Here is a 70128-nt window from a genome sequence, read left to right on the forward strand (position 1 = left end):
CTTATCATAAATATTTTTTTGGGGGGGTATTAAAGGGGGCACATTATTTACCTCATTATAGGGGATACTTTAGAATTTTGAAACACAGTACCCCCTTTCTCTCTCCCCCCTTCTGTCCTTACCTTGTATCAGTGTCACATTTTTACGTGACAATTTATGTTGTATGTCTGTTGTGAGCCCTATTTTTAATCGAATGAATACAAATTTTTAATTTTAATTACGTCTACCCTGTGAAGGGACCTTGAGACTTGAATTCATTTAAGTTAGCTAAGTGTTCCCTCGCCATCTCTCTGCTATAGATAGCCTGCATTCTTTTATTTCCCCCAATAGCACAGGGAAGATCAGTTGATGTTCCATCTACTCTCTGAGAGAAAACAGATACAAAATAGGAATTTAAATATTTGGCCTTCTCAACATCATTCTTAACCAATTCAGCATTTTCATCTTGTAAGCATCCAATAGCATCTTTGACTTTTTCTTTTGCTTTTGACATACCCCGATGGTGGATCAACTGAAAGTGACCCACTTCTTTCTTAAGAACCACAGCGAAAAAGGACACCCTCATATTACTAAACACAGGGTCGATAAAAGGACCCTCCTTCCTGTTTAACAAATCTCCTTTCAAAGCTTCTCGACTATGATGATCACGGGATGACTTTAGGTCCTCATACAGAGCACCTGCTAGGATTAAAGGGGATAAAGAAACCAAATTCAAAAACTAAGTGGCGGCTGGCTTATTAAGGTACAGATCTAGCCAGGGCCCCATCATGGCTATGCTGACCGGGGTCCTTAGCTTTGCTGTAGTTCTGTGGGCTTCGGAGAAGTTTTAACTGGGGGGCAGGGGCATCAAGCTACTATGTGCTGTCCTCCGCATGATGAGCACTTATGCTTGTACTTACAGAGTGCAGCAAATTTACAATGCCCTTCATTAAAAAGCCAACAGTCTCTAAGGGCTTAGTCACACGGGCCAATACGCCCGTCTTCCTGCACAAAGAAGGCAGCCGCACTGCAGGTGTGGACGACTCTCCGCAGCGCCGGAAGAAAGAACACATGACCTGCAATGGAGCCGGTTATGTGTTCTTTCTCCGCACCTGCAGTGTGGCCGTCTTCTCTTGTAGGAAGACGCCCGGATGTATCTGTGTGACTAAGCCCCAAGGTGACATATGGCCACTGGCCTAGGGCAATCTGCCCAAAGTGCCAGTGGCTGAAATGGGGGGGTTGCTTTTGAAATGCCATTGTACAAAACATTAGAAGTCTTTGCCACACAATGTTGTGATGGTTAATTCATATAACAAATTCATGAGCCTGTATGCCATTCTTAATTCTATAATATTACAAGCCATGGGTATTAGATTTCTGGAGATGGGTCATTAATCCAGACATTTATCTTCACCAAATATTACCCCATATATTGACATCTGCCGAATCAGTCTGTTTTTTTCAGCTCATCGCCATTCAAGTGAATAGGACTGAGTGCAATACCAAACACAGCCATGGACAAGAGTGGTGCTGTTTCTGAGAAAAAAGCACACATATATTTCCTCAACTCTTACAACCCCTCTAGATCATGGGCCTTGAATCATGTGAAAGTAACATCATGGGATTTGGGTTACATTACTGCCCAGCTGCTGAGATTACCAAGCTATTGTCACAGTCTAGTCCTAGCAATGGGTTGAGAATTTAAATACATTAGCATCTAACCATAGAATGAGGGGTAAAGTGTACCTTTAAGAAAAAGTGTATATTTTATGTAATAAGATCTCACAACCTTCTCCACCCAATCTTTGTTCTCCCCACACCTGCTCATCTCACCTCTCTACTTTCACTTCTTGTTGTTCTAACATTTTATGGCTTTTAAGTGGCTTTTTGTTTTTATGCAGCTTTTGCTCAATGTTCTGAGACAGGAAGACTAAGGATCGTGTTACATTTACAATACATCTTGATAGCTTATCAGCACAATGCCTGGGAGAAAAATTAGACATGGCCATTAGGCATAAAGCTTTGTCATAAAACAAAATGTCAATCCCCAGTGAATACACACGAGCGAAAACTGCCGGCCAATATACGCTACCGTGTGATGCACGGGGAGGCGTATACGCCATTGGGCTGTTTTCCCTTTCCCTCCCCCTTGCCGGTTCTCTGCAAGGGGAGAAGGCGGGATGGGGCAGGACCTAGTGTGCTGAGCTCCCACCCCTCTCTGCCCCTTGCTGCTGTTTGCAATAGGAGGGGCGGGGTGGTGTTAGCTCCGCCCCCATCCCGACCCTCCTATTGCAAACAGCAGCAAGGGTCGGAAAAGAGAAGGGGGACGGAGTTTAGCAGTTTCTGGTTTCTGTCAAGTTGTTAAAAGTTCTCTTTAGCCTTTTCCTAGATCAAAGGGTTGTTTAATTTGGAAAACCTGTCAAAAAGCACCCTATTAGGGTGTTCTGAGTTAATGAAGGGGGTCACCTGTTCAGAACCCTCAACTTTCAGAGTGCAGAATAGCTGCAAAGAGTGTATTACAATCTGGAGGACCTGGCATGCCCATGCAAGTTATAGACAACTTGTTGATTTCAATAGGAAATGTGTAATGCTTCCTTTTTCCCTGTGGTGGTGCTGTGGGGAAATTCAACACTTGCTGCCAGGTTCCTACAGATTACAAATGATCGCCTGGTGATCCAGCACTGAAACATTCTGGGATCTGCTTATTGTCCAGAGACTCTTCTAACAAATAGCGATTGTCCAAAGCCCATCTGGTAAGTAATGCAATGCATTAACCCCTTCCCAACATGCGGCATACATGTCAGGTGTCATTGAATGGAGCAAGCTTGGGCGCGCTCCATACACAGCAGGTGTCAGTCATCTTTGAGAGACGACACTTACAACATTAGCAATTGGAGATCGCTCCGATTATGGCTGCTAACCCTTTAATTGCTACTGTCAATTCTAATCCTGATTAAAATAGTAATATCCTGAATGCCCCTCCCCACAATGAGATCACAAGGTGCCATCCGGGTGTTGTGGCAAACTGGTGCCTTACAAAGGCCCGAGGTTTGCAGTGAATGATTGTCTATTAAGGCAAAACTGTGGCACATCTAAATAGAATGCCAGTCAAGGTGCAGTATAATGCAATACTATAGTACTGCGTAATACTGTACAAGCGATCCCATGATTAAAAACGGTAAAAATACATGCAATATAGATTTTATTTTTAACTATTAGAAAGAATAAAATGTATTTAAAGTTTAACCCCCCTTTTCCCAGTTGAAACATCAAAAAAAAAAATTGTTATTGATGCGTTCATACAAGTCCACTGAATAAAAAGTGATCAAAAAGTTGTATGTACCCCAAATTGGTACCAGTCAAAACTACAGGTCACTTCACAAAAACTCACAACCCTATCAACAGAAAAATAAAAAAGTTATGGGAGTCAAAAGATGGCAACAGAAAGCACATTTTTGTAAAAGATGGCAGTAAGCCCCCACCACCTATTGAGCCCTGATGCAACTGCACCGGTTGCACGAAGTACTCAGAGCTGTCATCACCCTCTCACTGTGTTTCCAAATACTAGAATCTCCCTGTCACTTGGTCCGGTGACATAGTGGGTCCCCATCTGTTTCCTGCTTTTACATGTGGTTGGGATATTTACCAATGTTCTCTGCATCAGGCAGCCACTCAGTGTCAACAATCTTCAAAAATTATTAACTTTCCTGGCCTTTACTTCCTTATTAGTGTAGACCCAAACCCGGCGGCTGGCTTCCTGCTGCCTCCAATCACAATGGAAATTTCATATAGGTCACAAGTACAATTTGCAAGTTCTTTAAATGTGATTTATGGAGGTAAAGGGATTACTGTCTGCTAGTCTATCATTTTCTAAGTAGTAACTTTAGGTGAATGAGGGGTCATAAGACATGATTGGGGTAATAAGAGACAACCCCATTTTTTGTGGCTCAACAGCAGCATGCACAGATCCCATATTGATGTCAGTTACTTTGTTGCAAAAAGGCCCTGCGTTGATAACATATTACGTTTAATAATACATATTATGTAACGGGAATGTTTTTGTCTCTTATTACCCCAAGTGGTGTCTCCTATTTCTCACACAAAGAGACACAGCAGTCTTTCACTATATAACATGAGATGTGAAGGGAACAAGAGACAAGGCACCATTGACAGGACAACTGCACCAAGTTTGGCTTTCACATGTTTATTAGGCCTCGTTCACACCAGTGTGGTTTTAGTATAGGTGCGTGAAAAGATCGCGGCTATATTGCACTAAAGATCGCATCAATGGCTGATTTCCAACTATTAAGTCTCAAGCTTAATTAGCTGTGAAATTGCCGCTTCACATGATCAGCTGCGTGGTGCGGGTTATCCAGCTCCCATAAGAGTTTATGGAAACTCCTGGTAAATGTCAGGTTCTTATCTTTTTGCGCTGCACGGACCTTAGGGCTCTTTCACACAAGCACATAAACGGTGCATTTTTACGGGTGACCGATACACGTGGGCATCTGTGGCATTAGTTTCCAATGCAGTGTATTCATATGTATGATCATATGGCACGTACAAATGTGGAAACATGAAAAATAAAACACATGCGACTAAAATACGCGCTGACACATATATGTTGGGCAAAAAGATAGTTCTAGAAGTATGTTTTGGCCAATATACACCGGCGGGTCCCATAGGCTCCTATGGAGGGAAGGAAAAGCTTATAGGTGCCTCTATGTAGGCATTAGAAGTCCTTCAGAGGAATAAAGCTAAGTAAGGGTTTTCCAAGGTGCGACATATTTTTTCGCTAAAAACCACGCTTAACGGTCGTGTGAATGGACGAGAAAATGCTAATTACCCTAGTGGAAAAAAGTCCTTTCACACGATTTTACGGCGCCGGCGAGAAAACGTAAAAACACATACACTCGTGTGAAAGAACCCTGAGATGTGAGCTTTGCAGTCCCATGTTCTATGTTTGGATGGTGCGAGGTTTTTGCGCATCTAAAATTCCTTCATCTGAACAGTTCTATAGGAAACCATTAATTCTATTAAACACGGTCTTTTCACGCTCCAATAACACGCTAAAACCACGCTCGTGTGAACGAGGCCTGAGAAGCAGAGTTACATAGAATTGAATGCAGAACATTAAGAGCCAGTAATTCATGCCATGTTAGTCTTTCATCACAGTTCGCAGACACTTGCAGATTTCCTGCCAAGTTATGTTCATCGTCCCTGGAAAGCTTTTACGACTTTGTAGCGCTCTTTTGCTGGGATTTGAGGGGGGGGGGGGGCTTGAAATATAAGCCCTACCCTGAAAATAAGCCCTTGCTACTTTTAAAAAGAAAAAAAAACAATACATTACCTAACAGGCGCTGTCTGCTCAGCCGCACTTCTCCTCTGGCAGTTCCGCTGCACTTGTTTGTAGTCTTCAGCCACCACTTCCTAGTCAGGGAGTTTAAAGATCCCGCCTCCAGGAAGCGCTGGCTCTAATTGGTTCTCGAGTGCCGCAGCTCGGCCAATCAGATTCAGCTCTTGATGAACCAATCACAGCCATCGCATTAAGTGGCTGTGATTGGCTCGAGCGCTGCAGTGATTGGCTTAGCCACAGCATTTGAGAACCAATTACAATCAGTGCTTCCTGGAGGAGGGATTTTTTTTTTTTAAACCGCTGACCAGGAAGTGGTGGCTGAAGACTACAAACAAGTGCAGAGGAACTGCCAGAGAAGTGCGGCGGAGCAGACAGCGCCTGTTAGGTAATATATTGTTTTTTGCTTTTTTTTTAATGCAACTAGGACTTATTTTAAGGACAAACAGTAGCAAAAGTTGCATCACGCCGCACGAAAACCGCGATTTTGTGTGATGCAACACAAAAGAAGGTTCCATAGGGAAACATGGGCTACAAAACATTGCAAACTGCAGCTGTGTAGAGCATGCCACTTTTTTTTTTTCTTGCAATGTAGCAGCTTACAAAATATTGCTAATGTAATGGATCCCACTGGAAAGCATGGGCTTCACATACATGCGATTTGTAACGCATTGTGAACAAATTGTGAGATTTTGTTGTCCGTATGAAAGCAGCCTAAAAATTCTGTATTTAGAGCTTTTTCCTAAAGTTCTATTTCAGCCTGTGAACCTGCAAGTCCAAGTTTGTCATTTTATCGTATACCCTCATGAGCTGAGGCTCTTACACTACAATTACATGCTCCTTGTGTTTGTTCGGAGTGGCTGTGGAGTTTTTGTCTCTTATTACCCTGCTCTCCCCTATGTCTATTGCTACACTAAAACATCTTTTGGGTGTGTTCACATGCAGTGGATTTGCAGCAGCGGAAAATCCATTCCAAAATCTGCATCAACACAGCGTTAAAAACTGTGTCAAAATGAATTGAAAGGTTGAAATCTGCTGCAGATCCCCATTAAAATGAACTAATGGTACATATTTTGACAGAAATCACGTCACTCCTGTCCTTGGACTGTATCTATTATTGCAGCTCATCCCCAATCAATTCAGCAAGGATGACATGCTATACCCAACTCAGTCTATGGACACGAGCGGCGCTTTTTCAGGATAGGAAATAGCTTTCTGATTAATGGGGGTCTAACTGCTGGAAACCCCACCAATTCTCAAGAACGGTGGTCCCAAAGATACTTGTATGAATGGAGTGGTGATTGTGCATGCTGCTGCTGCTCCATTTATTTCAATTGGAGCTCCAGAGATTACCAAGTGCTTGAAGTTGGCTATTTCCCGCACTGCCAGAAATGAAGCAAGCTTGAGAAAAAAAACGGACCCCCATTTGTCCTTCTTCCCATCAGTGATTGTTAGTTCTGCAGTCAGGGATCTTACAGAGTTATTACATGGCTAAAAAAAAAGGATTATGGCATAAAAAAGAGCCAGTGCTGAAACCACAGGAGAAACGACCCCTTGCTGCTGGATCCCAGTACAAATTATAGCTGGGGATTACAGCAGTGGGCTATTATGTTACCAGTTATTAGTCGGAGGGTCGTCCAAAGTAGACAGTTTCTTTACTTTGCATGTGCAATAATATCTACTGGGTATTCAACCTAGTTAGATGGAGAATGCAAATGGCAAAATACATCTATGCATACAGTATTCCTTTCCGGCGTGGGGAATCAGAGCGATTCTTCTATTGTTTCCATAGCCTTGATATTGCTCTTCTTTGGCAGTGGGATGAAAACTGAACTTTTTCAATCCTTTGGCCATGTACTGGTCCTGCAGATTGTCTGGCATAGTATGGTCAGCGCAGCCCTTAGGACTGGTTTCAGCAGCTCTGTGGGGATTCCATCGATGCCGAGTGCTTTGCTGTTTGGCAGCTGCCTTCCACTCCACTTCACTTTCCGTCAGATCTGGTTCCAGATTCTCTCGGCCCCCATGTTCCTCTGGGTGGTCACTGCTGGCACCAGTGTATAGTTCTGTATATTCTCTCCATCTCTTCTTCATGTCTTGCTGGTCACTGATATCATTCCCATCACAGTCTTTGATGGCTGCTTGGTGGGTGAAGAAAGGCTTCTTCACCTGTTTCACAGTGGCAAATAATTCCCTGATGTGACCCTTCTTATAGGGTAATTCAAGACTCACGAATTGGGCATTCAGGAAGTTCTTGTCTTTCCTTGCTTCTCTTAGGAATTTGCCATTGAGTTGCTCACCTTATCCAGCCTTCCCTTAGCCTTATCCCCTCTCCTTTTATCAGCAATCTTGAGAGTGGTTACAATTAGCCAGCTCTCACTGCAAACTGACTTCTTGTACGGCACGTGTTCTTGAGTGATTTCAGTTTTTCCCTTTATATCCACCCACAACTATACAATGATGATGCTCCTTGCACCATTGTAGATGACCCAATGCATCTTCGAGAGAGAATTTGCTAGACATTTACAGGATGAATGGAGGTAAATTCCATCTGAAATGTATCAGATGCTAGTAGAAAGTATGCCACGGAGAGTATCCGATGTCATTAGGGCCAAAGCAGCTCCACTAAGTATTAACATATGAAAATAAATACTACTTGTGATTCTTGCTCAGACGTCCAATTACTTTTAGTAGGATAGTGTATCTGCAGTACATGTTCAGCTCACAGTTCTGTCTTATACCACCAGGGGCATAACTATAGAGGATGCAGGGAATGCGGTTGCACCCGGGCCCAGGAGCCTTAGGGGACCCATAAGGCCCCTCTTCTCCATATAGGGAGCCCAGTACTATGAATAAAGCATTATAGTTGGGGGCCCCGCTACAGTTTTGCATTGGGGCCCAGGAGCTTCAAGTTACGCCTCTGTATGCCACCATGATCTGATGATATATATGACTACAGAGTACGGGGTGACAGGTCAATATTAATGACATAGGAAGTTGGTGAACAGGTTGGAGGTGAAGTAACAGCTGTGTGAGGCCAAAACAGGAACAACATAAAACTTCCAGAACATATTGAAGGTGTGGATGACATGTGTCTTCTGGGGGTCCCTGCAGATGTAGGCACAGGACATGTAGGGGCTCTCAGCAAAACTAGCAATATTGTGACAATGACAGAAAACGACAGGATACTAATAGCTATAGGACCCTCCGCATGGAGAATACACATAATGCAACCAGTTATTCCAGTATTAGGGCGAGCACCCACTGGCGATTGCGTTTTCTGCGGGGAAAAAACGCAGCGTTTTCGCCGCGTTTCCCGCGATTTTTCCGCGCGTTTTTCGTGGCGTTTTCGCGGCTTTTCCGTTAATTTCCATTGACATTCATGGGTGCATTAGGAGAAAAATAAGGACACATATGCAACTGACAGTTCCTATGTTAAAAACGCAAACGCAACGCAAAAAAAACACCAGTGGACAGGAACACATGTTATCTCTATGCCTGTGCAGGAAAAACGCAAAACGCAGGTAAAAAAACGCCAGTGGGTGCTCGCCCTTAATATCAGAGAGCACAATCTTCGTTGTCTTAGATCTTACACTTGTTTTTTTACTAACTTTGGGCCTCTGAATCCAAAAAATGACCCGTTTTTCTATACCACGTCAACTTTTTAAGATGCAGGATACCTTCCATCTTTCTCAAAAACCATACAAAATGTACATACAATGGAATATCAAAAAATGACCTGAATGTAATGTTTATTTAAAGTTACCTTGTCCATACAAAGGATATATTGTTTTTGTACGTCCAATTTTGTTCACGTAGTAGAAGTTTAGGTAAAAATTTACTCCTATAGCTTCTCCTGGAGTGTTCAATCTGTGGACAATCTTGCCTGATGCTCCAACAAGAGTCGGCCATCATATGTACATCCCACCTACCCTGATACTGTTCCTCCATGACCTTCAAATCTTGGTGGAATCGTCCACCTTGCTCATCACAGACTGCACCAAGGTTTAACGGGAAGTTATCAAGATGGCTCTGCAGAAAATACACCTTGAGGCCTTAGTCAGACGGGCGTTTTTAGCCGCGATTTGCGCATGCGTCCGGCGATTTTTTAAAACCATTGCTTTGCAATGGTATCGGACACATGAGCGCTTTTTATGCGCTCGTCCGATAAATTATAGAACAAAAAAATCGCAGATCGCACCTATCTGCGATCTGCGATTCCTGTTCTCTTCTGTATATGCGCTCAATGGGGCCGGCGGCAGCAGCGCCGACCCCATCGAGAACATATAGTAGACAAATCATTCTCCTCTGCCACAGCTGTAACAGCTGTGGCAGAGAAGAACGATGTTTGCCCATTGAATTCAATGGAGCGGCAATACAGCCGCTCCATTGAAAGCAAAGGGCTGTCGGCGTGTGCAGGGTGAATTGTCGGGAAGGGGTTAAATATATAAGCCCTTCCCTGCAATTCATCCTAAAATGTGTTAAAATAAAAAAAAATTGTATACTCACCTTTCCGCTGCAGCCGGAGTCCAGCCGCGGCCGCTGTCAGTTCTCCTGAACTGCTTCTTGGCACTATTCAGCCGGCGGGGCTTTAAAATCCCCGCCTGCTGAATGATCTGCCTCTGATTGGTCACAGCCCTGACCAATCAGAGGCTGAAAACACTCACACACCCATTCATGAATTCATGAATGGGTGAGTAACTGCTGCATTTCAGCGCTGAGCCAATCAGGGGCAGGTCTGACTCACATCCATTCATGAATTCATGAATGGGTGTGAGTGAGGCATACCTCTGATTGGCTCAGTGCTGAGCCAATCAGGGGGCAGGTCTGACTCACACCCCCTTCACACCCACTGCAGGACGGCCACGCGGAGCTCCGGCTGCCGGCAGAAGGTGAGTATACAATTTTTTTTTATTTTAACACATTTTAGGATGGATTGCAGGTAAGGGCTAATATATTTAAGCCCTTACCGACAATTCATCCCGGGCTCGCCCGCAGCGCATTGCTTTCAATGGAGACGGCTGTATTGCCGTCTCCATTGAATGCAATGCGCTGGACAGCTCCGGCCCGTTTCTAATGAAACGCGGCTAGGAGCAGATTTTCGGGCGATTTGCGGGCGACTTGCGCGCACCAGTCACGCGATTTGCGGATGCGTGTCCGTCATGCGATCCGTAAATCGCGCGAAAAATCGCCCGTCTGACTAAGGCCTCATGCTTATGTTGCAACCAAGCACTTTGTAGTTTCTGGCCAATTTCAGTGCGAGCAGAGTCACTAGGAAAATCTATAATGCTTGGACAGATCAGTGGCAAAAGAAGACCCGGCCGCCACAGGACACGATGGCTGATACTGTCAAAGCTGATACTGGCATGGGTATCACACAACTGAAAGAAGCCGTGCAAAACCGAAAAACATGGAGGGAGCTCGCCATTAGGGTCATGAACGACTAAACGACTAGCAACAACTAAGATACTCTATTTTACGTTTATTTGTCTTGTTATATCCTAAACTTTACTCCATGCAAAAGTAACAGTCACTGCAATGATCTCTTGGCTCTCGCCAAACCATATGTATACCAAATGGCAAGTTATCATCTGTTCTCTCCCTCCACATCTGTAAACTCTCGTCACACTGCTTACACACCTTGTGAGGAGCCCAAGACTTATTTTGATCACCAAGTTTAACTTTGAAATATGCAGAATAGGCTTGCTTGACAAATGTGCTAATATTCGCCCTTTGACTGGGAATGGCGAAGCTGCCACGGATATAGCAAAAGGAATCAGGGCTGTTTAGGCACTTATCACGGGAAATAGCGGATGAAGATATGATCTGAAGGAAAGGAAATAAGTGTGTAAATAAAAAAAATACATTTTGCTAATTCAGTATATAGAACGGCACACCACTCCTCACCACACTGTCTCACATGTAACTGAATAGCTTAGACAAATAACAAGCTGTCGCCGGTAGCTAAGCTCCTCCTCCACTGCTCCCCACTCGAGGGAGGTTCGTTCTCGGCCAATAGGAGAACACTAGTGCTCCACTCAACCCAGCTTTGAGTAATCGCATTAAGATAAGCTGTAGAGAAAAAAAATGATGTTATGGAAGCAAACTAACTGCATTTTTGAAAAATCAGGGTACAGGGTTCATGAGACCTTATCTAATTAAACCCCTTAGTGACCTGTTTGTGCCTTAGTGACGAAGCCAAATTTAGAAAATCTGACGTGTCACTTTAACATAGAATAACTCCGTAAAGGTTTCGCATATCCAAATGATTCTGACATTATTTTTTCACCACATATTGTACTTCATTTAGGTGTTAAAAGCAGACCAAGAGAATTTGTGTATATTTATTAAAAGTGCCAAAATTGGGGAAAAGTTTGAAAAAAAAAAATAAATCATAATTTTTTCACATTTTCAACTGCAATATGTCAAATATGTGCAAACAAACTGTACAAAATTTTGACAAGATATATATTTCCATCTGTTTACTTTATTCTGGAAGCACATTGGAAAAACTTTAATTATTAACATTTCGAGGAACATTTTGTTTTCCTACACCAAGCCAAGATTGCAAAGGCTCATAGGTGTCAGAATGATAGATACAATAAAACCAGCCCATGGCTATAGGAAGTGAACAAACACAAGCACAAAAAACGAGGACACAAGCGTCCAAAAAGTACTACGCTTGTATCTACAGTAACAGCATAAATCATTGGCTCAATAACCAATATATATCCCAAAAGGATGCAGTAGGGAAATAATTAATTTATGCTGAACGAAAATCTCTCACTTAGAATACAAAATGCTTATCCACCAAGTGTGAAAAAAATGAGATGGATAAGCTAAGTAGTAAATGGTTCGATTCATCGGTTCTACGCGTTTCAGCTGTAATAGTGCAGCCTCATCAGGAACCATTGATTAAAAGCTATCGAAAATGTACTGAGTGAATCTCAGAGAAAATTATAAATATTCAAGTGAAAGTCAGGGAATGATGCAATGGTCAGGCCAATTGAAAATAGGCATAAGGTTCAGGAGAGAAATAACCTTCAACCCAAACAAACAAGCCCCTGTTCAAAGCAAGAAAATAACAAAACAGCATCTCCAGCCTTGATGGTAGACGAATAATTGATTATTCACAATATATTCACTTAGGGCCGGCTGCACACGGCCGTGATGGGCTCTGCCGCGGAATTCCACGGCGGAGCCCGTCACGGCGCCCCCCAGAGACCCCAATACTTACCTGCGGATCCGGAGTCCCACGTCCCGCATGACGCTTCAGGGAGCATGCCGTCCACGAGTACAGCCGCGGCAAATAGAGCATGCCGCGGGTGAGGATGGGAGATTTTACGGTGCGGTATTCCACGGTGACATTCTGCACCGTAAGCATTGAGCTATTAGGTACAATAGCACCTAATAGCTGCGGGCAACACAGCGGATTTCCGCCGTGTATTACGCGGCGGAAATCCGTTCGTGGGAAGGAGCCCTAAGGGTGTCAGGAGTATTTTGACCCCACAGTTTCTTTTCAGGAGTTAATGCAATTTAGAGGAGAAAAAATAACATTTCATATTTTTGCAAATATGTCATTTTAAAGACAGGTGTTTTTTTTATAGTGCACATGAAAATGAGGATTTGCACCCCAAAATTGATACCCCTGCTTGTCCTGTGTTTAGAAACATACCTGTTGTGGCCCTAATTTTATGTCTGTATGCACAACGGGGCCCAAAACGAAAGGAGCAGCCAGTGGATTTCAGAACAAACATTTTGCTTGAAGGTGTTTTAGGCCCCATTGCCCACTTGTAGAGCCCTTGAGAGGCCAAAACGATGGAGAACCCCCACAAATGACCCCATTTTGAAAACCAGACCCCTTAACAAATTTATCTAGGGGTGTACTGTGTATTTGACCCCACAGTTGTTGAATGAATCTAAGCAAAGCAGAAGGAAAAAATTACGATTTTCACTTTGTGGCAATTCTGTCATTTTAAAAACCTTTTTTTTTGTCCAGCACACATCTGAATGAAGACTTGCACTCCACCATGGATACCCCTGTTTGTCCTCTGTTCAGAAACGTACCTATTGTCGACCTAGTATTATGTCCGTATGTACAACAGGGCCCAAATCGAAAGGAGCATTAAACTTCAACTGTTTTTAACTTTTACGTGGATAACAGCGATCACTGCTTCACGCTCGCAGCTACCTTTATTAGGTCCTCCCCAGCTTCTGCGTTTACGTCCGCCATCCAAGCGACAGGCGCATGCGCCAAAGTTGTGGAAAGGTCCGTGGATAAAGATCCCACTAGGGGACATTGCCGCAGGCTTTAGGTAAATAATTTCATTTCATCTCATGGATATGATCGTGCACAGAAGGCGATGTAAGGTCCTGGAAGGACCAGAACGTCACGGGACATCGCGGAGAACGGAGGTGAGTACTTTCAGCTCCCCTCATGGCTCGGATCCATGAGGGGAGCTGAATCTTTAACTTAAGTTTTTAAAACATTTTTTAACACTTTTCTGCGATCACTGTTATCCGGTCGATAGGGGCAATCGTGTGACTGAGGGTCACTCACCGCGATCCCCCCCCCCTAACAGTTCCTGGTTGTCTGCTACCTCCAGCAGCATGGAGCTGTCATATCCACTGGCCCTGTGGCTTTAATGCTCAGGGCGAGTGTGTTTTTATGGCCCTGAGGATTAAAGTCCACTTAGCCAGGATGTAAAAAGGCAATGGGGCAGCCACTAAGGGTTAAACGGGTTAAGCCAAGATAGATAGTTATATCTTAGTTAGTTATAACTTTCTGATCAGTGGGGCTCCAATTTCTAGGATCCTCATCGATCCATAGAACGGGACACCCGAATGTCCCCGGATGAATTGAGTGGTGGTTGTGCATGCACGCTGTTACTCAATTTATTTTAAAGGGGTGGTCTCGCGAAACCAAGTGGGGTTATACACTTCCGTATGGCCATATTAATGCACTTTGTAATGTACATTGTGCATTAAATATGAGCCATACAGAAGTTATTCCACTTACCTGTTCCGTTGCTAGCGTCCTCGTCTCCATGGTTCCGTCTAAATTCGCTGGCAGCTTGCTTTTTTAGACGCGCTTGCGCAGTCCGGTCTTCTCCATTCAGCACGAGCCGCTTCAGTGTGCTCCCCGCTACAGCTCTTCTGCGCATGCGCAGACGAGCTGTCACTGCTCGGGAGCGCGCTGAAGCGGCCATTCTGCACCATCCTCTGTTAGAGGAAGGTGCAGAAACTGGAGCTGCCCAGCGGAGAAGACCAGCCCAGCCCAGCCCAGCCCAGCCGCCCCGAGAAGCCTCCCAGGTAAGTGATGGGTCGGGGGGGGGGGCTGCCGCTGCGCCGGGCTGCGCCGGGGGGGGCTGTCGCTAGGCCGGGGGGGGCTGCCGCTGCGCCGGGGGAGCTAGCGCTAGGCCGGGGGGGCTGTCGCTGCGATGGGGGGGGCTGTCGCTAGGCCGGGGGGGGCTGCCGCTGCGCCGGGGGAGCTAGCGCTAGGCCGGGGGGGCTGTCGCTGCGACGGGGGGGGCTGTCGCTAGGCCGGGGGGGCTGTCGCTGCGCCGGGGGAACTAGCGCTGGGGAGCCGGGGGCTAGCGCCGCTTACCTGCTGCCTGGCGGTGGGCGTCTGGTCGGCGGCTGCGATGCGTCCGGTTGCCATGGAGACACAGCTGGCGGCGTCTCGGGAGCGCGCACGTCGGGCTGAAGCAAGGGCTGTACACTTTGGGAGAAGAACCGGCGGCCATCTTTGGAAAAGTTTTTAAAAGTTGCTGAAACGCTGGAACAGTGAGTAGAAACCGGCTTTAAAAGTCATTTAAACGGGTGCTTAGTTTTGTATGCTGAATAAGGGGGACTGGGCAAAAAAAAAAATTAACTGCTTCCTCGAGACATCTCCTTTAATGGAAATCTTGAAAATTGCCAAGTACTTGACCTCTGCTATTTCCGGTGGTCCCATTCAAATGAATGAAGCAGCAGTCTGCATGCTGGGACCTTTCGAACACATGTTCTTTGGATCGCTGAGGGCCCAATGGTTGGAGCCTCATTGATAGAAAGTTATTCCCTATAATTTGGAATGCTGAGTATTTTTCTTTCCATATATTCTGGTACTGTTTGGGGTATTTGCATAAAGTTATCTTTTATATAAATATATTTAACTGTTCTACATATTCCTTGTTTGGACCAGGTAAACGCACGTATGCAATCTTCTATATAACGATTGTGGTATATTTTATGCATACTCTCTATATGCACGGTGCTTACATTGTTGAGGCTTGTCATACACTTTAACTTTACACCTTTTCGATACGTGATTTTTATTGTAGTCTTCTTGTATATTATTGTCATGTGGGTTTTAATTAAGATTTCAAAAAAGTATTTCTAGTTTCATGGCACTTTACAATTTTTGTCTCTGTGTTCATATATTGTTAACCCTGGATTAAAGGATTGACTTTCGTTAACGTCCATATTCTCCATGCAGTGGCTCCTATAGTTTTGCTGAGAGCCCCTACATGTCCTGTGCCTACATCTGTAGGGACCCCCAGAAGACACATGTCATCCACACCTTCAATATGTCCTGGAAGTTTTATGTTGTTCCTGTTTTGGCCTCACACAGCTGTTACTTCACCTCCAACCTGTTCACCAACTTCCTATGTCATTAGTATTGACCTGTCACCCTGTACTCTGTAGTCATATATATCATCGGTCCCTTGTGGCATATGACACAGCTGTGAGCTGAGCCCATACTGCACATATACGAGGGGCTGCTGATAAGTCTTTGGTTTTACCCAGAAAGAAACGAGATAGGAAGATGAAACTTTACATTTCTTCCACATACTATTCCCTGATGTCAACACACTTCTCACATCGGTATTCCAAATTTCGTAAGCCTGGCAAAAAGAAGGATTTCGGTTGTGCCTCAAACCAGTCATCCATAGCAGCCATGGCATCAGAAATGGTGTGAAATTTGGTACCCTTGAGGTGTTTCTTCAGGTTTGAAAACAGATGATAGTCGGAGGGAGCTAGATCTGGTGAATAAGGTGGGTGGTCAACCAGCTGGAAGCCTAGCTCCACCAGTTTTGCCGTGGTTGCTTGTGCAGTGTGAGCGAAGGCGTTATCTTGCAGGAACAAGATTCCTTTGGACAGCTTGCTGCACCTTTTGGCCTTCAGAGCTGCCTTCAATTGGTCCAAAAGTTTAATGTAATACCTTGCATTGATGGTTGAACCATTGTGAAGGTCGTCCACTAGCAGCACGCCCTCCTTATCCCAGAACACAGACGCCATTACCTTAGTGGCTGAACTTCTTTGGGCGAGGAGAACCACTGTGCCTCCACTCTTCTGACTGCTCCTTGGTTTCAGGGTCATACAAATAAATCCAGGTCTCATCCATAGTGACCAGTCGATCCAGGAAGTTCTTATCAGTCTGGAAACGCTGACAAATGGACCCGGACGTTTTCACTCGCATGCTTTTCTGATCCGTTGTCAAACATTTGGGGACCCACTTTGCCGATAGCTTCTTCATGCTCAAATGTTCATGGATAATAATGACGCAAACACGTTCACCAGAAATCCCCATGATGGCCGCTATTCCTTTAGCTGAAATTGGCCGATTCTCCAGTGTGAGGTTGTGCACAGCATCGATGATCTCCGGAACAACAACCTCGCTCGGTCGTCCAGGACGTTCCTCATCATTGGTGCTGAAGTGGCCTGTTTTAAATTTGGCAACCCAGTTCTTAACTGTAGACTATGAAGGGCATTGATCCCCCAATGTCTGCCACATATCACCATGAATATCCTTCGCGAACTTTCCTTGCAGAAACAAGAATTTTATCACTCCTCTGCTCTCATTTGCTGTGAATATCGCCTTAGACTCCGCCATTATGTTTTCCTGCGTGCCAAGATCACTGTTGCCATAAGCTACAAACACAACATTTTGAAAACATATATTAGGCACATAAGGTTTTTTTATGTGATGTAACATTTGTTACCATAGAAACAAAAAAAAGAACACAAAGCCAAAGACTTATCAGCAGCCCCTTGTATATTCATATTGGCAGTGAGGCATACAATGGGCACATAAACCTCATCCTACCCATCCAGATCACCCTATGGTTATAACACTGTATGCATACATTCATCTTACCATTTGTATTCTTCGTCTAAGACCCATTTAGACTGGACGAATGTCGGGCAAACAAAGCCCAACACTCGTCCCCGCAAGTGCTTTTGCACAGGATCGAGTATCATTGCTTCACAGCGGGGAGGCTGCAGGAGATTTCTCTCCTCGCTCTCCCCCGCCCCTCTCCATTTACTTAACATAGCGGCCGTTCAGTACTGAACAGCTGCTATTAACACTTAACGATCATCTACAAGCACAGCTGCTCGAGTGAACGGGCATATGAAACTTTGCCCGTTGAAGGCCTGAACACACTATTTTGCACACATGTTAAAAAAAGCACAGAGCTTCGGTCACGCGGATTTTGCACATCCGTGGAGTACTTTTTTTTTTGCACACATAGGCGCGCAAAAAAATTGCTCGTCTGACCGAGCCCTAACCATTGCATAACAAGTTGGAAGCAATATTAAAGCGATAGCACTCTTAAAGCTTCTCATCACTTGCAGTCTCTCGCTGACATATACATCTCATTCTGTTCCTCTTTAGTCCCTCCTTGCAGCAGTAAAGCCCATTGCATTCCTGCTATTTTATCATCATTGTGGTCGTAGGCCTCGAACTTATAGGAGCAGCGTCCTAACTTACAGAACGCATCACACATCTTGGACGTCATTTACTTCTGTAGCGGTCGTCACCTCGTCACCATACTAGTGGTTTCTCTAACGTTACATGTTACTCTACGTTGTATTTGCTGCGTCACCTTAAGCGTGTGCCTTGCTGCGCCATTACACTTCCTGTGTCATAGACCTATCATCATACACTTAACCATTATATGCGATACACATATACATTAACATTTTGCATTACACTTACATAACAGCACATATAACACATTTCAAACCTCGCAAGGTCTTGCCCGACTATAAGCTATAGCGCCAAACGCTCAAACGCTGTTAACATCACAGCCCTATGAGTCCATTGGCCCCCCACCCTGCCCAGAGATTTAATCATACAGAATACCGGCATTGTAGTAAGCTTGCATTTTTCCAGAAACTCTTTTGCCAATTATTGTTAGTATCATCCGTGGTGAATCTTAGGCATTGCCACCACAATGTCAGGTACTGCAGGGAGGGAGACTCCTTCTCCACCCAAATGTTACGGGGCACTTCACCGCAGGGATGCGTCCGGTCTTCCATCTTGTGCCCCACAGGGGCATCAGGGCCCTTTAATGGTCGCTGTCTCTCTTTCCTGGTGGGCAGTTCTCCAGTTTGGGGAAATTACCCACAGTGCGGCCCCTTAACAATTGCCACCACCATGTGCACACTCTTCTGCCACTGTGCTGCGGTGACTGCCTCAGGGACCGGACCTGTGACGCACTCCAACCTTATATATCAGGCGTGTCATGTCTGTGCAGCACACGAACACCTCGCTAGCACGGATGCTGGGTGACGATTACCACTATAGTAGCTGAAAGCCTATTGCACTGCAGGAGAGTGCGCACCGCAACTCCAGCACGTAACCCAGCTGTAAGGCCCGTGCGACACCAGAGTACAACACTCTGCACAGTGACATGGAATGTACACATGGTAGAATATAGCTGCACACCACGCTATGCGGGACGGTAGCACCACTCCAGGGTGGGAGGAAGCCTGGCCCTAACCTAGCAGGGAGGTGACTGGTCCCTGCCTAAAGCGAGGTCATCGCCTCGATAAAAGGAGACCCCACGGTCTTCTTTCTGGGCCTTGATAGTCCCTATAGGAACCCCTGGAAAGATGAACCAACACTACAAAGTAACAATAATAATGGAAACCAAAATACAACTGATAGCAAGCAAACAGCACTTATCTGAAATGTAGCAATTCACCCAGCCTAGAGGAACACCTGACACCAGCCTTTCCTCTAGAGAACTGAATAAGCAGCGCTGATCACCAGGAGGGGTGAGAATATATAGCCACTCTGCACCTGAAAACTGGCAGAGTGAATAGAAAACCACACGTCCACGCTACTCCCAGACAAGGCTAATCCAGCATGCATCCATGCAGCAAAGGCAGACAGCACTAGCAGAACTCTGTACCTTGACCTTCTTAGCAAGGCAACAGGTCTTTGCCTGTGTTCAAGCCACCATGCCACGACGTTGTCGCAACCGACAAGCCGCAGCAAGACGCTTATGGCACCGAAAACTCCTGCGTTTAGCCTAAGCCCTCACTATTCCCCTATTATGGGGCTGATCTTTGTAGCAGTGATGCATTAGCACCTAAGGGGGCAGAAGCACCTCTCTCTTCAGACTCTATGAGGCCCAGCCTAAATAGCGGCACTCAGCAGCTCCAGCATGGCACCCACAGCGCCTGGCCCAGCCATGGCTCTGGCCATCAGAGGGGAACAAACAGCATTTGTTAGTGCTTTTCAGGCTGGCACTGGCAAGTGCTGGTCTCCTCCTCCCTGCTCCTCCTCCCGGTCAAGGAGTGGAGCGTGCAGAGCTCGAATCTGCGGCCATCAGCCACATCAGATAGCAGCGGCATTCTGCTCTATTAGTAAGGGGAACGCAGTAGTGTTACACCCTACATATCTTCCATAGACAATGTTTAATATGAAATATTTTTTGCAGCACTTCACTGGTTGTCTCTGCAGAAAACCTCTTCATTATGAAGCCACTGCCTGTTCCAGGCATGAAAGCATGAAATGTTTGGGTTCCAGGTATTCATCTGGCTTCATCATTTCTCCTTGACACATATATAAAGTTCATATTCTTGATATTGTTTTTAACCAGTCAAACAACTGTACCTGTCGTATTAAGGGATTAATATTTTTTTTAATCCTGTTCCCAAAGCCATTCCAAAATGAAACTTTCACCAAGGAGAGATTGCATTTATTTGTATCGTGTTTTATTGAAAAAATAAAAAGTATGTACACTTTTTTAGATATTCAGAGTCAAAAATCATGTGACCTTGAAATAAGCAATGTAATATTTTATTATAAAACTTTTTTATGAAAAGTGCGCTCCCTCAGCTTCAAAACGAGCCAAGATGAAAGTTCTACCATAACTATTTCTAATTACCATTTTTTTTTTACATTTTTCTATATACTTTGACTTTTTTTTACATTTATATCTTGAAATGGAGATACTACTTTAAGAGGAAATACCAAGCACATTTATGATTGTGTGTCTGGTGCCACAATGATGCCGGGTGATACACACACGCTGTTATCTAGCATCTGATATTTATGGTTAGCAGTTATCATGGGAAAGTAAAACTATTATATCATGAGGTAAAGTATGAAAAGCCTCAAAGAAGATACATTTCTTAACTTCTTGTGAAAATGTCAGCGGCGTGTTTCCTGGTATTGTAATTATGATTTTAGTCAGAGTGAAAGTTTGTCGTCTTTGAGATGGTCCTAAACTTCTATTTTATATATATATATATATATATATATATATATATATATATATATAGTATTTTTTTTATTTTTTATTTTTTTTTAAACAGCCTCGAAGCTGACCATACACGAGATGAATGCACTATATCTGTCCTGACTCCTCATGTGAGGCATTCCCTTATCAGTCAATCATACAGGTTACTTCAAAGAAAGATATTCCCCTAGGAAGGGCCTAAAGAAAAGGTAGGCAGAGGAGGCAGCAGCCTAGGGAACCATTTGGGGGGGACAATTGACAGATAAAAACACAATGTGGTTGATGTATTCAGACCTGGTCTTAGGTTAGGACTTTTAGCTTCAACAGGGTTGCACAAACAAAGATCACTGCGTAGCCCTGTGACATCGCACTCATATTGAGGTCAATTGGGTTACAGTGCAAGTCGGTGCTTGTCATGACCTCGAGTGGCAGATCACAAAAACATCTATTGAGGTTAGATTTTTTCTGATCCGACATCAAGGCAAGCTTTGACCCACACTGCAACCCCATTCACCTCAATGTGAGTACAATGTTGCAAGGCCATACAGTGATCTTTGGTTGTATGACCCAGTTGTGGCCAAAGTCGATGTGTAGCCCTAGCCATATAGTGAAGTTCTGTATTTGCTCAAACGTTCCTCCAACACTTAATCTTTCGCTCTAGTCTTCATTATTTGTACTTCACTCTTTCTACAAGGGATTTCTAGGGAGAGTCTGGAGGCCGGGGTTGCCTTCATCAGGGTAAGGGCCCCGCTTACATAGCGATTTACAAAGGTTGAAATGGAAATCAGGACAGGGCTTTCACTGAAAAATGTGCAGAACTGTGATATGAAGTAAAAAAGATAGGACTCACCTGGCATGTACGGCACAACCTGGAGGGGTTAGCTGGTAGAGCTTGGGTCAAAGTAGGCAGAACAATTAGGAGGGGTGGAAGGGACACTCCGTCCAATGAGGAGAGCAGATGTGGGAAAAATTCTGAGATGCTAAGATCTCAGGCAAAAATAGAAGAGAAGGTGAGAAAAAAGTTTTCCTGTACTCAGAGGTCAAATCCTTAGCATTAATACAAAATATGAAAAGACACTTACTTGAGAAAGGAGCATCTGCTTGCTCAGAAACAGATTGTACTTTACTTTTTATTTGCAACTTGTTTGCATTTCTTCTTATTATTTACCTTTAAATTGACAGTTGTCTAGTAATTAAATATATTGGACCCTTCTCAACCGATGTGGAATGGACATCATTCTCATCCGCCATTGATTTTACATTGCTTCCTTGGACCGTGAGGGAAGATTCTCCTGGTATTACATCCCAGACCTCACCCCCTTCTCCTCACGTAAGTCTCTTTTCATTGTTTGCACTAATTCTAAGGATTTCACCTCTGAATGCTTGAAAACGTTTTCCCTCACTTTCTCCTGTAATTCACAAAGGTTGTAATAGGTTTTTTTTTTCATTCTTTTTAGCCATTGAATTAAAAGGTTAAGTTTTAAGGCCTAGTGCCCACGACCATGACAGGCTCCGAAAGCGAAATTCCGCAGCGGAGTCCGTCACGGCGCCCCCCCCCCCCCCCAAAGACCCCATACTCATCTCCGGATCCTCTGCCCGATGTCCCGCATCCAGTGCTGGCACGGAGGATTTACTGCCTGTAGTTCGGAAGAGTTGTGACTGTTGGATTTGTTTTGACTTCAAGTAAACTGTGTACCTTCGGTTTTACTAATGCTTCCATGGACTTATCTCTTTTTTTTCCTCACTGCGACACCCATGTCCAAAGGCACTGGCATCACACAGAACTGACACTAGCTATTCTGCTTACGAATTTCTATTACAATCCCACCTACTGCATGAGTAGGCCGGGTAGCAACCACTGTGACAAAGTCAGAGTTAGCGCACCCACTCGGGCTACTCCTGCCGACTTCTGCTTGCTGCATTTAGGCTGGTGGAGGAGCAGTAATGGTATGGGTAATGTTTTCTTGACACATCCTGAGTTCTTTGATACCTGTGAATAGACCCTATGACGAACTGCTGTGGTTCTGAAGGGCAAAGAAAGTCCAACACACTTGTGGAAGAAGTGATGAAGTAAAGTATATTTACTAGTTCAACTCGGTGCTTTATACTGTGGGATTACATTGAACACCTTCACCGCATCCTTTTTCGAACCACAGACTAAACTCCTACTTTATACTAGCAGTCCTTGCTATGACACTGTCACTCTGCTTTTGCCCTTCAACAGAACTCGTTAAAAAATTGTCCAATTCCTAATTTCTGTAATGATGGTGTAGTTATAAGTGGTGCAGAGTAAGTAGTTGCACCCAGTTCCTGGTACTGGACTGGGCACAAAGGTCCCACTGCTACATAAGGAAACACCAATATTATAAACGGCACATGGTGGATTCAGTTATAGATTTTGTGTTGGGGTCCAGCAGCTTTGTTATGTATCTGCCGAAATGAAATCTAATATGTATCAGGGGATATAGGGGCTTGAAGTGATTGTTTTTTTTGGAGGGGGGGGGGGGGCTTCTCCTGCAAATGTTGAGACATGTTTTATCGACCTAAGGATCCAGAGTGGGTTTCTCCAAGACAAACTGATAGAGCTGTAATCAGAGGTCTACACAGCACTCATGGGGCCCCGTGGTAAAAATCTGAATTGGGCCCCCCAAGAGATAAAATTTATATATATATTATGTGTGTTCTGTATGACAAGATTTATAATACATTGGGCTTGGATACATCAGCTTAGCTTTAGTATAACTCTAAACATTGCAGCCACCTAGTCGGATATCAGTTATACTCAGTGATAGTGATTACAGTGCAGGTACTTCCAGTAATCACAGATGATATCTCCTCTGATGTCGTCTCTAGTGACATAGACTTTCTTTTTTCTTCTCTATCGGGGTCCAGGCCATCATGAAGAATACTTCCAGCCGCAACTTGTCTCTACACAATTTTCCCATCCTGCCTCTAACCAAATGCCCCTCTCAATGCCCTTTATAGTAATAGTGACCCCTCTGTGGCCCAAAATTAATAGTAATGTGGCTTTGCGTAGCAAAATTGTTCCTTTTTGTGGCCCTTACTTAGTAATGACCGTTCTCTTTGTGACTCCTTTTAATAATCGTATTTCTCTTTGTGGTGCCCACATAACACTAGTAGTCCCCACTTACGGTTGTTACTGTGTCCCCCTTTTGTGGCTCCTGCTTAGTAAAAGTGTCCCCCTCTGTGGTACCCTCTTTGTAATAGTGTCTCCCTTAGTGGCCCCTGCGTAGTGGTGGTGGATCCTGGTCCATCCCACTCGCCGAATCGCTAGTAAGAGTCTTCATACAAACTTACACAGTCATACGAATGCTAGCCGAAGCGCTGTGTGCATCATCTGACTCCGCCCCTTCCTGCTATCCAAACGCTCCTTACTGCTTTTCTTCACTCTTCTCCGTTCGGCTCCAGGTCCTCCTTCTTCCTCTTCTGCTCCCGGACTGGCTCCTCCCCCTCCTTTCATGCTCTTTCCTTTCCCAGAATCCCTCACTCCCCCCTTTTCACCCCCCCTTTCTCTCATCATACTCCTGTTTACTTTCAAACTTATTAACACTTTCCCTCCCCGCTAACCCTGTCATGTCCGCCTACACCTATGGCCCTACGGGCTTCGGTTCCGGCCTCCCTTTATTACTGAAAGTGAATACATAGCTGCACATACACATTAGATGTACCCACAAATTTCTGACCATCTAATGTGCGTAGCGGACTGCCAACTATCCTCCCTACAACTGACGATGTTGGTGGAGAGAAGGATTGGATTGTTGGATTTCAACATGTCCGATTCTTTTGTTCTTGGGGAGATAAGCGGACCTTGGCAGTGAGTTAAGACCCCAATACACGCTAGAGTTTAGTCATCTGAACCTGCTGATAACAGAAGGGTTGGACGACTCTCTCAGGCGTATGGGAGCAACTCAACTTTTTCCCAACAGATGAGGTCAGGAAAAAGAAGGATCGGGGGATGTTGAATTTCAACACCCAATCTTTTTGTTCCCCAACAGATAAGTTGGCACCAGAGCTTCGTGGCTGCGGCTCAACTCCCTAAACACATGAATTCTCAACTGAACCAAATGTTCATGTGTATGGGGGACCCGGTGGAAACTGCTGTCGGATGAATGATCATTCTCCCCACGGTTGTTCATGGTATATAATATATGTCACAGGTCAGGGTATGGTGGCGCAAGGCTCAGGATACGATGCGATACATAGAGTAACCAAGGTATAAATATTTGAGATCACAAAAATTAAAGTAATGAGTAAACAATTGGATAGTAACGAGTGAGTAAATAGATTGTCACTTCTGTTTTCTCTGAACACAATATGCCATTCACTATAAGGTAGTAATACTTCCTGAATACGATCAATGATACTTTCTAAATATCATTATAGTCTCACGGAAATACAGATTACGTAACACACCTTTTCTCCTTTTCCTGTGGCTCAGACTTCACTAGGGTCAACTTTTTATTTTCCCCTCAGCCCATAAATAAGGGTTCAAGCAATGCCAAATGTCTCTCACGGTTCCGTCTCTCTGCCCATGCAGTTAGTAACTGCTGGCTAACTATTCCTATCTCTAATGGTGTGCACACAGTCTTTGCTGAGGCCGGCCTCATTTACAGTTTGATGTCCAGGAGTCGCAGCTTCCACCAACCCCGAGCGTTCCTACAGCGTTGTACAGGGTCGACAGTGCTACTCTTAGCTCAGTTGAAGTGAGTACTCCTATGCAACATATTGTAAGTGAGACAATCTGAGGAAAGGGTTAAACACTGTGCTAGCAGGCCTGCTGTAGGAGATGGGCTCATATAACGGACACTAACATGGTACAAGTTTCTGATGCTCGAACCCGGGTTATGGACTGTGTTATATAAAGGGACATATTGTGTGAATACGGGAACCAGCTTTTCTAAGAGACTATATTAGAGTGTTAACCCCTAAGGGAAATATGTGTCACTCTGCAATATATTCCACAACTGGATATTGTGTGAATCGGTGAGGATAATGGGGTGCATGAAAACAGGTCTAGGGGCACATGCAGGAACATTGTTCTTTGTCTTTAGGGCTCATTCAGATGAGCCCTGTGGGCGCGCAGTAGAGCCGCATGAAAAGATCGCGGCTACACTGCTCTAAAGATCACGTGAATGGGTTCATTCCTGCTACCTGAAGTAGCCCGTTAACGTCGGGTCCTATCTTTGCATGCACCACAGAGCTTAGATGCAACCTGCAGTCGCATGTCCTATCTTTGCTAGGAGCGCGCATTTAGCACCTAAGAATCGTTCATGTGAACGTTTCTATAGGAACCCATTGGTTCCTATAGAAGGGCGTCCTCTGCGTGCCTCTAATGCGTGCTCACAGCGCTCGTGTGAATGAGGCCTTACAAGTCACTGGTCAGACCAGACATGGAATATTGTGGACAGTTTTGGGCACCAGTACTCAAGAAGGACATATCAGAGCTTGAGCGAGTACAAAGGCGGGCAACAAAGTAATAAATGGAATGGGCGGACTACAATAGCCAGAGAGGTTATCAAAATTGGGATTATTTTGTTTAAAAAAAGACGTCTGAGGGTTGACCTAATAACTATATATAAATATATCAGGGGACAATACAGAGATCCCTCCCATCATCTATTTACACCCAGGACTGTGACTGTAACAAGAGGGCATCCTCTACGTCTAGAAGGTTTCTACACAACATAGGAGGGGGTTCTTTACTGTAAGAGCAGTGAGACTATGGAACTCTCTGCCTGAGGACGTGGTGATAGAAAACTTGATAAAAGACTCCAAGAGGGAGCTGGACACTTTTCTTGAGTGATACAACATTATAGTTATAATCATTAATAATTTCAGAAGGGTCGGTGATCCGGGGATTGTTCTGATTAACAGATTGGAGTCAGGAAGGAATTTTTTCATTAGGGCATAATAGGCTGAGCCAGATGGATATATGTCTATGTTACTATGAGTGTTATTGATATCATTCTTCCAGAAATGTTCCATATTGTGTACAAAGTATTATTCTTAGGATCTAGTTAGCCGTAGTTCGCAACAAGTGATTCTAAATAAAAAAGTTTATTGTGTAACCAATATCGCTATACTATTAAGCGCTGCAGAATAAGGCTGCCTGTCCACGGGCGATGAGGTATCTGGCAACGGAACTCCGCCGCGCGCTAAAGGCGCCGCCCAGGGAGCAGGAGCCGACAGACGAATCTCCGCCGGTCAGCCTATCTGACTGATAGACTGACCGTGGAGAATCACTGCAAATCGCAGCATGCTGCGATTTGCCGGCCATGAGCGGAGAATCGCAATGATTCTCCACTTGTGCACAGGGGGGAACCGCTCGCCATAGCAACGCTATGGAGAGCTTTCACTGCATTCCCCGTGGCCGGATTATCGCTGCGGAGAACGCAATTCAAACTCTCCCGTGGACAGGCAGCCTAAATTGGTGCTATAGAAATAAGATTATTATTATTGTTAATTTCTATTTCTGTGTTCATCAATAAATATTGCAAACTTTAGTTACTCCATCTGCTGCATCGTATCCTGAATTCCTTTTCACCCCACCACCCACATGTGCACGTGTATGGACGGGTTTCCAGCTATCTAATGTGTACGGCCAGCTTTACACTTTGTAGACAGCAGTACTGGCATTGTGCTCAGCTAGTTCTTTTAATAGGTTGGATAGTGTATGGTCCGAGGTTTCCAACATGTATAAATGGGGATCCTTAATAATCAACAGTCAACCTTTTTAGAGTTTGGTTCAAAGGTAAAATCATTCAAAATTGTAACCCATAAACAACAGCCAGCCCACATTCTGTATAGTGCATTACCCTATGAGCTATCTCTACCTTCTAGATACTCATAGCTGACAATATATCATGTGTTGGAATTCAGGAAGAAGGGGAGGTTCTCTGACTTTTGCAAATGCTGTTTGTTCAGATTGGACAAATGTTTTTTGATTATACAGTTCAGACAGGATCTTGACTAGTGCACAGTGAAGAACCTAACCATCCTACGCCATGCGGCAGCTGCAAGGAAGTGGTGAGTAGTGACCTGAGAGCAGAGGCAATGCGACTCCGCAGGCAGCAGGCACTGATTTACAGGAGGGAGCAGGGGATTTCTAGGACATTGTAGTAGCACTGAGGATAATGCACACAATGTGATGCCCAGAGGACTATATTGTTGTGTCTTTGCAGCTTTGCTATTATGTTCGTGTAAAATTCTATTATGGCTGAATGTGCCATTGTGATACAAGCGGGGTTCTCCAAATTCACTGAAGCACTTTTTGGCAAATGTTAAATAATTATTATGAGGGGTTTTGAGAATGTGTTTGTCCACAGATGCTATACATTGCCCATTAAATTCAATAGGATTTTATATGTTTCCAGTATTTGATCTAGAAAGTCCATATTGATGGTCAGGGGAGGTCCCTCTCCCGCATAGGTAGACAGTATTAATATAATTGACATGAATGGTCATGATACTGTTACAAATTTTCATTGAGGGTCTTTTGAGAACATTTGAAAAGTGAAGTTCGGCCAGTTCGCTGAACTTTTGGAAAAACTTCAGTTGAGTTCGAATTCATTCAAACCGAACCTGAAGTTCAACAAAACCCCTAAAACTGGTGTATAATACTGTCTAAGAGTCCCACAAGCCCTGTATAACATTCTTGAGTGTGTTTTATAGAGGGCTGTCCGGTATATACACCCTTGGTAGAAGATGTCTTGCTAACAAAGATATCTTCTTCAGACACCTTAAAGTGCAACCATTGAGCTTCTCTCCTAATGATAGGGTCTGCATTTAATAGATCTTCAGTGACTAGATCTCTTTATACGAAAGCCATAAATTGATATCACCGGTGGCTTTTCAATATTTCTGTCTATTTAATCATTTTATAGTAAATTATTATCACTTAATTTGGCCCTCAATGCACCTGCCCCACATCCTTGCTTCATGGCCACCCTAAAGTTAGCCGTGTACCTTACATGGATGACAGATGAAACCTGGTTTGACTGACAGAAATTTGCCCCACCCTTCTCAATCATATATGAATGTTCTGCTGATCTGAGCATGCATATGTTTCAATGGTGAAAGGGAAATAAGCCATACAGTAGGTATCTGATAGTTACTTATCTCTCAAGAGAATAAAGGAACGGACATGTTGAGACCCAACATGCCTGACTCTACTTTCCAACAATATCTTCCATCAAGGTAGAGTTGGGAGGCAACCATATATATTGGAAGGTCAGCCAGTCCCACCAAAATAGGGAATCTCGCCACACAGTAGGTTTCTTACAGCTACTTATCTCCCAAAGAACATAGGATCGGACATTTTGAAATTCAACATGCCCTATCCTTCTTTTCCCCAACATCTAACGTCAAAGGAGAGTCAGGAGACCCCCATACACATTAGAAGATCTTTCAGTCCCATTGAAATCAACAGGTTCAGATGCCATTTGTTTAATGTGTATGGTCAGTGACACCTTCAGCTCTCCTCAATAACTCGCCCCTTCATTCTGCACTCCCCGACTGTCTACACAGGTTTTTATCTGTCTGGTACAACAGTCCCATCATTCCCTCACTAATCGCCTGCCTACTAGTGATTCAAAAATCAAATTTTGCAGCAGACTGTAAAGCGAAATGCACAAATTGCTGCCAAAAAATTATAAACTTTTTAAACAAGCAAAATCTCTTCCTTTTTTGATAACGATCCCCTTTTACAACCTATAACAGATAATATGTAACTTTTTTCCTCTTTTTAATCATTCTATTGTATTATCACCAAGTTCCCAGACGTAGAGAGTAACTTATAATAGCCAAAAGGGACTTTTTAAAAGTTCTTGCGAAATGCAACTGAGGTGAAACAAAAGCCTCTGTTTCTCGGTTGTAAACCCGTAACTGAGAGTATTTGGTGAATGGAAAGACGTGACTTTTTGAAAATAGAAAGTGAGGAAGTTGGTTTATGGTCAAAGATTTTAGTGCAAACATGTTGGTAAGAGACACCGCTGACTGTTAACTGCTCTGTGCTATAAATATATTGGGCTGTGGAATATATACTGTCGTATCAAGGTGCTGGTGATATATTATTATGTCAGTGATGTATTTCTCAACATTTCTGACTTTGATAGTTAACATGCCATATGGCCTCTCAGAAAGTACATGTCACTTTAAGGGCACCTTCACAAAGCTGTATATTTAGGGGCCTCGTGTGGCACAGAGTGTTAGGGCAGCAGAAATGCAGTCCTAAGCTCTTGCTCACGACCTGAAGGTTGAGAGTTCAATCCCCACATGGTTCAGGTCACCATCTCAAGGTTGACTCTGCCTTCCATCCTACAGGGGTCAGTAAAATGAGGACCCAGCTTGCTGGGGGGTAATAAATAAATTACCCAAAAGCGCTGCGGAATAAGTTGGCGCTATACAAATAACAAGTCCCTTCCCCATTTGGGCCATGTGCTCTCTGTGTATTCCAGGAACAGCAAACAGCCCCATGAGGTTCTATGTGTAAGGGCAGCTTCAGACAATTTTTGTACGCGTATTAACCCTTAGTACGCAACATATTTTCACATGAACAAGGGTAGGCGATTGAAGGCCGATGCTAGCAAAACTGTGATCAGTATTTGTGATCGAAATGCCCGTTCACACACTCGCGTGTTACACCTTTCCCATGGAATAGACTGGCAATTAAATGCCTAATTACGGCCAGCTGTCGTCTTTTTCCTCCGTTGTACACAGGGTAAGTCCTTCCCTTTTTTTGAGCTGCCATAGAAGTCTATGGAAGCTTTCAGACAAAGATAGAGCAGGTCCTATCTTTTCATGGACAGCGATTTTGCGCGGAGAAAACATGTTCGTCTGAACCAAGTCATTGAAATCATGAGCATCACTTGGCCGCGTTATACTGGCGAGATTTTCAGGTACGGATATCCCTCCGCAAATACATCTGTCTGAATCCGCCCTTGTGATTTTGTCCTGGTTTCTATCCTTGTGCAGTTTTTTGCATACAAGACGGAAACCCAGGACGGAGGCGGCGCGGTTTGGAAAAACACTATCTGAAAAGGGCCGAATATCTGCCTCCACTGAGGTTCAAGTCCTTCAGTCAGCGTTTTCTGTCATATTGTTAAAAAAAACCCATTAATCAGCTTCCGAGGCTGCCTCCACACTGGCGATGAAATCATGCGATTCTCAGGTGATGCGAAAGCTCGTGAAAATGCAGAATTATGCAGCCTATGCTTTTCAATGGTTACCTTCACGATGTTTTCAATTATGCGCTCTTGCATGAAAAAGAAAAGTTGCGACATGTCCTATCTTTCTCCGCCTGCGATTTTGTATCGCCCACGTTTGCCTATGGAGCCTGCATTTTATCACAACTTGCGATTTTCGTGCGATACGTTTTTAACATTAGAAAGTCAGAAAAACACAAACTACAGCGACGGTTCTGGGAGAAAAAGCAGCGCTGGCGCTCAGGCATTTCATGAGCAAAGTTGTGATATTGCCGCGATATTTCATGCGAGACAACGCTTAGTTCTACATTACTTGTGGAAAAGCTGGGTGACGATCCATGTGACCACCGGTACTGCTCCTACAGCGGTCATTAGACCCTCTGAGGGTCCTAAGCAGCACATTAGCCAAGTTACGTAGTGAGATAGGTACGTGCGTAGATTCTCTGCTTGGGATTCCAGGCAAGCTGGATGGCAACTATTGGGATATATTCACACGTGGCGTAAATGCCGCGGATTTCCTGCACGGAAAATGTAGCTGTGAGGGCTGAGGGCTCCTTCATACTGGCGATCTTGATATCGCCACAAGAAAATCGTGGCAAAATCGCAGCTTAGTCCAGGCGATTTTTGAGTGTCTTGTGAAAACTTTTTCATCACATCGCTGCTGCCCGCGATTCTTTCGCACGAAAGTCAATAGGAGTTTGTAATGTTAAAATAAAAACGCATCGCGTTGCACGAAAAATTGCAGGTTCGTGCATTGCGATGGGATAAAAAAGAGGCTCCATAGGGAAACATGGGCCAGGAAAAAAAACGCAGAAAGATAGGACATGCGGTTTTTTTTTCACGCCACATTGCATGAGTGAAAACATCGCAAATAGGAATGATACCCTTAAAAAACATTGGTGCCATAATTCTGCGTCTTCAATCGCTCTCGCATCACGCAATTTTATGGCCACTGTGAAGGCAGCCTTAAACAGACGAACGTGACGAAAGAAACCATTGATTTCAATGGAAGTCTCACACAATATTGGTATGCACGACCCATCTTCCTGCCTTTTTTCTTTTCTGCACGTAAGAACGCAAAATTTAAATTAAAAAAAAAGGATTCCGACTTTTCATGCACAAATACGCTCCATAATTGCGAACATATCTGCGCATGCGCTCATCTGTTTATGCCCTAACTGCAACATTACTGGTTACGATCCAGGATTCCCAGAAAAGACTATTGCGAATATTGGGAGATTCCAGAAACTGTATGAGAAAAGGAGAACTCTGGCCGCTACACAGGGTGGACACTCACTTGTGGGCGTATTCACACGGGCGTATAGCCATTCCGTACGCCCTCTGTGTGTGTAACTGACAACACATGGAGAGCGCATGGACCCTATAAAGTCAATAGCCCTATTCACACATACTATCTTTTAATACATGGTTTGTGTTAGGGCTTAGGCCACTTCCACACGGGCGATTTTGTCGCAATGCGACAGTGCGACAAATCACATGTATGTAGAGCCCATGCTTTCCTATGGGTTCTTCCACACATGCGATGTTTTGTAGCCTGCGACATTGCGAGACTACAAAATCGCAGCATGCCCTATACAGACGCGTTTTGCGATGTTTTGTAGCCCATGTTTCCCTATGGAGCCTTCCTTTGTGTTGCATCACATCGCACGAAAACGCGATTTTCGTGCGGCGCGATGCAACTTTGACAGTAGGAAGTCCTACTGTCAAAGCCCTAAAATAAGCCCTAGCTGCATCAAAAAAACCCAAAACTCATACATCACCTAAGAAGCGCTGTCAGCTCCGCCGCGTCTTCTTCCTGGTCTGTGCCAGTTGTTTTCAGCATCTCTTCTGGTCAGGGATTGGAAAATTCCCGCCTTCAGAAAGCACTGCCTCTGACTAGCTGTCGAGCGCCGCAGCTCAGCCAATCAGAGCTAGCGCTTGATGAACCAATCACAGTAATTCAATGATTCAATGAATGTCTGTGATTGGTTAATCGAGCAGAACACTGGCTCAAATTGGCTCTATAATGAATTCATGAATGGGTGAGTGCTGCCTCTGCTTGGCTGAGCACAGGGACCAATCAGAGGCAGCTCTCAGCTGTCATTCAATAGTTGAGAGCTGCCTCTGATTGGTCAAAGTGCTCAGCCAATTAGAGGCAGCCCATTCAGCAAGCGAGGATTTTAAATCCCCACCTGCTGAATACTACTCAGAGCAGTGCAGGGAGAAGAGCCGGCTGGATGCGTCTGAGCCCCGGCAGCTGCAGAGAAGTGAGTGTAAAATTTTGTACACATTTTTGGATTGATTTTCAGGGAAGGGCTTATATCTGAAGCCCTTCCTCGAAAATCACTGCAGCGCTTGCCGGCAGCCCATTGCTTTCAATGGAGCCGGCTGTATTTCTGGCCCCATTGAATTCAATGGGAGAACATTGCTCTCCTCTGCCACAGCTGTCACTGAATTGCGATCTTCACTATGTTCTCAATGGGGTCGGCGCTGCTGCTGCCGCCAGCCCCATTGAGCGCAAGGTGAAACCCTGGGATGTGACAGCATCCAGGGGTTTCACATACACAGAACATCAGTTTGCCGCAGAATGCAGTTCTATAATTTTTGCCGCAGGCGGTTTTCCGCATGTAAAATTCGCACATGTGACTGCTGCTATTGAAAAGCATTGGTTCTATCTAGTGCAAATTTTTTGACGTGCGGAAAAATGCCCGTTGTAAACACCTGTGTTTCTGAGCCCTAAGGGCTCTCCCACATATTACATGCACAGGTTTGGGCGCGTAATACACGGTAACAAACTTTACATTACTTTTAATTGTGCCTCTCACACACAGAACCCGAAATGCGCACTCAAAAACGATACGCGCCAAGATAGCGCATGCTGCAATATTTTTTGCGCATGTATTTTGCACATTGCGTGTAATAGGCACATTCGAAAGAAATGTAAAGTTTGTTACCACAAATTATATGCGCAAAACACGCCCGTGTATTACGCAGTAAAAAAAACCCGCTTGTGTGAGAGCGGCCTTAGTTTTTGACATTCTGCCTGTATTTTTCCCGTACCTTATGAGACTCCTCACGAGCACGTCTGCGTCAGCGCCCACTTGTTATGTTATGAATGTACTTTGATACTAATATATGTCCGAGAACCTGCTGTGCTGCCAAGCAATGACTGTACTGATGCCGACGTTCATGAAGAAGGTCTACCTGAGTTGGGGAAACCGATGACTTTTCAGAACTACACTATGCTCTTAATACATTAGTCACATCTCTGTACGCCACATTGAAGCCTACGACAAGTTGGTGTCGGTTTTGAGCTATAATTTTTTTTTTGAAAGTCCAAAAAGTTGCAATTTTGACTCGTACATCAAAATTAAAAGTTTTGTATTCCAAAAATCTGGCATTCAAAAAATAATATGTATGCCCCAGTGTTCCCATAGGAATGACATTAAGCATTTATTTCAAAACGGGGGCCACAGAGAGACCCTTAAAGGGGTTGTCCAGGACTTTTACTATTGTTGACCTGTCCTCAGGATAGGTCATCAATAGGGACTTGGCAGTGTCCACCACTCGGGATCCCTGCCGATCAGCTGATTCCTTGGCCTGCTGGCAGTGTGGACAGCTCTGGAAGCAGATGGGTGCTGTCTGCACTGCAGCAACCTGGTTTAAAAATGTAGGTAGCAGTTCCCATTGAATTCAATTGGAGGGCTGTCTGTAGTACCAAACTAGGCCACTGCTGCAATGCTGACAGCGCAATCTTCTTCCAGCGCCGTCCACACCGCCAGCGGACCAGGGAATCAGCTGATCCGCAGAAAATCCGTGCGGTGGACCTGCCAATCACCTATTGATAATGTATCTGGAGAAGACGTCATCAATAGTAAATGCCCGGAAAACTCCTTTAAATAGTGCCTGACATAGGCTGCCACACAGCGCCAGCCAGCTGCTTACACAGAATTACATTCCCTCTCAACCGAGGCCCCCTATATATCAATATGATGTCCATGTGAGATGTGTTGGGTTACTCTTTGTATCTGCTTTCCACTGCAGCTAATAGATGAAGGTACCATTGTATACCAGTGAGCCCCTTTAAGGTTTAAAGTGATAGTATGCGTTTTAATAGAGGACCCTTTAAATGAGATTGTCAACTTTTTTTTTTACCATTTCCTTTCTTTCTTTTAGATTTTCTGCTCCTGGTTTTCATCCTGACTTTATTGCAGGTGAGTGTACTATAGAAAAGTCATGGGAAGAGGGTTACACATAGCCACATTTCCTTGCTTGGGGGCGCTGTGCCACATTAATTGAGTTACTGAATTTTTGTCTTCTTGAACCCCTCCCTACCAACAACTGTTACTATATATCAAACTAAACCGCAGTGCCTTTGTAATGTTTTTGTCTTGACTTCTTATCTTTTGCCAAAAGTTCTCAACTACAAAGGCAACATCTAGATTAAAGGCCTCACCCACAGAGGCTATTGGTATAACTGTACCTGGGACTACACCCATCACATATATACCCCGCCTAACCACACAACACCTATACAAAAATCCCAGATCTCTAATTTAAACATTTAATTCCACTGTAGTATTGAGAAGGTCTTTGAAAGTCAATCCAGCCATTCTTTCTATTTTATCAATATCCTCAGCATCTGTTACAAGAGGTTTCCCAGAAGCAACCACATTTCCTCTTATATCTGTCCACAATTCTGGACACTGTATCACTACGGTTACGGCGGGACCTGTAGCATTTTTCATCCTGATTCTCCTTTTTTTATGAATAGAATGCCAAAAACTACAGTGTAGACTGACACAAACAGAGCAGAAAGAGGATGGCTGTAACTTGCATAACAGACATTTGAATGTCACTTAGCTCAGGGTTTGTAGAAGGCTGGTTGAAACAGTTGTAGACAATTGATGCACTGATTGTCCAAATAGTTGGACCCCACCTATGTTGGACCCCAATCAGTGTCGGCCTTAAGGCCCCCTGTCCACGGGCATGATTCCACCGGCGGTAAATCGCCGGTGAATCACGCTGTCTGAAACTTTCCATAGCGTTGCTATGGAAAGTGCCGGTCCCGTGTCCACGAGCAGAGAACCATTGCGATTCTCCGCTCGCGGCGGGCAATTCGCAGCATGCTGCGAATCTATCTATTGCCCATGCAATACGTCATTTGGATTCAGTATTACTATTCACTATCCGTATAAATGTGAACAATGCAATAACAAGCAGTAAAAAAACAACCAAATCACCAACACAACGAGTCAGCTGATCATAAAGAGGAAGTCCAGCAAAAACAGCACATCTCACCAGTAACAATATCATGTGTGGGGAGTCCCTGGAAGGAAGATGTATGACCATCATGTCAGCTCATCCATCATCTGATCTCAGCAGCTTCCATGGAAAACTCTTCAAATAGGATTTATGCAGAGGCGTAACTTGAAGCTCTTGGGCCCCGATGCAAAACCTGTAACAGGGCCCCCAACTATAATGCTTTACTTATAGTACTGGGCTCCCTATATGGAGAAGAGAGGCCTTATGGCCCCCCTAAGGCTCGTGGGCCCGGGTGCAATCGCATCCCCTGCATCCCCTATAGTTACGCCCCTGGATTTATGGTTCTGCTGTAAAATCAAAGTACATTTTATAGGTTTATTTGACTTTGTTTTTAAATCTCAATGAGTTAGATTTGCCTGCAGTTGAGCTAAATATCCAAGTATTGTTCTTGAGAAGGTTGAAATCCATGTAGCTGTTTGTAGGGTCCTCACACTTAAAAAAAAAAAAGGAGGTTGTCCAGGATTACAAAAAAACATGGCCACTTTCTTTCAAAAACAGCGCCACACTTGTCTATAGGATCTGTGTGGTATTGGTTCACTTTAATGGAGCTGAGATGCAATACCAGACATGGCCTATAGTCGAATGTGGCGCATTTTCTGCACAGCCGTGTTTTTCTGTTTGAGTGCAACCGCTTTAAACTGACTATAGCTCTGCAATATGGTGCCATAGAGGGCATACGTTTCCCTACTGCGGGGGCTCTGGATGCTGGGATCCTGATCATAGGCTAATTTGTTGCCATGGGGCAACTTTTTTGCTGATGGCTCCTGTACTGTCTGGCTTGATCCTGGGGTACTTTATTTTTTGTTTGTTACATGACCCTGTCACATGAATCATCGCTGAAAACTGATTTCTTACGATAGTCGTCATATTACATGCGGCCACCGACCGCACCGAGTGAGAGAAATGGCTCACTTGTCCGAGGCGCTTGTCCTAAAAGCCAAGCGACTATCAGCTGCTATAAACAGGCAGTCTTTTATGAATGACTGCCTGTTCGCAGAGAATGGAGGCAGGAGGCTGCTGTGATCTCCGGTGTGCTCCGTCTCCATTCTCTGAGCAAATATCCCTCCGGTGTGAACATACAGAAGTAATAGTCTGTGGGACGGCTGTCCAGGGCTTACGCGCCTGAAAATGCCTTAAGGTCTCTTTTACACAAGCGTATATCAGCTGGGTGATATTTATACGCTACGCCTCTGATCCATTGGTTTGGGGGTGGGATGTGGCATGAGCTAGTGTGCTACACGCATGCCCCATCCTGCTCCCTCCCATTGCAAACAGCCAGCAAGGGGCAGAGAGGGGGCGGTAGTTTAGGAAACTAGCTCCCGCCCCATCCTGCCCTCTCCCATTGCAGACAGCCGGAAAGGGGCGGAGAGTGGGAGATAAGGGGGAGGGAGTTTAGCAGACACGCTGCTAAACTCCCTCCCACCTCCCTTCTCTGGCAGCTCTCATAGGCTCTCACGGGAGTCTATGGCAGCGGCAATATCCCGCGAAACAGTATCCCGGGCTCGGCATATACTCTCTTCTGAACGGCGCATAAACGGGAGATGCAGCCATGACTTGTTTACGCGCTTTTCAGCAGCACTGTGGCCATGACGCGACCGTCCGAAAATCGTCGCGCCCGTGTGAATGAAGCCTAACAGTGCGTTCACAAGTCGTTGATTGCCTTCAATTGAAAGAGTGATCCACATTTAAATCCACACCAAAATTTACGACATCCTAAGGGCTTATTCAGATGGCCGTATATCGGCCGTGTTTTCATGCCTGACCAATATATGCTACCCCTCTCTGCTGGGGGAGGAGGCGGGATGGGACGGGAGCTAGTGCACTGAGCTCCTACCCCCTCTCCGCCCCTTGCCACTGTTTGCAATGGGAGGGGCGGGATGGGGCAGAGCTAAGTTCCACTCCACCCCGCCCCCTCCCAGAGAGGGGGAGTGTATATCTGCTGGGCGTGAAAACCTGACCGATATATGCCCATCTGAATAAGCCCTAATGGTGATAGCCTGATGCCAGTCCTAAATCTGGTGCCAGGTTGCTGTAATACTACTCCTATTGTGGATGACATTCACTGACAGCAAGCAGAGATCTTGAAAATTATGAGGAATTGAAACTGTAAAACTGCAAATACAAAGGTACCAGTGACCTGTCTAATGCCGTATTAAATTGTGTATTTCTAATAGTGTTCAACTAAGCCCATGTACAGTATTACTTATTCATCTTACAGGTTGACTCAAGCCAATCAGACACTGAGGCCAGTATCCCTACGAATAGCGGCATCAGCCCCAGCACTCCTGTAAGTATGCACTCGTTTTCTAGTGAGTTTGTGGTGGACTTGTGATTTAAACACAGCATCCAGCTTGAATAAGCTGAGTTGCAGTATAAAGCATAGTGGAGGGACAAATCAGCAAAAAAATATTCTAATGAAAGAGGGGTGAATTTCGGGCTACCTAGACTTCCATTTGATAATTCAGAATAGAGGGAGTCAATGATTATACAGTGCTGTATAAACGTTTTAGGCGTTAGTAGTTTATTTTTGTCAATTAACAAAATGCAAAGTGAATGAACAAAAGAGAAATCTAAATCACATCCGTATTTGGTGTGAGCGACCTTTGTCTTTAAAACAGCATCAGTTCTTCTTGGTACACTTGCACACAGTTTTTGAAAGAACTCTGCAGGGGGTTTGTTCCAGACATCTTGGAGAACTAACCACAGATGATCTGTGGATGTAGGCTTGCTCAAATTCTTCTGTCTCTTCATGTGATCCCAGGCAGACTGGATGATGTTGAGATCAGAGCTCTGTGGGGTCATATCTACACTTCCAGGACTGCTTGTTCTTCTTTAAGTGAAAGATAGATCTTAATGACATTGGTTGTATGTTTGGGGTCATTTTCCTGCTGCAGAAGAAATGATAAATAAGTGTCTGCCTATATTTCCCAGCATTGAGGACCCCATTATTCCTGACCAAATCCCCAACTCCATTTGCTGAAATGAACCTCCACCATGCTTCATTGCTGCCTGCAGACACTTATTATTGTACCGCTCTCCACCATGCTTCACTGCTGCCTGCAGACACTCATTGTTGTACTACTCTCCACCATGCTTCACTGCTGCCTGCAGACATTCATTATTATAACGCTCTCCTCCATGCTTCACTGCTGCCTGCAGACACTCATTATTATACCGCTCTCCACCATGCTCCACTGCTGCCTGCAGACACTCATTATTATACCACTCTCCACCATGCTTCACTGCTGCCTGCAGACACTCATTGTTGTACCGCTCTCCACCATGCTTCACTGCTGCCTGCAGACACTCATTATTATACCGCTCTCCACCATGCTTCACTGCTGCCTGCAGACACTCATTGTTGTACCGCTCTCCACCATGCTTCACTGTTGCCTGCAGACACTTTTTATTATACTGCTGTTTTTTTGGCTACAGTTTTTCTTGCCAGACTTCTTGGAACAGTAGATGGGTGTACCAGGGTCCCACTGGTTTCTTCCAGTTCTGAGCTGATGGCACTGCTAGACATCTTCTGATTTTGAAGGGAAGTAAGGATGACAAGTCTTTCAGGTGCTGCACTAGGTTTCCTTGGCTGACCACTGCGTCTATGGTCTTCATTGTTGCTGCTTTCTTTGTGCTTCCTCAAAATAGTTTGAACCAGTCTGTTTTGAAATCTTTCCTTGTGGCTTGTTGCCGTATTTAGTCTTACCCAGGTGTATGACCTGTGTGATGGAGCTGTCTTCCACAACCTCACTTTTTTTGCAGAGTTTGGCTGTTCCTTACCCAGTTTTAAACCTCCTTCACAGCTATTTCTGTTAATGACTGTTTATCAACCTACATACGAAAATGATGATCATTATTCCTTGTTTGGTATAATTGGTTAATTATACACCTCACTACAATCCTACAAAGGCACTGACTGTGGGCAAATGTACCTAGAAGAAGTGAGGCTGTTTTAAAGGCAAAGGCTTGTCACACCAAATACTGATTTGACTTAAATTTCTCTTTTATTCATGCACTTTGCATTTTGTTAATTGACAAAAATAAACTATTAACGCTTCTATGTTTGGAAGCATTCTCACTTTGCAGCATTTTACCACACCTGCCTAAACCTTTTGTACAGTTCTGTAGCTATCTACCAGCTGTGACTTTTCCCTATATTAGCCAAGCAGCAGATCATGGCAAAATGGGAGAGGCTTTTAAATAGGTTGTGCCATAATTGATAGTTATCTCCAATCCTGGGGAAAGGGGATAACTTTCAGATCAGTGGGGAATCCGATAGCTGGTACCCTCACCAATCCTGAGAATGGGGCTCTAGCGCTCCTGCAGTGAGGGAAGCAGTGATCGCATATGTGCACGGCCGCCACATTCATTTCAATGGGACTGCCGTAGATAGCTGAGAGCTTGAACTCACCTATCTCCATCAGTGTCATTGACATTAATGGAATGGCGGTGCATATACACAGCCACCACTACCCTCATTCCAGTATGCACCGGACCACCATTGTCAGGATCAGTGGTGGTCCCAGTAATGGGACTCCCAATGATCTGGAAGTTAAACCCTATCTACAGGATTGTCATGACACAACCCCTTTAACAGGCACTGTTTGCATCAAAGGGAGTGGCTAAATGTATTTAGATCTTATATTAACATGAGACCCCAGACCAGACCCTTATATCATAACTCCAATTCCAAAAAAAGTTAGGACTCTGTGTAAATGACTGTAAAGAAAAGAAAGAATACAATGATTTGGAAATGCCATAGAAGCATATTTTATTCACAATAGAATATAGAGCACATATCACAAGGTGAAAGTAGAGATTGATGGCAGCAACACATCTAAAAAAAAATGGAACAGGAGGACTAAAAGGCTGGAAAACTTAGTGGTTCTAGTGAAAAACAGCTGGAGGGTCAATTTTCTGCTAAGTCACATGACTGCGTATAAAAAGAGCATGTTAGAGAGGCAGAGTCTCTCAGAAGCAACGATGGTCAGAGGTTCACCGATCTGTGTAAAGCTGCATCTAAACATTGTGAAACAATTTCAGAAAAATATATTAGTATCAGACCTCAAACTAGACCCCACTATAAGACCCCAGCCCTTATAGTATTATTATTATGACTTGGCTCTCCTCTCTGAAAAAATATGCTAACCACATCACGCAAGAAGGCCGCTACTCATTTCTATTGTGTCCACCCACATCAACCAGGCACCGGGCTTCTTTGGCTCATTGGAGCAGTAGCGCCCCTAATATCTTCTAGAGGGAGCAACACTGCTTGTTTCGAGAGGATCTCCTCATCTCAGAAGCCCCTGGCAAAGTGTCCCTTTTACCTTCCCTATAATTTGGCCCTGTTTCATAGTATCGATCACATACAATGCTCACACGTAGCTGGGATGTAGCTGCTCAAGCAGATAATCTTGCAGCTCTCATTGTGAATCTGTGGCTTCCTGTCCTTTCACTCCAGGTAAAACGGGATGTGGTTTAGATAAACTCAAGAGAATAGAAAAAGTGCAAATGTTACACTTATATATTGCAGATTACTGGCATCATGCATGTGTGACAGAGGGTGCAAATCTTCAGCGGACCAGCATAGATAGCCCCGTGATACTGATGCCTATAATACTGGTCGGAGATGCCATATGTGGATGTCATGATATGGCTACTACTTACCTATCAGACCAACAGTCTCTACTTTCAAAGAATGAAAAGAGGAACAATCCAAAAATTGTTTTAGCATTAAGCCATGCCTCTAACCCCGCAAAGTACTGCCTCATCACCTTTGTGCCACCAAGTAGTAATAGTGCTGTCCTTTGCCCCACACACTAATAATGCCCCTTTGTGCCCCACACACTTTCATAGTGCCCTCTTTGCGGGGCACATAGTAATGTCCACTCACAGTAATGATGTCACCTTTATACTCCACATGCAGTAGAGTGCCCTCATGGAGGAACCAACACAGTAAGGGTACTGCATACATAGGATGACCTACCATACATAGGATGACCCCATAATGCGCCCTCACAGTTTTGATGCACCCATACAGTAAATATGCCCCCAGAGATGTCCCCTACACAATAAGGATTCTCCCTCAGTGCCCCTGGTAATGCCCATTTTGTTCCCCCACATACATATGCCTCTTTAATGCCCCAGTGATGCTCCCATAATAACTATTACCCCTTAGAGTCCCTAAAATAACTCCATAGCGCCTCCACACACAGATGCCTCCTTAGTGCCCTCATGTGATATCTCCCACAGCAAAGACTACCCCTTAGTGCCCCCACACGTAAAATGTGCCCCTTCTGAGGGACTCCACCTTAAAAAAAAAACTTTTCTATGCTCATTCCTACGATAAACAGAAGGGACCAATCTGAAGGCCTCTTCCGGTTTCTGCTACATGTGGCCCACCACAGTGTGAGTGATAACATCACTACATCGCGTCTGCCTGCTACAAGCCACCAGCGGGGTGAATGTTGGAGCAGAACGGTGTTGTCTCCCTGCCTCACCATTGTATTCAACTATATCTAATAGATCTGAGATATAATTGAAATTGGGACATTTGGCATGCCTCCTGGGACAGAGCCTGAAATCCAGGACTGTCCCACTGGACCTGGGACAGTTGGCAGGCATGCCTATATCTCCATAGCACCGTAGAAAACAGTATCTAACATCTACATTTGCGATTTGACAGGAATTGGATAGAATGGAAAATTCAACCAATGAAGACCCTTTCAACACAATGGATTATAGTAATTTTATAGAGCAGTGTAAAAAAGCTGATGTCCGAGTCTTTCGTTCCAAGTTCCTGCCTGTAATGTACTTCATCATCTGCTTCATGGGATTAGCTGGAAATGGTCTGGTCATGCTAAGATACTTATACTTCAAGAGACTAAAGACAGGAACGGACTACTACATGGTGAACTTGGCTATTGCAGATATTGTCTTCCTCTGCACCCTTCCTTTCTGGGCGGTAAGCATCCATAATAATTGGATTTTTGGTAGCGAGATGTGTAAGGTCATCTTCTGCCTGTACAAGATGAGCTTCATCAGTGGGATGTTCCTGCTCATGAGTGTGAGCATTGAAAGATACTTTGCCATAGTCCAAGCACCCTCTGCTCATCGTCACAGATCCAAGACTGTGCTCATCAGTAAGCTCTCTAGTGTTTGCATCTGGGTCTTGGCCTTCACCTTGTCCATACCGGAGCTGATCAATAGTGGTGTTCTACCCGTGGATGAAGGAGAAATGTGCAACCTCATCTCAACAAATTTTTATATTCTTAATGTAACGCTGAAGATCATCCAGATGATCTTGGGGTTCCTTCTACCCTTAATCATCATGTCCCTTTGCTATAGTATGATCGTCAATACACTGCTCCGGGCACGCAATTTTGAGAAGTACAAAGCCATCAAGGTCATCCTCACCATTGTCATCGCATTTGTGGTCTTCCAATTGCCATACAACAGTGTCATGTTGGTGAAGACTGTATATAATGTTACTGTGTGTACCAGCAGCAAAAACTTGGATATAGCCGAAGATGTCACCTACAGCCTTGCATGCTTGCGTTGTTGTCTTAACCCTTTCCTTTACGCTATCATTGGAGTCAAGTTCAGGAATGACATGTGTAAATTCTTCAAAGACTTGGGCTGCTTAAGTCAGGAGAAGTTTGCCCAATGGTCTACGGCTAAGCCAAGCAAGAGAAGCTCATTTGCAATGGACACAGAGACAACCACCACCTTTTCTCCTTGATATCATCATGCAACCACACATATTGGACTCTTTTTGGACCACCCATAATTGTACCTCAAAAATGGCCTTCTACCAGGGTGATCCTCTCTGGAAGAAGGCCACTATACCTAGGGAACTGAGAATCCCTTTCTAAATGGTCTGGTCTAGATCATTGCTGGCCTTCTCAAGGAGATGATCTCCTGGAGAGGCTTAATTGGATGATTTCCAAAAAGCACTGAAGTAACCCAACATATTATTATGAATTTTGCTCTTCAAACTTTTACAGTAAACTTTGCTTTTGAATGTTTTGATCAGCAAAATGAATCTTCATCAAGAAACTCAGAAACGATTTCTAGCTTTCTATCTGACAAGTTGGGAACAGTTGACATTTGTCACAATTGTATCTCATCAGTATCTGATTGGTTCATATGAACCACAAAAACCTGCACATCAGAAGGTGAATTCCTCTCAACAGTCTGCAATTCTGTCATCAGATGACTCAGTTCTAACTAAAAAGACACGTCTGCAAGGTTCTCGCTCAGATACGTTGGACTGTTATAAATCATATATTGTATAAACTATTAAAGTTAAAGGGTTTGTATAAGATTAGAAAAACAGACATGTTTTTCTAATCTTATACAAACCCTTTAACTTTAATTTTCTTTCAAAAACAGTGACACACCTGTCCACAGGTTGTATGTGGTATTGCAGCTCAGACCTATTCGCTTAGTTGAGCTAATCTGCAAAACCAGACATAACCCATGTATGCCTCCAATTTCATATGGGGTCCCTCTATAATGCGGTGCTGTACAGAGGTGCCATATGGCAGCACATGAGGTTCTGCGGACCTGTAGGAACTCCATTTGCCACCATACAGGCTATGTACATTAGGCTTATTGGGCTCCATATATGTAAACTGATTCACTGATAATCTTCTATTACTTGTAGTTTATAGTCATTTCATCCTCGCTGTAGTAGAAATTGGGTCTCCTCGCACTGAATTCTTGCTGGGCTTGTGTACAGTGTTAAAGTAGAGGTAGAACAACAGTACTAAAGGCAGAACTGCAGTATAAAGTATGGAGTAAGATAAAGTCAGAGGGAACCACTGACATCATCATAGATTAAACAGGAGGTGAATTTGTGTCCCAAGTATAGCAGATAGATGGCTGGAGCCGAGCTGTTGTCACTGATTAGTTCTAGGTGGTCTAGGTTGATATTAAGGTAACGCTCTAATGTCAAAGAGTTGTATAGCAGAAAAGCAGACAAAGTGTTTTATGAGTTGGACAATCCCTACTTGTTGGAAGAGTTCATTAACAGTAAGCAGACCACAAAGGGTTCCCCTGCTGCAACACCCAGTGATCAACTGTAATCCATGGATAAATCTGTCAGTAAGTGTAATTTCCCTGCAGTGCCTCCACAGGAGAAGTGAGGTATTTCACAGGAGAGGTCCTCCAGACAGAGAGACCCTTTTTGTAACCACTGTGCAATCTAACCAAAAGATAATTCTGAACAGAGGACTCCTCTCTTTTAAATTGCAAAACTATATAAGCCATTAACCCCTTAAGGAGCAGGCAGTTTTGTACCTTAAGGACCAGACACTTTTTAGAGATTTTACCCATGTTACTGCCCTATTTTTTTCCTTTAGCTACCAAAATTATTTTTGCTGTGTTTTTTCCCCTTGACATATAGGGCTATTTTTTATATCTTTTTCACTGAGTTTTTTTTAAAGTTTTTTAAATTTTATTTGGGGTAAAAAGCTAAAAAAAACATTTCTAGTTATTTTTTTTAAATTAGTATATTTACGCTAAAATAAAGTATTTTCTTACTTATGTATATATTGTTGCTGTATTATGTAATTTTTATTTACTTGTGTATGAAATGTTTTTTACTATGTCTCCCATGATGTCATATAACACCTCTGGGGGACATTCACAGGTTTTGTTTTTTTTTATTTGACACTTTCCCACTGTAGCTGGGGCATCCATAGAAGCCCCAGTTACAAGGGAAAACAACCCCTGTAGTGACATTAGTCACTGGTAGAGCTGGCCAGGGTCTAGTACGACCCTGCAGCTCTGCTGTAGCAGGGAATCCCAGCGGTCACGTGACCACTGGGCTCCTGTAGTGGAAATTATACTTTCACTTTTTAGTACACGGCACTCATTGAGCACTGTGTACTTGGGCAAGGAGGAGGCAGAAAGGGTTAAACCCCCCCCCCCCCACACCCCGCCTTCTCCTCTGGGTTATCAGCTGTAACTAACGGTGCACTGAGCTCCCGCCCCTCGGCACTATTTGCAATAAGAGGAGGCGGGATGGGGTGGAGCTAACTCGTGGGAACTTAGCTCCTCAGAGCACTGCTCCCGGCTCTTCCAGTCTCCTCCCCCTGCAGAGAAGGACGTCGTATATCGGACGGCGTGAATACCCGGCTGATATACGTACGTCTGAATAAGCCCTTAAGCCTGGGGCCAGGCGCCGTATATTTACTGTGCCTGGTCCTAAATGGGTTAAGAAAAGTAAGTATCACATATTTAATACCCAAAGGTTTATAACTAACATATTGTTTGTGAATATACAAAAGTATGTATACAAATGGGGATGTGGCTGTTAGGGAATAAGGACACAAAATAATAAATTTAAGCTGCCATATCTGAGTTATACTGTTACCTACTTGCTGGAGTCATTAGCAGGTAAAATGAATGGAATCCCTTTAAAACAAGTTTCAAAAAGTCATTAGAATGGAGGTTATCCAAAACTGGACAATTCCTTTAAAACTTGATATAGAAAGTGATTTGTGCCACATGTTGAGATATGTTGCATCAAGTCTTTGGCCATAACTGATTTGTTTTATTGGTGTGGTGTATACTAGGACGAACCTAGACAGAGTATAACGCATTTATAGAAGCCATGTAAAAACCCTGTTGCTGTTTTATAAGTATTGCATGTATTCTGTATATAAAGATCAATAGGTACCAGTTATGTGTATAGCGGTGATTTTGTATTATTGGTGGGGGAGGTAATAAATTGTATTTCTGTTTGATTTTTTTTTTTTGTTGCGATTCATTACGTTGCATTATCATTATGTCCCTTCTCTCCTTTTCTATGTGGTCCAACACTCGTCCCCACATGTACTTGCTCACACAGGAGTGAGTATCGTTGGCTCACACCGGGTGGGCTGCAGGAGATTTCTCTCCCCTCGCTCCCCCGTCCCTTTCCATTGACTTAACATAGCGGCTGTTCAGTACTGAACGGCCGCTGTTTACACTGAACGATCATCATCCAGGATTTTAAGCTGCATAAAATACTGACCAATGAGCGTTCAGTGTACTGAACGGCCGCCATGTTAAGTCAATGAAGAGGGGCGGGGCAGAGCGAGGAGAGAAATCTCCAGCCTCACCACTTTGAGCCAGCAATACTCGCTCCTGTATGACAGCACGGGAGCGAGTACATGTAGGGACGTGTTGGCCATCGTTTGCCCAGCAGTCGTCCCATGTAAATTGGGCTTTGGTCGTCAACCTCATTAGACCCATATTTACACTGCATTGTAAAGCATGGTCCTATTTTTTTTCTTGGGCTGCCAAAATTATTTTTGCTGAATTTGGTTTGCTGACACACAGGGCTGTTACCACTGAATTTTTTTCATTTTTTTTTTGTTTTATTAGAGGTAATTTGAACAAAAAGTTAAACCATATTTACTTTTACTTACACTGTCATTGTAATGAAATGTTATAAGAAAATAGGGCATCAGAAAAAGCAACAGTGGCTAAAAAAATTTTTTTTAGCAATAAGTTATAATTGAGCTAACAGCTGCAATTTAGGCTTTGGCCAGCAGGTGGTAATATTTTCCAATCATTTCCAAGGTATGCGATCACTGATTAATGCAGTGCAATCTTTAGTCAGCAGATGGCAATAATTGACTAATTTTGTACTTCAATCATGTGTCAGGCACTGGTGTGTTCAATCATTCTAACATATCTGAATGTGACTTTCAGACGAGCGTATTGTAACACGTACAGATTTGTAATACGGACGTGTCACAGATGACATCACGAGCTTATGTCATCAGTATTTCATCATTGTTGGATCTGTATTTGCCTCCGTATTAACTGTCTGGCTTTTATTTATTAGAGGGCAAATACTGATCCGTAATTATCCATTAGAAAATAATACTTTTGAATACAAAAATGGGGGCAAAAACAGGTAAAAATAGGTCATGCTGCGTTTTTTTTTATAATACGGCTGTGAAAAATACGGCCATGTGAATGTATACATAGATTTACATTAGCTCTGAAATACTATCTGCAAAGAGCGTTAATATACGCTCGTCCGAAAGCGGCCTTAGAGCTTATTCAGACGACCGTATATCGGCCGTGTATTCACGCCGGCCGATATATGGCGTCTCTCTGTAGGGGGAGAAGGCTGGAAGAGCCTGGAGCAGTGCTCTGAGCTCCCGCCCCCTCTCCGCCTCTCGGCACTATTTGCAATGCGAGGAGGCGGGATGGGGGCGGAGCTAAGTCTTAGGAGTTGGCTCCGCCCCCTCCCATTGCAAAGAGTGCCAGGGGGGGAGAGGGGGCAGGAGCTCAGTGCACTGCTCCTGGCTCTTCCAGCCTCCTCCCCCTGAAGAGAGGGATGCCGTATATCGGCCGGGGTGAATACGCGGCCGATATACGGTAGTCTGAATAAGCCCTTAAAGTGAGAGACTAATTTTATAGTCTACTGAAGAATTATCAATGCATTAAAATTCAACTATTTGGGAAGTTTAACCCTTTCCAATCCACTGTCTGACGTCTAAAGACATTCTGATTGAAGGCTGTACAGCTCCGATGTTGGAAGACGTCCGGCAGGGTATTCTTACCGTAGATTACTGGCCGCTCTGTTGTTGGGGCCTCTTCGGCATGTCATATACCACAGTACTGGCTCTAGCCAGCAGATGGCGCCATTGTATAATGGCAGAAAGAGAAACCCCCTAGAAAATTCTGAATTAAAAATTTTTTTTTGCATAGGTATAACATCACATATGAGCCACAATTTAAGAATTGCAGTCCCCAAGAATCATCCAACCAACCTCAGCAGCCTGCAGTCTACTCCACAGAATGGGGGTGCAGAGAACGTCCTAACAGACCAAGAGCTGTTACTGCAGCACGTATCGTTCTACCAAGTACTAGTCCGAAGGGCCGGATACTTCTGCAAGAAGCATATTTAAAAGGCCACTTTAAAATTCATTAATTATGTAGCTAGCCCCCCAGTATATATATGTCAGCTAGTGCGAACGTATTTGCGCCGCACATTGTGCACGCATTATAAAGAGAATAGAACCCACTGATGTCAATGGGCTTGTTCACATTTAATGATTTTTGTGTGCGCGCAAAAAAGAAGGACCTGCTCTATTTTCCTGCATTTTTGCTTACCAGGGGTCCCCATAGGAGTCTATGGGAGGTGCACAAACGCACGTGCAATACGTAACTGGATATGCAATACGCTGTGCAATTCCTTAAAAATGAACACATTTGGACCTCATTAGCTAAAGAGCCCTTTAAATCGGGGTAGGGGAGTGTATTGCGCACATATTAACAGTCCCTGTGTGTGCAAAAAAGTATAGTACAAGGTGCCAATACGCGTGCAAATTAACCCCGTTTACTGCACGAATATGTTGCCCTGAGTCGAGCATATTTGTACATACACTCATCTGAAGCCACCCTTAGGGTGCTTTCACACAAACGTATCTCAGCTCGGTTTTCACGCCGAGCCGATATACGTCTTCCTCATCTGCAGGGGGGAGGATGGAAGAGCCAGGAGCAGGAACTGAGCTCCCGCCCCCTCTCTGCCTCCTCTCCGCCCCTCTGCGCTATTTGCAATAAAAAGGACGCGGGATGGGGCGGGGCTAAAATCCGCAAATTAGCCCCGCCCCTGTCCCACCTCTCCCCATTGCAAATAGTGCAGAGGAGGCAGAGAGGCACTGCTCCTGGCTCTTCCATCCTCCCCCCCCCCCCCCCTGCAGATGAGGAAGACGTATATCGGCTCGGCGTGAAAACCGAGCCGATACACATTCGTGTGAATACAGCCTTAGGGTGCTTTCACACGGACGAGAAAATCGTACAATTTTCGTGTGATGCAAGAGTGAGTAAAAACGCAGATTTATGAAAGCAATGATTTACAATGGTTTCCATCCCATCTGCGATGTATTCACTCATGCAGTGTTGAGAGCAAAAAATTGTGCCTTGCTAAATCTTTCTGCGACGTGCGATTTATTTATTTATTTTTTTAATTTTCCAGGTTTCCCTATGGGGCCTCCTTTTTATCGTATCACAACGTACAGTGGTCAAGGTTGGTATTACAGGTCCTTTACTTCAATGGGAACTGTGCCTGTAATACCAAGCCTCACCACTGCAGCAGGAACGGAGCTGTCTGCTTCCTGCAGAAATCAGCTCAATGCATGAGTGCAAACAGCTCATCAATGGTGTCCTGTGTGGTGGACTCTGTCGATCTTCTATAGATGGCCTACCCTGTGAATAGGCCATCAATAGTTTACAACTGGACAACCCTTTTAAAGCATACAGCTTTGTAATAAAAATAATACTGGCTGAAGTCATCGGTGAAAGTGAATATTTTTGCAAAGCCCTCTATAGGCACCTTTAACTCTTGGCAGTTACAAAGCAGTCACATTCAGGCTCACATGGCCATAAGTAGGAAACACTGCGTGGGTGATACAGCGTTTTACAGCTGTGGAGCCAGTGGCCACTCGGCGTACTGCCGCATATGGCGGTGAAATTGTACTGCGCCTGACAGCGTATCTCATGCACACTGTCATACGCAGCCCACCTATTTTTTTTTGTTTATGTATACACACCCATAGACAATGATGGACTCTATTGTGGGTATATATGCGCAAAATAGAACATGATGCGCTGTTTTGCGTTCGCGTATTAGGCAATTTCGACACGCTAATATGAGCAGAACTGCGTAAGGGCTTATTCACACGTGAAAATGACCGGCCGATATACGCTATCGTGTGATGCACCAGGCGGCATGTACACTGTCGGGCAGAGCAAGACAGCCCTTCCCTCCCCCTCAACGGCTCTCTGCAAGGGAAAGGGGTGGAGCGGGGTGGGAGCTCAGCGCACTAGCTCCCGCCCTTTGCCACTGTTTGCAATGGGAGGGACGGGGCTACCCCTAACCCACCCCTCCCATTGCAAACAGCGGCAAGGGGCAGAGAGGAGAAGAGAAGGGGGACGGAGTTTAGCTGTCACGCTACTAAACTCCCTTCCACCTCCCTTCTCCTGCAGCTGTCATTGGCTCTCATAGGAATCTATGCCGCTTCTGCCGCCGACGTGACAGCACCCGACTGGGCGCTTTTGCGCTGCAGAGATATGCCACTGTGCACTGATGCATTGTAAACCAATGCATCAGAGGGGCAGCGTATATCGGCCGAATGTGAAAACCCAGCTGATGTATGCCCGCGGGCATAAGCCCTAAGGCAGTGTAATTGAATGCCTGTGACTTACCGCGTATCACACGGGCGTACAGCACTTGTCCACTATGCGGTCATCATATGCCCATGTAACCCCTGGATGTGTGTATGCTTCGTTCTTCATTTTGAATCTACTGCTTAAGGACGGCCTCACACAGGGGTAAGTGCATATACGCCTGTTATCATGAGGCATATACGCACTAGGCAGATCGTGGGCTATTGTACCCATATCGGCACATTTTACTGTACTTTATTGTGCAGCGCCATGTTAGAGTAGGCGGGGCAGCCTACTTACCAAGCTGGTCAGCTGACTCGGTAGGCCCAGGTGTTCACATTTAAGCCAGCGAAATCACACAGTTCACTGCATGATTTTGGGCAGACGGCCTTCCATTGCGCATGAAAATAGAGCATGTTGCGTTTTTTTCCCCGGGCTCGAAATGTTTTTGGGATGCAGAAATGCTGCGGAATTTGCTTCCTCGTTTTTTGTTTTTTTGGTTTTTTTTTAACTGGCCTGTACTTTTTATAATGACAAAGGTAAAATCATAAGTTGTGATAAGCCCCGCCCATGACCACACCCCTTTGTCCTGCTTTGACTCTGTGAAAATCTGGTCACCTTAGCTCAATGCTCAAAAATAGGACATACTCTGTTTCAAAATCAGCGCTGCATTTGAGCGGCTGTTTGCACCTGGGTGAAAGAGTCCGTTAAAAACAACGGGAGCCTCTGACAGTGTTTAGCGGTGCGCGCAAAACACTGTAAAAAGCGGTCTGTGTGGGCGGCCTTATGGATGCTAGAATGTGGCGATACAGATTCAATTATTTTTCTTTAAAAAGATGTTTTTTTTGTGCAAAAGTAGTAAGAAATTAAAAATCTCTATAACCTTGGTATTGCAGTAACTGTGCTGATGCGGAGAAGAAAGTTGTCAGGATACTTATCCCAAATGATAAACCCTATAAAGACAAATGCCAAGGACCAATGGAAGACTTTCTGAGTGCTTTTTTCTTCTTCCCCTCAAAAAATGTAATAAATGTTATACAGCTCCTTATATGTACCCCCAGAGTAAAAAAATACGTGTGACAAAAAAAACAAGCCTTCATACAGCTATGTCAAGGAGGTCTGGCTCTTGCAATGCGACTTTGAAAATTACTTGGTCCTTAAGGCACAAAATAAGCTGGTTAAGAACGTACCCCAATTTGTTGGTGGTTTTGTGCGCTGTTCGTCCTTCTAACAGCTGTCGCAATCCTTGGTGCCCCCAGATCTATATGTAGGGGGGATGTGCAATACGTTGGTAGATAAATGCCAAAATTGCATTGTAGTACCCATACGTGGGATACTGCAGGGAAATGGCTCTCTACCCACGCATACGCCTGGAGTTGGGAGGGTGTAGTGCATGGACCTGTCACGGTGGCACTTACCAACTCCTGGTCCCGGAGGGAGTTACTGCAGAAGAGGACAGGGCCAGTAGTCCTCAGGATAAGGGGGTAGTAGTTGTCAGGTTCATGATGCCACCGTTTCACACACCAGCATTTATACACAGCGGATTAATGAACACTGGACAAGTGTATCGTACCTCGGGACCTCAGGAACGGTTGAGGACTGGTAAAACTTTACTTGAATAACTTTGCAAAACATGCAATTACAGGTAGATTCACGGCAGTAGTTACAGGTAGATTCACGGCAGTAGTTACAGGTAGATTCACGGCAGTAGTTACAGGTAGGTTCACGGCAGTAGTTACTGGTAGATTCACGGCAGTAGTTACAGGTAGATTCACAGCAGTAGTTACAGGTAGATTCACGGCAGTAGTTACAGGTAGATTCACGGCAGTAGTTACAGGCAGATTCACGGCAGTAGTTACAGGTAGATTCACGGCAGTAGTTACAGGTAGATTCACGGCAGTAGTTACAGGTAGATTCACAGCAGTAGTTACAGGTAGATTCACGGCAGCAGTTACAGGTACATTCACGGCAGTAGTTACAGGTAGATTCACGGCAGTAGTTACAGGTAGATTCACGGCAGTAGTTACAGGTAGATTCACGGCAGTAGTTACAGGTAGATTCACGGCAGTAGTTACAGGTAGATTCACAGCAGTAGTTACAGGTAGATTCACGGCAGCAGTTACAGGTACATTCACGGCAGTAGTTACAGGTAGATTCACGGCAGTAGTTACAGGTACATTCACGGCAGTAGTTACAGGCAGATTCACAGCAGTAGTTACAGGTACATTCACGGCAGTAGTTACAGGTAGATTCACAGCAGTAGTAACAGGTAGATTCACGGCAGTAGTTACAGGTAGATTCACGGCAGTAGTTACAGGTAGATTCACAGCAGTAGTTACAGGTAGATTCACGGCAGTAGTTACAGGTAGATTCACGGCAGTAGTTACAGGTAGATTCACGGCAGTAGTTACAGGCAGATTCACAGCAGTAGTTACAGGTACATTCACGGCAGTAGTTACTGGTAGATTCACGGCAGTAGTTACAGGTACATTCACAGCAGTAGTTACAGGTAGATTCACAGCAGTAGTAACAGGTACATTCACAGCAGTAGTTAGAGGTAGATTCACGGCAGTAGTTACAGGTACATTCACAGCAGTAGTTACAGGTAGATTCACAGCAGTAGTTACAGGTACATTCACAGCAGCAGTTACAGGTAGATTCACGGCAGCAGTTACAGGTAGATTCACAGCAGTAGTTACAGGTACATTCACGGCAGTAGTTACAGGTACATTCACGGCAGTAGTTACAGGTACATTCACGGCAGTAGTTACAGGTAGATTCACAGCAGTAGTTACTGGTAGATTCACGGCAGTAGTTACAGGTAGATTCACTGCAGTAATTATAGGTACATTCACAGCAGTAGTTACAGGTACATTCACAGCAGTAGTTACAGGTAGATTCACGGCAGTAGTTACAGGTAGATTCACTGCAGTAATTATAGGTACATTCACAGCAGTAGTTACAGGTACATTCACAGCAGTAGTTACAGGTAGATTCACAGCAGTAGTTACTGGTAGATTCACAGCAGTAGTTACAGGTAGATTCACTGCAGTAATTATAGGTACATTCACGGCAGTAGTTACTGGTAGATTCACGGCAGTAGTTACAGGCAGGTTCACAGCAGTAGTTACAGGTAGATTCACGGCAGTAGTTACAGGTAGATTCACTGCAGTAATTATAGGTACATTCACAGCAGTAGTTACAGGTAGATTCACGGCAGTAGTTACAGGTACATTCACAGCAGTAGTTACAGGTAGATTCACAGCAGTAGTTACAGGTACATTCACAGCAGTAGTTACAGGTAGATTCACGGCAGTAGTTACAGGTACATTCACAGCAGTAATTACAGGTACATTCACGGCGGTAGTTACAGGTAGATTCACGGCAGTAGTTACTGGTAGATTCACAGCAGTAGTTACAGGTAGATTCACTGCAGTAATTATAGGTACATTCACGGCAGTAGTTACTGGTAGATTCACGGCAGTAGTTACAGGCAGGTTCACAGCAGTAGTTACAGGTAGATTCACGGCAGTAGTTACAGGTAGATTCACTGCAGTAATTATAGGTACATTCACAGCAGTAGTTACAGGTAGATTCACGGCAGTAGTTACAGGTACATTCACGGCAGTAGTTACAGGTACATTCACAGCAGTAGTTACAGGTAGATTCACAGCAGTAGTTACAGGTACATTCACAGCAGTAGTTACAGGTACATTCACAGCAGTAATTACAGGTACATTCACGGCGGTAGTTACAGGTAGATTCACGGCAGTAATTACAGGTACATTCACGGCGGTAGTTACTGGTAGATTCACAGCAGTAGTTACAGGTAGATTCACGGCAGTAGTTACAGGTAGATTCACAGCAGTAGTTACAGGTACATTCACGGCAGTAGTTACAGGCAGATTCACAGCAGTAGTTACAGGTAGATTCACGGCAGTAATTACAGGTACATTCACGGCGGTAGTTACTGGTAGATTCACAGCAGTAGTTACAGGTAGATTCACGGCAGTAGTTACAGGTAGATTCACAGCAGTAGTTACAGGTACATTCACGGCAGTAGTTACAGGCAGATTCACAGCAGTAGTTACAGGTACATTCACGGCAGTAGTTACTGGTAGATTCACGGCAGTAGTTACAGGTAGATTCACAGCAGTAGTTACAGGTACATTCACGGCTGTAGTTACTGGCAGATTCACAGGAGTAGTTACAGGTACATTCACAGCAGTAGTTACAGGTACATTCACAGCAGTAGTTACAGGTACATTCATGGCAGTAGTTACAGGCAGATTCACAGCAGTAGTTACAGGTAGATTCACAGCAGTAGTTACAGGTAGATTCACGGCAGTAGTTACAGGTAGATTCACAGCAGTAGTTACAGGTAGATTTACAGTATTAGTTACAGGTAGATTCATGGCAGCAGTTACAGGTACATTCACGGCAGTAGTTACAGGCAGATTCACGGCAATAGTTACAGGTACATTCACGGCAGTAGTTACTGGCAGATTCACAGGAGTAGTTACAGGTACATTCACAGCAGTAGTTACAGGTACATTCACAGCAGTAGTTACAGGTACATTCATGGCAGTAGTTACAGGCAGATTCACAGCAGTAGTTACAGGTAGATTCACAGCAGTAGTTACAGGTAGATTCACGGCAGTAGTTACAGGTAGATTCACGGCAGTAGTTACAGGTACATTCACGGCAGTAGTTACAGGCAGATTCACGGCAGTAGTTACAGGTAGATTCACGGCAGTAGTTACAGGCAGATTCACAGCAGTAGTTACTGGTAGATTCACGGCAGTAGTTACAGGTAGGTTCACAGCAGTAGTTACAGGCAGATTCATGGCAGTAGTTACAGGTAGATTCACGGCAGTAGTTACAGGTACATTCACGGCAGTAGTTACAGGCAGATTCACAGCAGTAGTTACAGGTACATTCACGGCAGTAGTTACTGGTAGATTTACGGCAGCAGTTACAGGTAGATTCACGGCAGCAGTTACAGGTAGATTCACGGCAGTAGTTACAGGTAGATTCACGGCAGTAGTTACAGGTACATTCACGGCAGTAGTTACAGGCAGATTCACAGCAGTAGTTACAGGTACATTCACGGCAGTAGTTACTGGTAGATTCACGGCAGTAGTTACAGGTACGTTCACGGCAGTAGTTACAGGTACGTTCACGGCAGTAGTTACAGGTAGATTCACGGCAGTAGTTACAGGTAGATTCACGGCAGTAGTTACAGGTAGATTCACAGCAGTAGTTACAGGTAGATTCACGGCAGTAGTTGCAGGTAGATTCACGGCAGTAGTTACAGGTAGATTCACGGCAGTAGTTACTGGTAGATTCACGGCAGTAGTTACAGGTACATTCATGGCAGTAGTTACAGGCAGATTCACAGCAGTAGTTACAGGTACATTCACGGCAGTAGTTACTGGTAGATTCACGGCAGTAGTTACAGGTACATTCATGGCAGTAGTTACAGGTAGATTCACGGCAGTAGTTACTGGTAGATTCACGGCAGTAGTTACAGGTAGGTTCACGGCAGTAGTTACAGGTAGATTCACGGCAATAGTTACAGGTAGATTCACGGCAGTAGTTACAGGTACATTCACGGCAGTAGTTACAGGTAGATTCACGGCAGTAGTTACAGGTAGATTCACGGCAGTAATTACAGGCAGATTCACAGCAGTAGTTACTGGTAGATTCACGGCAGTAGTTACAGGTAGATTCACGGCAGTAGTTACAGGCAGGTTCACGGCAGTAGTTACAGGCAGGTTCACGGCAGTAGTTACAGGTAGATTCACGGCAGTAGTTACAGGTAGATTCACGGCAGTAGTTACAGGTAGGTTCACGGCAGTAGTTACAGGTAGATTCATGGCAGCAGTAGTTATGGGCAGAAGCTCAGAGGTTGGGAGGCAAAAATTACACAGGAACAATACGGCCCTATAGTCCACGTTATCTATATGTCACCTGCTTATTCTCTGCGTGGGTGCTGAAATCACGTACTTCTGTGTGGTCATCCGTTGGCAGACGACCACACAGTAAAAATTACCTGCCGTGATGTAAACGTGTACCTGGTTAATCAGCAATTAGGATTTGAGTTGCTCAATCTCTCTTTCTCTGGATGGTGCTCACTCCTACTACATCCACACTCCATACGCTACGGGATGTCTTCCTCCTCTTCCATCTTTACCGACACGGGAGCTGATGGTGCTCCCATGCGGCTCTGTTAGCTCCGCGCAGCAGGTAAGACGGAACCCTGCTCCAACACAGATTGAAGAAGACCCAGAACTCCTTCCCGCTCTCAGATGCTCGCTTTTATCACCTCGCTTGTACCACACTACAAATGCCTGTATTACACAAGAGTACATAGGCCCCAAGGACATTGGACTGCCATTGTGGCATGGCCAGACAAACCAGTGAAGGACTTCTCAGTGTTAACCCCTTAAAGGGGTTGTCCCGCGAAAGCAAGTGGGTCTATACACTTCTGTATGGCCATATTAATGCACTTTGTAATGTACATCGTGCATTAATTATGAGCCATACAGAAGTTATTCACTTACCTGTTCCGTTGCTAGCGTCCTCGTCTCCATGGTGCCGTCTAATTTCAGCGTCTAATCACCCGATTAGATGCGCTTGCGCAGTCCGGTCTTCTCCCTGGTGAATGGGGCCGCTCGTGCCGGAAAACTGGTCCTCGTAGCTCCGCCCCGTCACGTGTGCCGATTCCAGCCAATCAGGAGGCTGGAATCGGCAATGGACCGCACAGAGCCCACGGTGCACCATGGGAGAAGACCCGCGGTGCATCGTGGGTGAAGATCCCGGCGGCCATCTTGCTAAGGTAAGGAAGAAGTTGCCGCAGCGCGGGGATTCGGGTAAGTACTAAACGGTTGTTTTTCTTTAACACATGCATTGGGTTTGTCTCGCGCCGAACGGGGGGCCTATTGAATAAGAAAAAAAACCCGTTTCGGCGCGGGACAACCACTTTAAGGAACAGGGTGTTTTGTACCTAAAGGACTAGAATTTTTTTAGGGATTTTAACCATGTGGGAGTTTTACTGCCCTATTTTTTTTTTTCTTCGGCTACCAAAATTATTTTTGCTGCGTTTTTTTTTCCATGACATATAGGGCTATTTTTTTTCCACTGGCTTTTTCCCCCCTTTTTTAGTTTTATTGGGTGTAAAAGCTATTTATAGTTGTTTATTTTTAAAATTAGTATATTTACACAAAAGCAAAGTTAGGGAAGGGTGCCTGTTTTTCAGATATTTTGATATATATTATGCATAGGTTTGGACTACAGGGCACATACGGCGATGGTTTTTGTTGGCGTTGGCTGTTGGTCATTTTCTTTTTTATGTATACATTTTTATCGTATTCTGCAAATTTTTAAAACTTATTTTTGTAACTATTTTTTTATGTCCCGCTTGGCGTCATATAAGACCTCTGGGGGTCATTCACATTGTTTTTGGGTTTTTTTATTTGACACTTTTCCACTGTAGCTAGAACATTCAGTTACAGCAAAAAGCATCCCCCTGTGTGATAATAGTCACTAACAGAGCTGATCAGGGTCTGCTAGGACTCTGCAGATCTTCTGTGACAGAGGGTACCCGCTGGTCACATGATTGCCGGGTCGCATAGTAGAAGTAATACTTTCCCTTTTACTTTTTAGTACATAGCGCTCATTGAGTTCTATGTAGCTTGGAAAGGAGAATGCAGAAGCTGTTAAAACCACTTCTCCCTTCTTCTCTGGGTCCTCTGCTGTATCTAACAGCTGAGAACCCGACCTGCTCCTGCTTGATTGCAGGAGCAGAGGCTTTAATCTCACACTGTACTTCTGCTATTGTCTGGGATTAAAGCCCAGGATTAACCCTTTCCAATCCACTGTCTGACGTCTAAAGACATTATGATTTAAGGCTGTACAACTCCAACGTTGTAAGACGCCCGTTGGGGCTCTCTTACTGTATATTGCCAGCCTCTCTGCTGTTTTAGCCTATCCAACATGTCACCTCATGCAGTACTGGCTTTAGCCAGCATATAGCGCCGTTGTATAACAGCAGAAAAAGAGTAAGCCCTCTAGGAAAACCAGGATACAAATTGGATTGGAAAGGGTAAAGCACCACATATTTGCCACGCTTGGTCCTTAAGGGGTTAAAGACTAGGACCAGCTGGTTCCAACTGAAACACCCTAGTGGAGACCAAAGGCATCTCCAGAAGACCGCTATCTCCCTGTGAAGGTTCAGGTCCCTATTGACCCAGAAGCTGTAGTACACCACCACTATAATTCGGGGAAGCTTAAAAAGCCTGTTCTCGTAATCAGAGATCAAGCTCCACCTATTACACACTCATTCCCTATCCTTTGGATAGCTGATAAGTTAATTTTGTTGGACAACCCCTTTAAAGGAACATTCCTGACAGATCGGATAACCTTGTTATGCCCAGTGCAGGACATGAGGGGCAATACATGACACATGGGGCTCTCTCTTTGGTGTTCTTTAACATGCACGCCCTGAGGACCTGTACTAGTCATAGCATCGGGGACACATTTTCCTGGAGCATTCCTTTAAAGGGTCAGCTTGGTGTCAGATACCCTTGAATCTCGAATGCATAGCCAAGAGGTCATTCCATTGACCAGCAGTAAGAACAAAGCCTGTTTTCCCAGGGGACTTAAAATAACATCTCAACATCTGTCAAGATTTGGAAACATAAAACAGCCAATGCAGCCACGAAATGCTGGTACTGATCCTAATTCCCACTCTGACTGCTGCGCAGATATCTCAGGAACGCAAGGTGGCTGCCAGCAGTCTACACAATTCCTGGAATGTGTGCCATTCCTCTGGGTATGACAGAGTTAAAGAGGTGCCAGTGACCAAAAGTGTTGGAATTACAAGGAGTGTCGCTGCTGGTAACATGTCCCCCTTTTCAGCAATTCCTTTAAAGGCAGCTATGAAGATAAAAGCCGCAGACAGAGTACTGGGAGGGGTCCGAGGTATGAAAACCTGATATTTCCTATAGGAAATTAGGGCTGCGTGTAATTTCCAGAGGGAGGTGCAATTACTTATGTACGTTTTGTAAGGGAAGAAGCATGAATCACATTCCTCAGAGCTCCCGTGATTGGATTCGACAGATGTCAGTGTTTTCCTTCAAGATCCCTTGTAATAAGCGTAATTGAGAGTATAGAATGTGACGTCTAAGCGGGGCCAGATGACGCACGCAATTCCTTCCGCTCTCAGACACTTTGATCTTTTTCCTTCTTCGATATTCAGGTAAAGGGGTGTTTTGCTTTCACAATATGTTTTTGTTGGAAAGGTGCCCCAAATATACAGTTGCGAGAAAAAGTAAGTGAACCCTTTGAAATGACCTGGATTTCTGCACTGATTACTCATAAAATGTGGTCTGATTGTTATCTACGTCACACTTCTAGACAAACACAATCTAATTAATAACACACAAACGGTTGTATTGTTTGTGTCTTTTATTGAGTACACTGAGTAAGGGTGAAGTCACACGAACGTATATCGGCTTGGTTTTCACGTCGAGCCGATATACGTTGTCCTCTTCTGCAGGGGGGGGGGATGGAAGAGCCAGGAGCAGGAACTGAGCTCCCGGCCCCCTCTCCGCCTCCTCTCCGCCCCTCTGCACTATTTGTAATGGGAAGAGGCGGGGCAGGGCTAAGTGAATTAGCCCCGCCCTCGTCCCACCTCTCCCCATTGCAAATAGTGCAGAGGGGCGGAGAGGAGGCAGAGAGGGGGGCGGGAGCTCAGTTCCTGCACTTGGCTCTTTCATCCTCCCCCCCTGCACACGAGGACAACGTATATAGGCTCGGCGTGAAAACCGAGCCGATATACGTTCGTGTGACTTCACCCTAAGATCCACAGTACAAGGATAAAAGTTAGTGAATCTCTGAGTAAATAATTTCTCCAAAAGTGTATTAGCAAAAGAGGTTTCCTTTAAGGAGATTAGTTTGCAAGTACAGGTGTCACTGGTGCCCATGAAATAAAGGCACACAAAGCTTGGTTACAGACAACTCTATTCTTCTTAAGAAAGATTGGTTAGCATGAACCATGCCTCGATGCAAACAACTTTCAGAAGACCCCAGAAGACATGTTAAAGAGATGTATAAGGATGAAAAAGGCTACAAAAACTTTGCTAAAGACCCCAATCCGACACATTAATTGCAAATTAAGAAAATTCAGGACTGTTTTTATTCTCTCTAGGACTGGGCAACCTGTTGTAGTGTCCCAGAGTAGGGACCCTTCAGCACTTTAATCTTTGTCTGCTGTGGTGTGTCTATGTGTTTGTACTGTTGATTGTGTAGACTGTGTGTTGTTATGTGTATTGGCTTTGTCTAGGTCAATAATAGTTCAAATGTCTGGTGTCTGTGTAACCTAGCCCCGAGTGACTGTGGAGATCTTACCCTAAGGCTGCCTGTCCGCGTTCCCTGCGGCGATAATCCGGCCGCGGGGAATACAGTTCAAGCTCTCCATAGCGTTGCTAGAAGCTTTGGGAGGAGAAGAATGGAAGCTTTGGAGGAGAGAAGACCCCTGAGCCATGATGTGGAGCCTAAGCAAGCCCGGCTCAAGTCAGGATTAGTTGGCTCATGGATTTAGGACAAGTTCAGTAGAATGAAACGGTCAAGCAATGGAGACCCCTATAAGCTAGGAGAAAAGTGGCCATTATCAAGTGTGCTTATTACAGTGGAAGGAACTCGTGCCTCAGGATAGAAGCCATCAAAAATGGACTGTTACTTCAAGTTATACCTGAGAGGTTTGTGACCAAAGCTGCATTTGTAAAGTTGGAACTGTTACGTTACTGTGAAGATGTTCAGTAAACTGTGTACCTTCGGTTTACTCTATCAACTCTGGTTTGGACTCTTTATTTCATCGCAAAACCAGAATAATACATCAAGAAAAGGTACTGCGTCACATGAAGATTTGAACTGCAGCAATAATCGCTACCATTAGTTCTTTTGCCACTGTGTGCAGTCGGATCAGGCTGCGTCTGGGTACTCCAGGAAGGGACAGCAGAGCCATCTGCGACAACCATCATATTTTTCCCCACTGTTTCCCCCCTCCCATGAAGGTCTGTGTTTGGTTGCCACACTGTTAAGATCACTCCAAGAGTACAATGGTCAATCTTGAAAGAGGTGAAAAAGAACCTAATAGTAACAGCAAAGAAGACTTTACAAACTGCAAAGACCTTTATTCCTGTATCCACATATCAGAAAAACACTGAGAAAGAATGGTGTTCATGGAAGGACATCATGAAGAAAGCCACTGCCATCCTGAAAAATCACTGCGGCCCATTTCAGGTTAGCCTCAGACTACCTGGATGTTCCACAATGTTTCTGGGAAAATGTTCTAAGGACAGGTGGGATGAAGGTGGAACCTTTTAGCACAAAGACACAACAGTATTTTTGGGTAACAAAGAACACCACACATCAACATCAAAACCTCATCCACCTGTGAAGGTTAGCTTTGGGCTGCTTTGCTGCCTCAGGGCATGGATGCCTTGCAATCATTGAGCAAAAAATAAATTCTAAGGTGCATTAAACTATTTTACAGGAGAATGTAAGGGCAGTAGGCATGACCTCAAGCTGAAGACACTTGGATGATGCAACAAGACAATGACCCGAAACACACAAGTAAATCAACTAAAAATGGTTGAAATAGAAGATTTGTTTTTTGGAATGGCCAAGCCAGAGTTCTGACCCTAACCCATTCCTGATAATGTGCAAACAAGACATTCCAGAAATATTGATGAACTAAAACATATTTGCAGGGACAAATGGTCCAAAAATTTCTCATCATCGTGTAAATCTTATTTACAGCTTCAGAAAATGTTTGGTGGAGGGGATTGCTGCTAATTGGGGATCTATGTATTATTAAAGGGGTTGTCTCATGAAAGCATGTGGGGTTATGCACTTCTGTATGGCCATATTAATGCACTTTGTAATATACATCATGCATTAATTATGAGCCATACAGAAGTTATTCACTTACCTGTTCCGTTGCTGGCGTCCTCGTCTCCATGGATCCGTCTAAAATCGCCTCTTCTGGCGATTTTAGACGCGCTTGCACTGTGCGGTCTTCTCCCTTCTGAATGGGGCCGCTCGTGCCGGAGAGCTGCTCCTTGTAGCTCCGCCCCGTCACGTGTGCCGATTCCAGCCAATCAGGAGGCTGGAATCGGCAATGGACCTCACAGTGAAGATCCTGGCGGCCATCTTACTAAGGTAAGTAAGAAGAAGGAAGAAGTCGCCGCAGCGCAGGGATTCGGGTAAGTACTACCCGTTTTTTTTTTTTAAACATGCATCGGGTTTGTCTCGCGCCGAACGGGGGGCCTATTGAATAAAAAAAAAACCCGTTTCGGCGTGAGACAACCCCTTTAAGTTTAAGGGATCACTTACTTTTTCTGCATGCACTGTGATTATGATAAAAATATGAATGTTACAACTGTTAGTGTTTTATTATTTATATTGTGCTTGTCTATAACTGTGACTTAGATAAGAATCAGAGCACATTTTATTAAATCAATGCAGAAATCCATGGAGTTCCTAATAATTGACTTACTTTTTCTTGTAATTGTAAGCAAATGTACGCTGAAGAACTCATAGTGCTCATGCATTGCAGTGAGTAACCTCTATAAAGTGAAGTTCCCATTTGGCCCTGGCATATTGTAAGAGGGCACCAGGGGCATCCAGGCAGCTATCCAAGTTCCTTTGTAGGCTTACCTGGAGGGGGTGTTGGAGGTCTTGCTGTGTTCTTCTCTGTAAGTCTGGAGGGTTGAGCCATATCGCTAGTAGAAAGCCCAAGCATACGAGTGGCCGAGCACCAGATGGTAAGATGGTATATGAGTAGACACTGGCTCCATTCTGATTATCAAAATTTTATTTATTTTTTTCAGTTTAACACTGATTCGGTCCAGCAGCTTGACCAACAGTATATCGGTCATGCGAAAAAGACAGTCTGTGCTTGTGCATGAAAGCACAGCCACGTTCTCCTTTCTCACAATTTGATCATACAGCAAAACTGTGCAGCATGCTAGCTTCACAGTCATCAGTTAGTAGGATCACACCATTGAGTTGACGAAAACCTAGGCTGCTAGAAGCACCTGACATATTGCCAAATCATTGTCAAACCCCCACCCCTACCCACTGGCAGTACTGTAAATATTAGATCTTAATCTAATCCAGCTGTAGTTTCTGCCAACATCAGCCTCAAGTGGTGATCTTTAATGAATGTGTTTGAACAAACATGTGCTCGTGTACCACTGACTATGTCTATGTATGGGTCGGCTAATCCTCATTGACATTATGGACCTTTTCAAAACTGTAAAAGTTTCATGTATATCAACAGTCTGTGTCTAAATACTCTCTTACAAGTAGTAGTTCCTAAGACAAGATCTCATATACGGTCCCAAGTTTCATTCTGATCACATCATTTAGTTGGAGATAACCTAGGCTGCAGGAAGCACCTGGTGATGAAGTTCTTAATTGTGCACAAATAGATGTCTTTTGTTCTACTTCTTAGCTTTCATCATAGATAAAAGATGTTTTAGAACCCACATACTTGAGCCATACATAGGGTAACAGAAAATGGTTAGAAGTTCAATTGTCCTGCATGACTGCACATCTTTTACTGTATGCCCGTTTAACAGTGGGTATCTTAATCATAAAAACATATGGAAACACTGGTTGGATTTGGCAAGTCTTCATGAACACAGAAAGCTTTATGAATAGCTTAAATGTGTTGTCTGTAGGACAAGCGCATTCCATATATTTGCTCTATTAGGACATATGACTGTCATAGAGGGTCCCGATCAGGACCCCTTATATGAACCTAAATAGAGAGCCACTGGAAAGAAATATCACTACGCTGAAGAACTCATAGTGCTCGTGCAGTGAGTAACCTCTATAAAGTGAAGTCTCCATTTGGCCCTGGCATGTTGGAAGAGGGCATCAGGGGCATCCGGACACCTCTCTAAGTTCCCTTTGTGGCCTTACCTGGAAGGGGTGTTGGAAGCCTTGCCGGTTTTGTCTCTGTAGTCTGGAGGGTTGAGCCATATACCTAGTAGAAAGCCCAATCATACGGGTGGCTCAGCACCGGAAGGTAAGATGGTATACGAGCAGATGGTGGCTCCATTCTGATTACCAAAATTGTATTTTTTTTTTTTTAGTAGAACACTGATTTGGTCCAACAAGTCAACCAACAGTATATCGGTCATGCGAAGGAGACAGTTTGTGCTTGTGCAGGGAAGCACAGCCACTTTCTCCTTTCTCACAATTTAATCATACAGCAGAACCGTGCACCACGCTAGCTCCGTAGTCACCAATTAGTGGGAACCTGTTTTCCTCTCCCGTTAAAACTTGCTGCGTCACTACACTTTCCTGTATGGACCAGACTTATATATAATTTAGGCACCACCCAAGTTCCAAACAGTTAACACAGGCCGTATCCCTACTCTACCACTGCACAATCTAGCAGTCGTCTCCTTAAGTTGCACTTTTTTTTTTACAACCAACTAGAAATATACATAAAAGTATGAAGCATTCAACATTATTAATGAAACAATATAAATGTTCCAGACACTTGGCCACACCCAATGCTTCGCAAAGAAATGAGACGAGTGAATGGGTTTATTCATCTAGTGCCACATAAACAGGTGTGCAGAACTGATGAGCCACGGCCGGTGATAAGGTTCTGTGAGGGCATGTCAAGGTACCGGAAGCCCGTGTGAGCAAATCTCATCTTCATTTCTCCTTTCCTGTCTTGAAACTCATTTCTCAACCCCAGAAACTTAGATGCAAATGAGAATGAGAACCTCAACCTAAAATTTGGGATGTGAGGAACAGACTGTAACATCATCCCCCTACAAAAACTAGAACTATGTTCTGCACAGGATGCATAGCAATCACTTTGCACTTCATACACTATAAGCTACCAGAGGGCATTGTGTTAATACAATCCTGTGCCATGTGTCTCATTAGGAATACGGCATTATAAGCAGGAAGTTTTCACATAATAGACATTGTTACAGTGTGCGCCTGCAGCCGCCAACTTACCCCTCCTGGCGGCTACGACGTGCACTCAGCTCCCCTTCCTGACAGATGCTTGGCTCCGACGTCTTCGCTGGCTGAGACATCAACCTAGAGGTCACACATACATCCAACAGTGCTCTTAAAAGGCCAGTGTGCCCAAACAAAGTGTCCCCCCTCCAATCATATTTGACACCTGGCTATATCTGGCATCCTCCCCTACGGAGGTTGACTGAGTATTTTGGTCTCGCTCAAGGTGCTATCAAGTTCATTCTGAATCTCTAGTTTCCTGACATTGGCTATCCCTGACTTTGTTCCCATCTCCCCTCTTGACCCTGGCTACCTTTGCCTGATCTATCATACTGAACCTGCTATCCATGACTAGACTTCTGGTTTGTCCTTCATGCTGAACTGTTCCCTTGCCCTGACCCAGACTATCTGACTGCACCCCTGTTCACTTCCTACTTAAAGGGGTTGTCCCGCGGCAGCAAGTGGGTCTATACACTTCTGTATGGCCATATTAATGCACTTTGTAATGTACATTGTGCATTAATTATGAGCCATACAGAAGTTATAAGAAGTTTTTCACTTACCTGCTCCGTTGCTAGCGTCCTCGTTTCCATGGAGCCGACTAATTTTCGCCGTCTAATGGCCAAATTAGCCGCGCTTGCGCAGTCCGGGTCTTCTTCTTTTCTGAATGGGGCTCCGTGTAGCTCCCTGTAGCTCCGCCCCGTCACGTGCCGATTCCAGCCAATCAGGAGGCTGGAATCGGCAATGGACCGCACAGAAGCCCTGCGGTCCACCGAGGGAGAGGATCCCGGCGGCCATCTTCAGCAGGTAAGTAAGAAGTCACCGGAGCGCGGGGATTCAGGTAAGCACTCTCCGGTGTTCTTTTTTAACCCCTGCATCGGGGTTGTCTCGCGCCGAACGGGGGGGGGTTGAAAAAAAAAAAAAAAAACGTTTCGGCGCGGGACAACCCCTTTAAGGACTAGGCTTTAAGTAGTGTCAGCTGCCAAAGTGCTGGGACCACTTACTAAGTAATGGCCTGGGGACGCAGCAGTAAAGACCACATCCTGACTAGTGGGGTTAAAGACTTTAGACTCAAGGATGAGGGGTTCTCCCGTAATAGCTCTGCTGCCAGTTTCACTATATAGGAACCGGTAATAAATCAAGGTGTATTATCTCTTATGTGCCGCCTGTGTGGGGCACTCCCTCTTAGGCAATGTTACGACATGCTGGCAGTAAATAAAATGTAGGAGAAATTCTGGGGAAATTATTAAAATGCTAATCTATCAAAGATAAAGACATCTGAATAGCTCCTTCCAGCTTAGTCTGATAACTGTATTTGCCTTCAGACATATTTCACACTCTCCCAGGAAAGTGGGAGTAACTTCCTGTTACCTAATGGGATTCCTTCTAGTAAGCGGTTTATTATATTCAGTCCAAAATACATCACTTTGTAAAGTGTAACCAAAGGTAATTCTGGAACATCTGAACTATGGCAACAAGGCAGGAGATGCGTCAAAAAGTGTGATGCGTTCCCGCATAGTAGAACGGAACATGAGCAGAGGATGAGTGCTAATTAGCTGAGACTCTCCAAATAAAAAATAAATATTGAGCTGCCCCATCAGGACAGTACAGGGGACTAAGTGTGCATAAGAGGAGTTGCTCCTGCCTCAGGAGTGAGAGGTGTGATAGCCTGTAGAGATGCCATTTGGAAAGTGCACTGTCTAATGCACCGGAGGACTTAGTGTGCCTGCTGGTCAGAAGCAGAAAAGAGCTTGTCTTAGCAAAATTGCAGGGGCAGGAGAGAGGGTCAAGGAGCCAGCACAAGAGACTCTGGGAAACTGTGCTGTGGAACCAGAGACTGCCTTACTGGAGGTGGCTGAATGCTCTAGCAAGGAGACTGCATAAAAGAAACTGCGGTAGAGTCACTCTTCCTGACCCAAGACAAGCTTGAGTCGGTGGTAGTGCTGACTCCCATGCAAATGATCTGTAAGTGAGGCCAGCCTCAACACAAAGACTAACTCTGCACACCAGAAAGGAACACATTTCATTAGCAAACAAGCCTGCTGTAGGAATTAGGACTTACATTATGAACAGTGGATCTTGTACAAGGTTTGGGTGTTTGACCCCGACTCATTGACTGTATTCCCTAAAGGGTCATAGCAGGAGTATACTGTATAGAAGTGTTAATCTTTGACGGAACGGGGTGTTACGTTACTTACAGTATCTGTGCTTCTGTGCAATGGGATTAATTGCTGTACAGCATCTGCATTACTATTTTGCTGTCATTGTTGTTAGTTTGTGTTGCATTTAAAGTGTTAGTGATCCTGGTATTTAGTTAGCCATAGCTAGCATTAGGGAAGTTTATTGTAAAAGATAATTGCTTATTTGCTATTACACCATTATTCACTTGCTTTACCTTGTTCTTATATACATATGACATATTTTTATAACTCCGTCTTCTGCATCATATCCTAAATCTGCATCATGATATCACCACCCGTGACAGACAATCCAGATCTAAGGCACAGGTGCCTTTATAAACCTGAAAGCTAATCTACCAGGTACATCTGTTCAAATGATAATGGTACAAGTTTAAACACCATGAGACCACACAGCCATCAAACCATTCAGAAAGGACAAGTGTTCTGTGCCTTAGAGATGAACATACTATGGTGCGAAAAATAGAAATCAATCCAAGGACAACAAGTATCAAAAGTATCTATATCAACAGTAAAATGTGTCCTATTTCTTCATGACCTGAAAGACTGCTTAGCAAGGAAGAAACTGCTGCTACAAAACCACCATGAAAAAGCTTGGTTACAATTTGGAACTGCACAAAAGGACAAAGATCTTTCTTTTTGGAGAAATGTCCTCTGGTCTGACTAAGCAAAAATAAAACTTTTTGACCATAATGACCATTGTTGTGTATGGAGTTAAAAGGAAGAGGCTTTCAAGCCAAGGAACACCATCCCAATTGTCATGTACAGGGGTGGCAGCGTCATGTTGTAGGGGCGCTTTGCTGCAGGTGGGACTGGTGCACTTCATAAAATAGCATAATGATGAATGAAAATTATGCAGAGATACTGAAATAACATCTCAAGACATCAGCCAGGAAGTTAAAGTTTGGGAACAAATGGGTCTTTCAAATGGACAAGGACCCCAAGCATTCAGCACTTTAAATGCTGTAGGAAAATGACTTATGGACAACAAAGTGAAAGCAATGGGGTGGCCATCACTGGTGGCAGTGAAGTGTGTTGGAGGGAATGCAGCTAATGCGGCTGCATAGGGACTGGGGGACAGAAAAGGGTTAAGTCAGGAGGAACGAGCTAGAGGAGTTTGGGGGCGGAGAGTCAGAAGGAAGAGGAGGAGCCAAGAAGAGAGGAAGACAGAAGAAGGAGCGAGTGGAGGAAGAAAGAACAGAAGAAGAGAGAAAACCCGCCCACCCATCCCAATTGGAAGGGTAAGGGAGGAGATTTGGCCATTAGCATGGCAAAGGAGTCGTAGGTTTCAGGAAGTC

The 70128-nt window shown here is 44.4% G+C and overlaps 1 protein-coding gene across 2 annotated transcripts; it reads left to right on the forward strand.

Annotated features, from left to right (window-relative positions):
• The first annotated feature begins 27783 nt into the window (after positions 1-27783).
• CCR7 (C-C motif chemokine receptor 7) lies at positions 27784-47149 on the forward strand. Of its 2 annotated transcripts, none has more exons than XM_066586360.1 (4): positions 27784-27894; positions 35247-35284; positions 38593-38682; positions 43081-47149. In XM_066586360.1, exons 1-4 carry the CDS (start codon positions 27873-27875, stop codon positions 44134-44136), a joined length of 1206 nt encoding a protein of 401 aa, XP_066442457.1. In that variant the 5' UTR covers positions 27784-27872; the 3' UTR covers positions 44137-47149. The 2 variants fall into 2 exon arrangements, with proteins under 2 accessions (XP_066442457.1, XP_066442459.1); XM_066586362.1 differs by having other exon boundaries at positions 38614-38682.
• The last annotated feature ends 22979 nt before the right edge of the window (positions 47150-70128 follow it).

This window comes from Eleutherodactylus coqui, chromosome 13, assembly GCF_035609145.1.
Source record: "Eleutherodactylus coqui strain aEleCoq1 chromosome 13, aEleCoq1.hap1, whole genome shotgun sequence".
NCBI lineage: Eukaryota > Metazoa > Chordata > Amphibia > Anura > Eleutherodactylidae > Eleutherodactylus > Eleutherodactylus coqui.

Bases quoted from the DNA above. Each gene is read 5' to 3' on its own strand.
- CCR7 (XM_066586360.1), top strand. From the start codon at position 27,873: ATGCGGCAGCTGCAAGGAAGTG. The intron at 35,285-38,592 runs GTGAGTGTACTA...GCCCATGTACAG, and splicing joins TCATCCTGACTTTATTGCAG to TATTACTTATTCATCTTACA. The intron at 38,683-43,080 runs GTAAGTATGCAC...GCGATTTGACAG, and splicing joins GCATCAGCCCCAGCACTCCT to GAATTGGATAGAATGGAAAA.